Below are 71,816 nucleotides of genomic sequence, written 5' to 3'. Positions count from 1 at the left end.
GATGGAGTAGTTTTCAATGGTGAACATCACTATGTTGATCATATCTACTATATGATTCACGCTCGACCTTTCGGTCTTAGTGTTTCGAGGCCATATCTGCATATGCTAGGCTCGTCAAGTTTAACCTGAGTATTCTGTGTGTGTGCAAAACTGGCTTGCACCCGTTGTATGTGAACGTAGAGATTATCACACCCGATCATCACGTGGTGTCTCGGCACGATGAACTTCCGCAACGGTGCATACTCAGGGAGAACACTTATACCTTGAAATTTAGTGAGAGATCATCTTATAATGCTACCGTCGATCTAAGCAAAATAAGATGCATAAAAGATAAACATCACATGCAATCAATATAAGTGATATGATATGGCCATCATCATCTTGTGCCTGTGATCTCCATCTCCAAAGCACCGTCATGATCACCATTGTCACCATCTTGACACCTTGATCTCCATCGAAGCATCATTGTCATCACGCCAACTATTGCCTCCATGACTATCGCTACCGCTTAGTGATAAAGTAAAGCAATTACATGGCGATTGCATTTCATACAATAACGCGACAACCATATGGCTCCTGCCAGTTGCCGATAACTGTGTTACAAAACATGATTATCTCATACAATAAAATTTAGCATCATGTCTTGACCATATCACATCACAACATGCCCTGCAAAAACAAGTTAGACATCCTCTACTTTGTTGTTGCAAGTTTTACGTGGCTGCTATGGGCTGAGCAAGAACCGTTCTTACCTACGCATCAAAAACCACAACGCGGTATAGTGATTGCTTTTTTATCTTCAGAAAGAACCCTGTTCATTAAATCCGATTCAACTAAATTTGGAGAAACAAACACCCACTAGCCACATGTGTGTGAAGCACGTCGGTAGAACCAGTCTCGCATAAGCGTACGCATAATGTCGGTCTGGGTCGCTTCATCCAACAATGCCGCTGAATCAAGAATCAACTAGCGACGGCAAGCAATATGTATATACCCACGCCCAGAACTCCTTTGTGTTCTACTCGTGCATATAACATCTACGCATAAACCTGGCTCTGATACCACTGTTGGGGTACGCAATAATTTCCAAAAAATTCCTACGCACACGCAAGATCATGGTGATGCATAGCAACGAGAGGGGAGAGTGTCGTCCACGTACCCTCATAGACCGTAAGCTGAAGCATTATGAGAACACGGTTGATGTAGTCGCACGTCTTCATGATCCGACCGATCCAAGCATCGAACATACGGCACCTCCGAGTTTAGCACACGTTCAGCTCGGAGACGTCCCGCGAACTCTGATCCAGCAGAGCTTCGAGGGAGAGTTCCGTCAGCACGATAGCGTGATGACGGTGATGATGATGCTACCGACGCAGAGCTTCACCTAAGCACCGCTACAATATGACCGAGGTGGATTATGGTGGAGGGGGGCACCGCACACGGCTACAAGATCAACTGATCAACTTGTGTGTCTTGGGGTGCCCCCCTGCCCCCGTATATAAAGGAGCAAGGGGGGAGGCCGGTCGGCCCTAGCACGGCGTGCCAGGAGGAGGAGTCCTCCTCCTAGTGGGAGTAGGACTCCCCTTTCCTAGTCCCACTAGGAGGGAGGAAGGAAGGAGTGGGAGAGGGGAAAGGCAAGGGGGCGCCCCCCCTTCCTTGTACTATTCAGACTCAAGGGGAGGGGCGCGCGGCCCTACCCTGGCCGGCCCCTCTCTCTCTCCACTAGGGCCCAACAAGGCTCATTAACCCCCGGGGGGTTCCGGTAACCCCTCCCCCCCCCCCCGACACTCCGGTAAAATCCCGATTTCACCCAAAACTATTCCGATGTCCAAATATAGGATTCCAATATATCAATCTTTATGTCTCGACCATTTAGAGACTCCTTTTCATGTCCGTGATCATATCTGGGACTCCAAACTACCTTCGGTACATCAAAACACATAACCTCATATAAAAGATCGTCGCCAAACTTTAAGCGTGCGGACCCTACGGGTTCGAGAACTATGTAGACATGACCGAGACTCATCTCCGGTCAATAACCGATAGTGGAACCTGGGTGCTCATATTGGTTCCTACATATTCTACGAAGATCTTTATCGGTCAAACCGCATAACAACATGCGTTGTTCCCTTTGTCATCGGTATGTTACTTGCCCGAGATTCGATCATCGGTATCTCAATACCTAGTTCAATCTCATTACCGACAAGTCTCTTTACTCGTTCCATAATGCATCATCCTGCAACTAACTCATTAGTTGCATTCTTGCAAGGCTTATAGTGATGTGCATTACCGAGAGGGCCCAGAGATACCTCTCCGACAATCGGAGTGACAAATCCTAATCTCGATCTACGCCAACTCAACAAGCACCATCAAAGACACCTGTAGAGCACCTTTATAATCACCCAGTTACGTTGTGACGTTTGGTAGCACACAAAGTGTTCCTCCGGTACTCGGGAGTTGCATAATCTCATAGTCATAGGAACATGTATAAGTCATGAAGAAAGCAATAGCAACAAACTAAACGATCATCGTGCTAAGCTAATGGATGGGTCAAGTCAATCACATCATTCTCTAATGATGTGATCTCGTTAATCAAATGACAACTCATGTCTATGGTTAGGAAACATAACCATCATTGATTCAACGAGCTAGTCAAGTAGAGGCAAACTAGTGATACTCTGTTTGTCTATGTATTCACACATGTACTAAGTTTCCGGTTAATACAATTCTAGCATGAATCATAAACATTTATCATGGTAAGGAAATATAAATAACAACTTTATTATTGCATCTAGGGCATATTTCCTTCAGTAACAATGGTATTGATGTCCTCATCATCTCGTTCATCAAATGACAACACATGTGTATGGTCAGGAAACTTAACTATCTTTGCTTAACGAGCTAGTAAAGTAGAGGCATACTAGGGACACTCTGTTTGTCTATGTATTCACACATGTACTAAGTTTCCGGTTATACAATTCTAGCATGAATAATAAACATTTATCATGATATAAGGAAATATAAATAACAACTTTATAATTCCTCTAGGGCATATTTCCTTCACTACTATCATGAGTTCAACAGTAGGGATTCCATCTGTGACCGAATTGAAGGAAATATGCCCTAGAGGCAATAATAAAGTTATTATTTATTTCCTTATATCATGATAAATGTTTATTATTCATGCTAGAATTGTATTAACCGGAAACATAATACATGTGTGAATACATAGAAAAACAGTATGTCACTAGTATGCCTCTACTTGACTAGCTCGTTGAATCAAAGATGGTTAAGTTTCCTAGCCATAGACATGAGTTGTCATTTGATTAACGGGGTCACATCATTAGAGAATGATGTGATTGACTTGACCCATTCCATTAGCATAGCACTTGATCATTTAGTTTGTTGCTATTGCTTTCTTCATGACTTATACACGTTCCTATGACTATGAGATTATGCAACTCCCATTTACCGGAGGAACACTTTGTGTGCTACCAAACGTCACAACGTAACTGGGTGATTATAAAGGTGCTCTACAGGTGTCTCCGAAGGTACTTGTTGGGTTGGCGTATTTCGAGATTAGGATTTGTCACTCCGATTGTCGGAGAGGTATCTCTCTGGGCCCACTCGGTAATGCACATCACTATAAGCCTTGCAAGCATTGCAACTAATGAGTTAGTTGCGGGATGAAGTGTTATGGAACGAGTAAAGAGACTTGCCGGTAACGAGATTGAACTAGGTATTGAGATACCGACGATCGAATCTCGGGCAAGTAACATACCGATGACAAAGGGAACAACGTATGTTGTTATGCGGTTTGACCGATAAAGATCTTCGTAGAATATGTAGGAGCCAATATGAGCTTCCAGGTTCCGCTATTGGTTGTTGACCGGAGACGTGTCTCGGTCATGTCTACATAGTTCTCGAACACGTAGGGTCCGCACGCTTAAAGTTCGATGACGGTTATATTATGAGTTTATGTGTTTTGATGTACCGAAGGAGTTTCGGAGTCCCGGATGAGATCGGGGACATGACGAGGAGTCTCGAAATGGTCGAGACGTAAAGATCGATATATTGGACGACTATATTCGGACATCGGAAAGGTTCCGAATGATTCGGGTATTTTCGGGAGTACCGGGGAGTTACAGGAATTCGTATTGGGCCTTAATGGGCCATACGGGAAAGGAGAGAAAGGCCTCAAAGGGTGGCCGCACCCCTCCCCATGGGCTGGTCCGAATTGGACTAGGGAGGGGGGCGCCCCCTTCCTTCCTTCTCCTTTTCCCTTCCCTTTCCTTCCCTCCTACTCCTACTACTTGGAAGGGCTCCTAGTTCTACTAGGAAAGGGGGAATCCTACTCCCGGTGGGACTAGGACTCCCCTAGGGCGCGCCATAGAGAGGGCCGGCCCTCCCCCTCCTCTACTCCTTTATATACGGGGGCAGTGGGCACCCGAAAGACACAACAATTGATCTCTTGATCTCTTAGCCGTGTGCGGTGCCCCCCTCCACCATAATCCACCTCGGTCATATCGTAGCGGTGCTTAGGGGAAGCTCTGCGTCGGTAGAACATAATCATCATCACCACGCCGTCGTGCTGACGAAACTCTCCCTCAACACTCAGCTAGATCGGAGTTTGAGGGACGTCATCGAGTTGAACGTGTGCAGAACTCGGAGGTGCCGTGCGTTCGGTACTTGATCGGTCGGATCGTGAAGACGTACGACTACATCAACCGCGTTGTGCTAACGCTTCCGCTTTCGGTCTATGAGGGTACGTGGACAACACTCTCCCCTCTCGTTGCTATGCATCACCATGATCTTGCGTGTGCATAGGAATTTTTTTGAAATTACTACGTTCCCCAAAAGTGGCATCCGAGTCAGGTTTTATGCGTTGATGTAATATGCACGAGTAGAACACAAGTGAGTTGTGGGCGATATAAGTCATACTGCTTACCAGCATGTCACACTTTGGTTCAGCGGTATTGTTGGATGAAGCGGCCCGGACCGACATTACGCGTACGCTTATGCAAGACTGGTTCTACCGACGTGCTTTGCACACAGGTGGCTAGCGGGTGTCAGTTTCTCCAACTTTAGTTGAACCGAGTGTGGCTACGCCCGGTCCTTGCGAAGGTTAAAACAGCAAAACTTGACAAATTATCGTTGTGGTTTTGATGCGTAGGTAAGAACAGTTCTTGCTCAGCCCGTAGCAGCCACGTAAAACTTGCAACAACAAAGTAGAGGACGTCTAACTTGTTTTTGCAGGGCATGTTGTGATGTGATATGGTCAAGACATGATGAGATATAACTTGTTGTATGAGATGATCATGTTTTGTTGAAGTTATCGGCAACTGGCAAAAGCCTTATGGTTATCTCTCTATTGCATAAGATGCAAGCGCCAAATAATTGCTTTACTTTATCGCTATGCGATAGCAATAGTTGCAAGAGCAATTGTTGGCGAGACAACCATGTGACGACACATTGATATAGATCAAGATGATGGAGATCATGGTGTCATGCCGGTGACGATGGAGATCATGACGATGCTTTGGAGATGGAGATCAAAGGCACAAGATGATGATGGCCATATCATGTCACATATTTTGATTGCATGTGATGTTTATCTTTTATACATCTTATTTTGCTTAGTTCGACGGTAGCTTTATAAGATGATCTCTCACTAATTATCAAGGTACAAGTGTTCTCCCTGAGTATGCACCATTGCGAAAGTTCTTCGTGCTGAGACACCACGTGATGATCGGGTGTGATAGGCTCTACGTTCAAATACAACGGGTGCAAAACAGTTGCACACGCGGAATACTCAGGTTAAACTTGACGAGCCTAGCATATAACAGATATGGCCTCGGAACACGGAGACCGAAAGGTCGAGCGTGAATCATATAGTAGATATGATCAACATAGTGATGTTCACCATTGAAACTACTCCATCTCACGTGATGATCGGACATGGTTTAGTTGATATGGATCACGTGATCACTTAGAAGATTAGAGGGATGTCTGTCTAAGTGGGAGTTCTTAAGTAATATGATTAATTGAACTTTAATTTATCATGAACTTAGTCCTGGTAGTATTAGCATATCTATGTTGTAGATCAATAGCTCCGGATGTTGCTCCCAGTTTATTGTGTTCCTAGAGAAAAAATATGTTGAAAAATGTTAGTAGCAATGATGCGGATTGGATCCGTGATCTGAGGATTATCCTCATTGCTGCACAGAAGAATTATGTCTTTGATGCACCGCTAGGTGACAGACCTATTGCAGGAGTAGAGGCAGACGTTATGAACGTTTGGCTAGCTCAATATGATGACTACTTGATAGTTTAGTGCACCATGCTTAACGGCTTAGAATCGGGACTTCAAAGACGTTTTGAATGTCATGGAACATATGAGATGTTCCAGGAGTTGAAGTTAATATTTCAAGCAAATACCCGAGTTGAGAGATATGAAGTCTCCAACAAGTTCTATAGCTAAAAAGATGGAGGAGAATAGCTCAAGCAGTGAGCATGTGCTCAGATTGTCTGGATACTACAATCGCTTGAATCAAGTGGGAGTTAATCTTCCAGATAAGATAGTGATTGACAGAATTCTCTAGTCACCATCACCAAGTTAGTAGAACTTCGTGATGAACTATGATATGCAAGGGATAACGAAACGATTCCCAAGCTCTTCATAATGCTGAAATCAACGAAGGTAGAAATCAAGAAAAATATCAAGTGTTGATGGTAGACAAGACCACTAGTTTCAAGAAAAGGGCAAAGGGAAGAAGGGGAACTTCAAGAAGAACGGCAAGCAAGTTGCTGCTCAAGTGAAGAAGCCCAAGTCTGGTCCTAAGCCTGAGACTAAGTGCTTCTACTGCAAAGGGACTGGTCACTGGAAGCGGAACTGCCCCAAGTATTTGGCGGATAAGAAGGATGGCAAAGTGAACAAAGGTATATTTGATATACAGATTATTGATGTGTATTTTACTAGTGTTCGTAGCAACCCCTCGGTATTTGATACTGGTTCAGTTGCTAAGAGTAGTAACTCGAAACGGGAGTTGCAGAATGAACAGAGACTAGTTAAGGGTGAAGTGACGATGTGTGTTGGAAGTGGTTCCAAGATTGATATGATCATCATCGCACACTCCCTATACTTTCGGGATTAGTGTTGAACCTAAATAAGTGTTATTTGGTGTTTGCGTTGAGCATGAATATGATTTGATCATGTTTATTGCAATACGGTTATTCATTTAAGTAAGAGAATAAATTGTTGTTCTGTTTACATGAATAAAACCTTATATGGTTACACACCCAATGAAAATGGTTCGTTGGATCTCGATCGTAGTGATACACATATTCATAATATTGAAACCAAAAGATGCAAAGTTAATAATGATAGTGCAACTTATTTGTGGCACTGCCGTTTAGGTCATATTGGTGTAAAGCGCATGAAGAAACTCCATGCTGATGGACTTTTGGAATCACTTGATTATGAATCACTTGATGCTTGCGAACCATGCCTCATGGGCAAGATGACTAAGACTCCGTTCTCCGGAACAATGGAGCGAGCAACTGACTTATTGGAAATAATACATACTGATGTATGCGGTCCGATGAGTGTTAAGGCTCACGGCAAGTATCGTTATTTTCTGACCTTCACAGATGATTTGAGCAGATATGGGTATATCTACTTAATGAAACACAAGTCTGAAACATTTGAAAAGTTCAAAGAATTTCAGAGTGAAGTGGAGAATCATCGTAACAAGAAAATAAAAGTTTCTACGATATGATCGCAGAGGTAAAATATTTGAGTTAAGAGTTTGGCCTTCAGTTAAAACAATGTGAAATAGTTTCACTACTCACGCCACCTGGAACACCACAGTGTAATGGTGTGTCCGAACGTCATAACCGTACTTTATTAGATATGGTGCGATCTATGATGTCTCTTACCGATCTACCACTATCGTTTTGGGGTTATGCATTAGAGACAACTGCATTCACGTTAAATAGGGCACCATCTAAATCCGTTGAGACGACACCGTATGAACTATGGTTTGGCAAGAAACCTAAGCTGTCGTTTCTTAAAGTTTGAGGTTGCAATGCTTATGTGAAAAAGTTTCAACCTGATAAGCTCAAACCCAAATCGGAGAAGTGCGTCTTCATAGGATACCCAAAAGAAAATGTTGGGTACACCTTCTATCACAGATCCGAAGGCAAGATATTCGTTGCTGAGAATGGATCCTTTCTAGAGAAGGAGTTTCTCTCGAAAGAAGTGAGTGGGAGGAAAGTAGAACTTGATGAGGTAACTGTACCTGCTCCCTTATTGGAAAGTAGTTCATCACAGAAATATGTTCCTGTGACTACTACACCAATTAGTGAGGAAGCTAATGATGATGATCATGTAACTTCAGATCAAGTTGCTACCGAACCTCGTAGGTAAACCAGAGTGAGATCCGCACCAGAGTGGTACGGTAATCCTGTTCTGGAGGTCATGTTACTTGACCATGACGAGCCTACGAACTATGAGGAAGCGATGATGAGCCCAGATTCCGCGAAATGGCTTGAGGCCATGAAATCTGAGATGAGATCCATGTATGAGAACAAAGTATGGACTTTGATTGACTTGCCCATTGATCGGCGAGCCATTGAGATTAAATGGATCTTCAAGAGGAAGACGGACGCTGATAGTAGTGTTACTATCTACAAAGCTAGAATTGTCGCAAAAAGGTTTTCGACAAGTTCAAGGTGTTGACTACGATGAGAGTTTCTCACTCGTATCTATGCTTAAGTCTGTCCGAATCATGTTAGCAATTGCCGCATTTTATGAAATCTGGCAAATGGATAAACAAAACTGCATTCCTTAATGGATTTATTAAAGAAGAGTTGTATATGATGCAACCAGAAGGTTTTGTCAATCCTAAAGGTACTAACAAAATATGCAAGCTCCAGCGATCCATCTATGGACTGGTGCAAGCATCTCGGAGTTGGAATATACGCTTTGATAAGTTGATCAAAGCATATAGTTTTATACAGACTTGCGGTGAAGCCTGTATTTACAAGAAAGTGAGTGGGAGCACTACAACATTTCTGATAAGTATATGTGAATGACATATTGTTGATCGGAGATAATGTAGAATTATTCTGCAAAGCATAAAGGAATGTTTGAAAGGAGTTTTTCAAAGAAAGACCTCGGTGAAGCTGCTTACATATTGAGCATCAAGATCTATAGAGATAGATCAAGACGCTTGATAAGTTTTTCAATGAGTACATACCTTGACAAGATTTTGAAGTAGTTCAAAATGGAACAGTCAAAGAAGGAGTTCTTGCCTGTGTTACAAGGTGTGAAGTTGAGTAAGACTCAAAACCCGACCACGGCAGAAGATAGAGAGAGAATGAAAGTCATTCCCTATGCCTCAGCCATAGGTTCTATAAAGTATGCCATGCTGTGTACCAGACCTATTGTATACCCTACCCTGAGTTTGGCAAGGGAGTACAATAGTGATCTAGGAGTAGATCACTGGACATTGGTCAAAATTATCCTTAGTGGAATAAGGATATGTTTCTCGATTATGGAGGTGACAAAAGGTTCGTCGTAAAGGGTTACGTCGATGCAAGTTTTGACACTGATCCAGATGACTCAAAGTCTCAATCTGGATACATATTGAAAGTGGGAGCAATTAGCTAGAGTAGCTCCGTGCAGAGCATTGTTGACATAGAAATTTGCAAAATACATACGGATCTGAATGTGGCAGACCCATTGACTAAACTTCCCTCACAAGCAAAACATGATCACACCTTAGTACTCTTTGGGTATTAATCACATAGCGATGTGAACTAGATTATTGACTCTAGTAAACCCTTTGGGTGTTGGTCACATGATGATGTGAACTATGGGTGTTAATCACATGGTGACGTGAACTATTGATGTTAAATCACATGGCGATGTGAACTAGATTATTGACTCTAGTGCAAGTGGGAGACTGAAGGAAATATGCCCTAGAGGCGATAATAAAGTTATTATTTATTTCCTTATATCATGATAAATGTTTATTATTCATGCTAGAATTGTATTAACCGGAAACTAATACATGTGTGAATACATAGACAAACAGTATGTCACTAGTATGCCTCTATTTGACTAGCTCGTTGAATCAAAGATGGTTAAGTTTCCTAGCCATAGACATGAGTTGTCATTTGATTAACGGGGTCACATCATTAGCGAATGATGTGATTGACTTGACCCATTCCATTAGCATAGCACTTGATCGTTTAGTTTGGTTCTATTGCTTTCTTCATAACTTATACATGTTCCTATGACTATGAGATTATGCAACTCCCGTTTACCGGAGGAACACTTTGTGTGCTACCAAACGTCACAACGTAACTGGGTGATTATAAAGGTGCTCTACAGGTGTCTCCGAAGGTACTTGTTGGGTTGGCGTATTTCGAGATTAGGATTTGTCACTCCGATTGTCGAGAGGTATCTCTGGGCCCACTCGGTAATGCACATCACTATAAGCCTTGCAAGCATTGCAACTAATGAGTTAGTTGCAGGATGATGTGTTACGGAACGAGTAAAGAGACTTGCCGGTGATGAGATTGAACTAGGTATTGAGATACTGACGATGGAATCTCGGGCAAGTAACATACCGATGACAAAGGGAACAACGTATGTTGTTATGCGGTTTGACCGATAAAGATCTTCGTAGAATATGTAGGAGCCAATATGAGCATCCAGGTTCCGCTATTGGTTACTGACCGGAGACGTGTCTCGGTCATTTCTGCATAGTTCTCGAACCCATAGGGTCTGCACGCTTAAAGTTCGATGACGGTTATATTATGAGTTTATGTGTTTTGATGTACCGAAGGAGTTCGGAGTCCCGGATGAGATCGGGGACATGATGAGGAGTCTCGAAATGGTCGAGACATAAATATCGATATATTGGACGACTATATTCGGACATTGGAAAGGTTCCGAGTGATTCAGGTATTTTCGGGAGTACCAGGGAGTTACGGTAATTCGTATTGGGCCTTAATGGGCCATACGGGAAAGGAGAGAAATGCCTCAAAGGGTGGCCGCACCCCTCCCCATGGGCTAGTCGGAATTGGACTAGGGAGGGGGGCACCCCCTTCCTTCCTTCTCCTTTTCCCTTCCCTTTCCTTCCCTCCTACTCCTACTACTTGGAAGGGCTCCTAGTTCTATTAGGAAAGGGGGAATCCTACTCCCGGTGGGAGTAGGACTCCCCTAGGGTGCGCCATAGAGAGGGCCGGCCCTCCCTCTCCTCCACTCCTTTATATATGGGGGCAGGGGCACCCCAAAGACACAACAATTGATCTCTTGATCTCTTAGCCGTGTGCGGTGCCCCCCTCCACCATAATCCACCTCAATCATATCGTAGCGGTGCTTAGGCGAAGCTCTGCGTCGGTAGAACATCGTCATTGTCACCACGCCGTCGTGCTGACGAAACTCTCCCTCAACACTCGGCTGGATCGGAATTCGAGGGACGTCATCGAGTTAAACGTGTGTAGAACTCGGAGGTGCCGTGCGTTCGGTACTTGGTCGGTCGGATCGTGAAGACGTACGACTACATCAATCGCGTTGTGCTAACGCTTCCGCTTTCGGTCTACGAGGGTACGTGGACAACACTCTCCCCTCTCGTTGCTATGCATCACCATGATCTTGCATGTGCGTAGGAATTTTTTTGAAATTACTACGTTCCCCAACATGAATTAGTCTGACATAAGGTCTCAGTAGTAACAGACCCCGATCGATCCTGCCGTACAACATCTACGATGGTGCTTTGTAAACCCAACTCTGCCCAGACTTGTTTTGCCCTTTTGCAAATAAACAGACAATGTTTATTGTCCTCAACTCCAATCGCATATAACGTACATTGAGGGATAAGGGGTATGTGTCTGTTCGCAAGGATTCCATAGCAAGGTAACCATCCCTTTAGGATCTTCTACGCAACTTTTTTATTTTTTCCTAGGATTTTGAGGTTCTAGATCTCCTTCCAAATTGTGTTTGTGTACACATTTCCCTATCCATATCCACGAACAAGGAGTTGGCCATACTAATGCTCAAATTCTCCATGGTATGTCAATTGTACTGAGAAGGTTTTTGATCGCGTGTAATTCCTTGTGACAAAATCCTTCAATAGGTGTACATTCAACGGGATTTGTAGGATTCTATGAGCATCTACTGGAGAAAAAAATATCTCTTATCAAGGTTTCATCCCACCGTACATGGTAAGGATATACGATTTTGTCCACACATTTGAGCATAGTTACACCTCTAGGGGTGATAACTTTCAATGAAGGGCTTGATGGGATCCAGTCCTGCCAAATATTAATCTTTTAATCTGATGCCACTCGCCAAATGCAAGCCCTTTGAAAAGTTTGGATGCCTGCTACAATACTCTGTCATGTATAGGAAAATCACTTCTTTGGTCTGACCTTCAATATGTCCCCGTCGAGATAATACTCTGCACTCAACACACATGCACATAAGGAGTCCGGATTCTGAATAAGTCGCCAACGCTATTTTGATAACATAGCAAGGTTAGAACCGTGTAGGTCTCTAAATCCCAGACCCTCTTTCTTCGGTACACACATTATCTACCATGTGAACCAATGCATCTTCCTCCTCTCATCATTATCACCCCACCAATCTAGTTATATCATCAGTAATTTTTTACAAATTCCTTTGGGTAGTTTAAGCACTGACATTGCATATGATGGAATTGCTTGAGCTAGTGACTTCAGCAAAATTTCCTTACCCTGCATAGAAAGAATTGTTTTCTTCCACCCTTTAAGACGTTGGCAGACACAGTCAATGAGATGTTGAACAATCGTTTCTGTCCAAAATATGTATGTGAAAGATATTCAGTAACAATATGTAGATCTGTGCATACATCCTCCCGTATACCAACAGGATTAGTTCCACTAAGGGATTGGTTTCTCTACAATCAAACAAGGCCTTAGGGAGGACTACCAAGCAAACATTGCATGAATCACGAAGGGTAGCAGATGTTGTTGCATTAGGGCATCTCCAATGGCAAGCCGTAAATTTCCTCCCGCATCCCTCCACGGACAGGGGGGACCAGTCCGCAGACACGAATGCGGGAGGCCGTCATCCAACCATAGTCGCATGCATTGCAAATACTTTTTCAACAAACCGGATGAAATTCATGCAAACATGGACGGATTTCATATAAACATGACGGGTTTCATACAAATACGATGGATTTTTATTACATTTTGAACATTTAGAACAAAAACAAAACGACCCGACTCTAAACCTATCCTATGGTGGCGGTGCCCGGCGACCAAGCCCGTGTCGTCCTCCATCCGCTATCTCATGAGCACCGGCGATAGGACCCGTGAAGTGAAGATGCCGTCTCCGGCAAGGAAGAGTAGAACACGGGAGGCAGATGGACCCACATGAGACTTAAGGCCCTGCTGCCTCCTGTGGCCTACTCATCCTCGCAGGAGTCCGCGACCTGTCCGTCGCTGGTGGACGTGAGGCCCACGATGGAAATGGTGGCGCCGACGATGTTGTCGTCCCACCAGGCCGCCTGATAGTTCGTCGGTGGCACGTAAGACGCACAACTAGCATTGTTGTCCTCCGCGATCGCCTGCAGCTGTGCCTCCGTGGCTGCCTCTTTCTGGCGAGCGGCGGCTTGAGCGCGGACGGCATCGTAGATCGCACCCTGCTCCACGACGAACTTGGGGTTCGCCGTGACCATGGGCGCCATAGCCTCCTCTCTCGTGCGCTCGCCGTAGATCTGGCCCTCCGCTAGCCGGTGTTACTCCAAGGAACAAGTTGTACCACTGTTCCTCCCGTGCCTGCCGCCATGGTGGTGTTGTAGTGCGCTTGCTCCATGGTGAAGCCTGCGTACACAAGAGGCGTGGGAGTCGGGGCGGTGTCGTCAGAGCCCGTCTCCATCGTGGTGTCGTCCTCATCGTCGGAGACCTCACGTGAGCTGGCCAGCAAGTCGGCCTCGATCCGCCTGGCGTGGCGGCTCTCCCAGGCAACGGCAAGGACGGCCACCGTGTGCGACTCTCGCACAGTGCTTCGCTAGCCTGCAGTCATGGCAGACGTAGTGCAAGGGAGGAGGATGTGGAGTGGCTTGTGTTGTGGAGTAGACTTAGCCGAGTGTGGTCGCCTTCAAATAGCGGATTTCGGTGAGGCCAGGCCTTCGGTGCGTCAATGCGCGGCGTGGGAGTGGGTTTCTTGGTCGGTGAGCCTGCTTAATGGCGGCATACGGACAGACAGGGCATTGAACGGGCGTGGTATATATCTGTCCCATCTCGTACAGTCACACGTCTCCGGCATTGAACATGCACGAACATCGGAGATGCGTCGCGGGCGGCGCCTTCGGCTTGCGCGCCGCTTCAAGGGCGAAGGCGGTGAGAGGTCATGTCCGCCATGAGCCGTCTTCAATGTGGAGCGGCGCGCTCTACAACGACATGGATGCGGACAGCTGGCGCCAAGTGGGAACACGCACTGACGAGGAAGGAGGGTTTGGGTGGGCTAGGGTGGTTAGAAGAGGGCGTGGGAGCAGGCCGAACTCCCGCAAAGCTCCCATGTTTGTCTACTGTTTACGGGAGAAAGTACGTTCAAACCGTGTTGTAGATTGATACAGAATCACGTTGGATGGCTTTCGCGGTTTGAAGAGTGCAGTTTGGAAGGATGCATGAGGTTTAAGGGTCGGCGTTCAAGATGCCCTTACACGATCGGTGACGCAAGCATTCACTTTAGTATATCACTGACATTTCAGATCCATGTACATAGTATTTTTAGCGTCATCCATGAACAAGTTTCAGAGGCTGACCGTATATACACCGATTCCTAAGTCATGCATGCATCCAGCCTCCGTAGCCTTGTTTTCTAAATTTAAATGAAAATTACTCTTCTGCTTTGCTACTACATTCTGCGGGGCAATCTGCACCTAAAACTGTGCTCACGCCGACAGGTGGGGCCAGTAGCTTTCCCCTTGCGAAGAACCTTGTTGCCGTGTGGGGTCGCCAGGTCAGCGGCTTCACCAGCTGGCTCCTACCGCGGCCAGTGTACTCCTCCTACGCCGACCAGCTCCTGGGCAGCAGCGACGTCCGCGACGAGGCGGCGCCGAACATCTGGTCGAGGGCGACGACGACGCCCATGGACAGCGCCGTTCCCAGGCGGTGGTCAGGCACCACCAGCCGGAACACGTCGTCCCCCACCGACTCCTTCCGCCGCACCTCCGCCACGGGGGCGCCCCCGCGCGCGTCCCGCACCGCGCAGCTCCGCCGCCCGTACGACCCCTCCACGACGTAGGCGGCCGCGTCGGCGCCGGCCGAAGAGGGCCCCAGCGGCGTGACGTGCGCGAGCGTCTTGTCAGACGCGCGGCGGCGGAGGCCGGTGTGGTGACGGCGCACGGAGAGGAGCGGCTTCGCGGCGGTGGCGGAGGCGCTCGCGTCGCCCTCGTACACCACCCAGTGCTCCCCCAGGCCCAGGCCGAGCTTGATCTTGCGCCGCACGGTGAGGAGCGGCTTCCCCGCGGCGTCCATGAGCACGACGTCCTCGGCGCGGCGTCGGCTCCCCGACGAGGAGCCGTAGCGGTCGACTCGGAAGGCGAGGCCGCCGGCGGAGTCGAAGACGGTGAAGCCGTCGCAGTTGAAGAGCAGAGACTTGCGCCACACCGTCAGCACCGTGGGCTGCTGCTCCTCGACGACGGCCCTGCCTCCAGCCGGCAGCTCTGGCGCGGCGACGTTGGGGTGCACCTTGGCCATGCCGCTAGCTCGTAGATAGTTAGCTTGGCTCGCGGAGAGGGGCGCGGTCGAGCTGGCCGGCGTGCTTGCGGTCAGGAGGTTGGAGGAGAGGTGGAGAATGAGGAGAATCGGGGAGGCGGGCGGGGGATATATACCGGCCGGGTTGGACGGGAGGGCGGCCGAGCTAGGAATAAGGTGAGGTGGACGGCAGAGCACCGGATGCATGTCTTGTCTACGTGAGAATACTTTTCAGTTTATCAGAGTTTTTCCTCGAGGACCTGCTTTTTGTCACTAGACAACAATGGACATTTTCTTTTCTTTTTTCGTCTCGGCAGTTGCAAGCTAGCATGCTAGCATTATTCTTGATTGGTCGACATGGAAATAGGAATTTCGCAAACACAGAGCACATGGAAATAACGAAACTATCAAAGAGACGACAAATCTCTCTCCTTTTCTAATATTTCCCATTTGTTGCTGTTATTGGATGTATGAATGACGGGCTACCGCGGGGGCATGAGGGAATCAGGATAAATCGTGGACGGGCGGCCGGGCGGGCGGGCGGCTGGGCGGCCGTGCAAAGAACATATTCGTTGAGCAACAGCTAACCGCACCGGACTAAATTTGATCACTTTGTTGTAATCTCCTCGAAGTGTAGATAGATAAAGTCGTAGTGATATGGTCCATAGTGGAAGGCTGCGGCAAGGAATGAAAGTTGTATACCTTGCCTCCAAAGCAAGGGTCCTCAAACATCGCATGCATGTAGGACGTATGTGCGCGTATAAATTCCATTCCCTAAATTCGCTTAATAGTTAACCTAGAAGGAGCCATAGTGTAATGAACTGTTTTTTTTTCAGGCGGGGAAAATATGTGTCTTGGTCATATAACTCGTGAATTTCATTTCATGGCATATAACTCATGCATGTACGTAGACTAGAGCAGTATGTAGCTCGCCACACTAGCCTATACCGCTGGTCAGTTCATTGGATGGGAAACTAGAAGCTACACTAGGGCAAGTATGCCAGTTAGGGTGATGTCTACCAACTGGATCCTAATTGTTGCTCCATGCATGCATGCAATTCAGTACAGTACTCCCTCTGTCCCGTGATGTTAGACATTTTTTGACACTAGTGATCCAGCACCTACATGCAAATGATCCTTTGTCCAAAACTGACGTGTACGGATTTTTTTTCCATGGTGGGAATTGGGAAACGCAGAAAACAGAACATATGCTCGCTATATAAATCAGAATTTGACGCGCATATGCCAGCAAGTTAATACTATGATCCTGACGAAATTATTCATTACCGGATATGCTAGCTAGCAGCAAGTTAAGATGATTCAGGCAAAATAATTCAGGGATATGCTATGCTCCATATGTAGCAAGCCATTTTGACCAGGACGAAATTATTCAGCGGCATATCCAGCGTACATGTATACTTGGGCAGCGGCAGCTGAATGAATCACGGATGAACACACACTTGGGTAGCATATGCGGACCCAAAATGTCGTCACACTGAAGCAACAAAAAAGAAAAGAAAACATGCGACTCTTGGAGTGAAGTCGGCATCGAGCTAGCTAGCACCCTACTCAGCTTTCAACGTACTGTACGTAGTACACAGGCTAGCACGCATAGAGGTACATCGTACGTGCATGCATGTAGCTAGCTAACTTGGCGCCGAAATTGAGTCAGCTAGCATGTGCGCCACCATCCAACGACATACGGGATGCGCACACGTGGCTAGGCCACGGCCAGCAACGTATTCCATCCAGCTGGTCGATCCATCGTACACTTCCGTTTCCAATGTAATCAACTTTGAAGAACGATCGAAGCCGAAAAGGATAAAATAGGCAGGGTGGCTACACAGTCTGAGGCATTTCCAGCTAATGAATGCCATGGCACGTATACTTGCAATACGGTAGTATAGAACGATGGATGCATGCATCCATCACAGCACCAGTTACGTAGATTCAGGGGGAATATTTATAAGGAGCACGCGTAGAAATATTTCTAGGGATTGTGCAACTTTAGCAAAGATCGTGCGTGCATCTCGAAGCCTTGGGATATAGGAGTACAGTAGTATAGTACTCCCTCCGTTCCCAAATATTTGTCTTTCTAGACATTTTAGATGGACTACAACATACGGATGTATATAGACATATTCTAGAGTGTAGATTCACTCATTTTGTTTTGTATGTAGTCATTTGTTGAAATATCTAGAAAGACAAATATTTAGGAATGGAGCGAGTAGTTCTTGTAGTCGATGAATCGAACAGCATGTTCCTCTGCATGCGGACACAAAGCAGCGGTGTTGGACATCCATGCAGGCAAAGTAATGGGAAACTTCAAGCACTGTCTCCACGAGTCGTGTGTGCGCATGCGCGCGTCGTCTACCCAGTGTCCCGGCCGGGAGTGCTAGCTCCTTGTCTTTTTCTGCCAAGTCGTCTCGTCTCGACGCACAGAAGCCCCACTGTAATTTTTGTAACATAAAAAAAGAATCTCTCTCAGAAATCGATGGTGGGCGTGCTCTCTTCTTTGTTCTGACTTAGAGGGTGCTTGGATCCAAGGGACTTATTTTAGTCTGACTAAAAATAGTCTCTTTAAGAGGCTAAAGTTCCAAGCACCTCTGACTAAAGAGGGACTAAAACTAGTCTTGAGACTAAAATGTTTTAGTCAGGGTACCCCTACTAAAATGTGGATTAGTCCTCTCTCTCCTCATTTAACTCCTCTCTTCAACACATGCGAGTTCTGAATTGGAGGGTTTGAAGGATAATAAATGCTCATTAACTTGATTTTAGTCTCTTTAGTATTTGGATCCAAGCATGGGTGAGGCTAGCAAGTTTTAGTCCCACTATTTTTAGTCCTGAGACTAAAACATATCCAAGCACCCTTTTAAGCAACTTACTCTAACAGGGGCGGACAAATTTCGTGTTTTTGACCCTTTTCTGATAGTTAATCGAGATCTGACCCATATTTGTAAAAATTTCAGGATCTGACTTTTTTACTATCATCAAAGACCTTGACGGTAGGGTTGCACATTCTATCAGGAAAATTTGCTAAGTATGAAACACAGTGTATGCTTGCACCTATCGCCGGGCACCTTGGCAGTAGGGTTATATAGCCTACCGCCAGCCTGTTTGGTGATAGGGGTGTTTCCTACCGTCAAGGTGTCCGGCGGCAGGCTGTTACACCCTACCGTCATGGACCCTGTCGGTAGTAGAATGGTCAGATTTCAATTTTTTTTTACAAACTAGGATCAGATTTCGATTAAATTTCAAAAAAGATCAAAACATGAAATTTTGCCAACAGGGCAATGCACGCGGGCGCAACACGCCAACACCATCTATGAAAAGCTAGTAAAAAAACGCACTGCTAGTGAGCAACAGTAAGGGCGACTATGAAAAAGGCATGCACAGACAGATGAATGCCTTCCCGCCGGCACTTCTTCCCTGCGCGCATGACACTTCACAAACTGCTGCTCTATCTGCTGTTCGCCGCGTATAGGGCGTGTGCACACTGTATTTTGCCGGGTGGTGGAAACGTGAGACGGCCTTTGAATTTTGCCTGAGTAGCTAGGGCAGTGCGTGTACTGTTCACGGCACACATGCATGCACCGGCCCTTGGGATTGCTTGCTACGCCATCCAGGGATGTGGACGGGGCAGACGCCGAGCATTATTAGATTGCGAGTAAAGTCTATTTTAAACCTTAAACTCGTAGAGATAGTCTGAAGCAAACCCTTAACTTTGAATCCCTGAAATTAGCACCCTATATTCACCAATCCCGGTCAATTTCAAATCTAAACCGACCCTACACTGTTTGTTGCATCGGGAAAAGGACAATCCCAGCTGGGAACGATTGTTTCTGTCACTGACTCCATGGGCCTACATGTCATATTCATCTTCCCCACTTCATACATCTGAGTGGTGTGCTGCTTGCCCTCAACGCCCCGATGTCGTCTTCTGTTCCTGGTGTGCACCCTGCCGCGAGAAGATGGCCAGCGCAAGGACGATCATTGAACGTCGACGAGGGCCATCCAGAGTGACGCCGCGTCCCACCTTAGCGCACGCATGGTGTCTACCTGGCTGCTCGACAAGCGTCCAAGCATACCCAATACGCCCCGTACTGAGCTTATCTAATCTCCTCTGTGCTTCTACGACCTGTTGAGCTCAAGGCCCGTCGACCTCGTCATCCCCTCTGTACCCACCTCCATGGCCCGACCTGGCTTTTGATCGAGCACCTGATGTGCATACGGCTTGGCGAGCCGGAGCAGTGTGTGCCCATTGACGCCGATGCGGAGGACGGCAGAAACAACATGACTAGCAACACAAAGACCCGCTCAGGGTAATAACCTGACGTCGACGGCGGCGGCGCGCAACAGCACGCACGGCAACCCTGGAGCACCGCCTCGACCCGTGCACAGGAGGCGTGGAAGTTGGCGTCGTGCATGTCGGTTGGTCGGCGTCGCACGCGCCGCCGAAGAACACCACGCCGGCCTTGCATTGTACATCGGACCACGCGCCAGTGAAGATCAGTCGCAGAAGTGGACACGTTTCCGGCCAGCGGCATGATCCACAAGCTCCGACAAGCAAATACCGCTGCTTCAGGCCTCAATCCGGCACTGGTGGAGGGGAAGGAGTTCTTCTTGGTTCCAGCTGCGCTCGAGGAAGATGATAGCGAGAAGTATCGCCACGGCTCCGTGCCGAAGATGAGAAGAGAAGGGCGCCAACAGCATGAGCTTCTCCACCGTCGCACGCACGATGACCATTGAAAGGATCGATATGGTTGACTAGAGGGGGGGTGAATAGGCAACTACCAATTTTTACTTTTCTTTACCAAACTAAACTTTGCATCAAAGTAGGTTGTCTAGATATGCAACTAGGTGAGCAACCTATATGATGCAATAACAACAAGCATACAAGCAAGCAAGGGAAGAAACACTAAAGAGCTTGCACAAGTAAAGGTAAGAGATAACCAAGAGTGGATCCGGTGAAGATGAGGATGTGTTACCGAAGTTCCTTCCTTTTGAGGGGAAGTACGTCTCCGTTGTAGCGGTGTGGAGGCACAATGCTCCCCAAGAAGCCACTAGGGCCACCGTATTCTCCTCACGCCCTCACACAATGCGAGATGCCGTGATTCCGTTATTGGTGCCCTTGAAGGCGGCGACCGAACCTTTACAAATAAGGTTGGGGCTATCTCCACAACTTAATCGGAGGCTCCCAACAAGACCACAAAGCTTCACCACAATGGACTATGGCTCCGTGGTGACCTCAACTGTCTAGGGTGCTCAAACACCCAAGAGTAACAAGATCCGCTAGGGATGAGTGGGGGAATCGAAAATTTCTTGGTGGAAGTGTAGATCGGGGCCTTCTCAACCACTCCTGAGCAAATCAACAAGTTTGATTGGCTAGAGAGATAGATCGGGCAAAATGCAGCTTGGATCATTTAATGGAGCTTGAGCAATAAATGGAGCTTGGGGGAGGAAGAGGTGAGTGAGAGAGAAGAAGGGGACTCCCTTTTATAGTGGGGGCAACAATCCCGTTGCCCCCCACCAACCAGCCCCGCACAGGGCAGTACTACCGCTGAGAGGGGGCGGTACTACCGCCAGGACAGCGGTACTGCCGCGCCAGCCAGCGGTACTGCCGCGCTGAGGAGACTAGTAGGGAAAGGACCCAACTGCGGTACTACCGCGGTGGTAGGGGCGGTACTACCGCTCCTGAAATGGTACTACCGCCTCTACAACCATAACTAGTGCCGCAAAACCTGACACGAGAAAAAGACCTCTCGAATCGAGGCGATAGGAGCCAGACTGCCCAGCGGTACTACGGCAGTGGGGTCACGGGCGGTACTACCGCTGTGGAGCGGTACTGCCGCTTGTGACCCTTCGGTCGTACTACCGCAGGCAGTGCGGTACTACCGCTGGGGCGCGCGAGAGAGAGAGAATCTCTCAAAGATGTTGAGGACAAGGCGGAGGTGCCAGGCCCCCAGCGTACTACTGCTGTGGAGCCACGGGCAGTACTACCGCTGTGGAGCGGTACTACCGCTGGGTTGCGCGGTACTACCGCTTGGACCCAGACAGGACAAGGAAGAGAGGAAAGATCTCTTCAATGGAAAGGAGATGCTCGGAGGGTGAGAAGCTGATGTGTATGTGATGATTCCACCCATGCAATACCCTAGCGGACCCCCTCTTGATAGTACGGTGCCCTCTACGCAACTAGTCCACCGAGAAAGAAACGAAAGAGCTACACCGTCTTGAAATACACTCCGAGGGGAAGAAAGCGTCTCGTGCCAAGGGATAATCTGTGAATTATTCAAAGCACAAGATTAGTCCGCAAACATGTTGTCATCAATCACAAAACTACCTTGAGAGAGATATGCCGTAACAATCTCCCCCTTTTTGGTGGATTGATGACAACTAGGGATTTACGCAAGGAAAAGAAATAAAACAAAGAAAACTAAGAACTACAAAATATAGACGGGCTCCCCCCAGAATGTGTGCACCAAGATATGGCACGACACACACATTCGGATCAACACCCCCCCTATATTTTATAGTCCAACAATACTAAGCACAAGATATATGAGAGAAGAGAATAAACAGGACAAGCATGCATCTCATAATAAACTACAGTACTCTGAAAATACATAAGTAATAAGGTAGCGATAGAAAGCATATGTCTCACACCATATGTCTAGAACTTAGGTCACCAAACCAAACCAAATAAAGACACCGAGAGAACACACAAGAAACCACAAGACGACTCAACGACTCAAAGCACGACAATAACACAAATCCCTACACTCTCTCCCCCTTTGGCAGCGAGACACTAAAAAGGGCAAAGAGTGACGCTACGACTCCAGGTGATGGGAAGAAGACGATCTCGAACATCACATCTCTGCATCTTCATCATGGGTCGAAAACTGCTCGGCATCGGAGTCGGTCCAATGGCAATTCTGATGAATCCAGTCCTCCTCTTCAGTGATCTGACCCTCAGACCCACTGGCAACTATTGCTCCCATCTGACGCATGAGCTCCTTGTGGCGCGTCCTGGCATGCTTCTCCGCCACATGAGTCATGTACTGACCATGAGACTCCATGCAGAAAAGCTTCTTCATCTTGCGCTTAAGCTTCTGTGCCCACGACGGTTCTGTACTAGAGGGGCCAAAGTCCTCCTCATGATCATCAGTAGCAGCCCCACCCTCGGTCCCCATGGCAGCAGCAGCAGCAGACGGACCCCCTGTGGCAGCAGTAGCAGATGGACCCCCTGTGTGAGGCGCTGTCCAATTGTCCTTCTTCCTCAGACGCTTGATCTCATGAGAAACCAAGTCTCCAGTTTCTAGCAACACTCTGGGATAAGTCTGTGCCCAGGCCCTCTCAATGAGCCTCATGATGAATGGACCATATATAGGGCACTTGCGCTCAGACACGGCAGAGAGAAGTTCAGACCACATGACATGAGAAATATCCAGGCTCTCTCCAGTGCTTGCTTCCTTCTCATGCTGACAGAAAAGGAGCATGTCCACGAGGTAAGAGTGGACCATATCCAGATTCCCGATCCGAGGGAAGAGAGTCTCACGGAAGATGCGATGAAGAATGTCCAGATACGGAGACAGCTCATAGGTCTTCTTCTCAGTTACTGGGTGAACTTTCACAGTGCAGTAGGGCCAAAGGGCTTGCTTGTGGGTGGACGTAGCGTTGCGGTGAGGGCGGAAACCGACAGGAGTCTCAAGCCCGTGATCCACCACATCAAGTAACTCCATGAAAGCCTTCCACTTGACCGAAAGCAGCTTGCCATTGGTCATCCATGTCAGAGTCCTCTCGACATCCGTCCCAAGATGGACGGTGGCATAGAATTGAGCCACTAAATCTGCATCGAAATCCTTGTTGAATTGCATGATCCTGAGAATGTTCAGCTGAGTGCACATCTGAAGGGCTTCGCCAAAGTACTCCGGGTCCTTCTCCATAGCATCAGTGTCAATGGAGCGAACATCAACAAAAAGATTCTTCTTGGCCTTGATCACATCAAAGTAGATGGCAAACTGAAAACGGTTCCAGAACGGGCGGTTGACCAAAGTGGGTTCTTGGTCCACCGCATAGGGGTTGCGGCGACGCTTCTCCCAAAACTCCTTGTTGGTCATCTCAGTCACAGTCTTCCCCTTTGGCTTGTTGGCGGATCGCTTCGATTGCTGAGGAGGTGGAGGAACACTTGCAGATGCACTTGCTGGAGGCGGTTGGGTGCTCGAGGAACCACCGGCTGGCTCTGAGGTGCGGTAGCGTTTTGATGTAGCACGCCCGGGGTTGATACGGCGACCTTGCTGCTCGGAATGGTCATCACCTGGAGCCAAACACAAGAACACGCAAAACAACCAGAAAGAACGAGCATAAGCCAACGAACTCAACAAAAATGATCAAGGTAAGGCAGGAAAATGATGGAATTTGGCATGCAGCGGTAGTACCGTGACATGCCCGCGGTAGTACCGCCCCAAAGGGAGCGGTAGTACCGCTCTAGGTCAAGCGGTAGTACCGCTCCAAAGAGAGCGGTAGTACTGCTCGAGGCGGAGAAACAGCAGTTTCCTACAGCACGAGGCGGTGAAACAGCGGTTTCCTACTACCGTGGTCAGATCCGGCACTACCGGCCTACCAAATTCAAAAATAATCCTACCAAACTCTAATCGAGATAGTCTAGTTGCCTTCTCCAACCAACTCAAGCCTAGATTTAGCCAAAAATCTAGAGATGCAACCACCATTGCCCCTAAGAAACAAGATCTGAAAACGAGACAAAACGAAAGAAGGAACGGGGGCAATACCGGCATCCATGGCAAGAGAACGAGGTGGGGATCGACTCCACCAAAGGAAATGGAGAGGGACGCCCCGGAGACGGAGATCCGCCGGAGCCCTCCCGCGGCGAGTGGAGGCTGGAGAGAGGAAGAGAAAAGAGGGGGCGAAGTGAATGGGTATGGGGGAGAAGAAACCTCCCCCTGCCCCGACTTAACCCCCTGGTCCCGTCCCTCAGTGGTAGTACCGTGCTGGGGGCGGTAGTACCGCTAACGAGCGGTAGTACCGCGCACCAACAGCGGTAGTACCGCCCAGCACGCCACGGCAACTAAACAAACAAGGCTTTTGCTCGACAGAAAGACAAAAACGGCAAGAGAAAGAGCACACTAGCAAACGACCCAGACACACCTTTTTAAAAGAGGGCGGTGGCCGAGGCCACCTATGTTTGAGTCAAAAGGTATGGCGCCGCGAAGATTTTAACCTTGGGCCCATGACCAAAACTCATCTTTGAAGCACAAGTACCATCAACAATGGCTAAAGTGAAAGACTTGATCAATTTATGCATAATGGGGGGAGGGAGAGTTCATTGAGAGAACAACACTCCCCCTATGTCCATGCCTACATCTAAACTAGACAACAAAATGAGCGTGGTGGGGTGTGCAAGGGTTCAAGCCACATTGCTCAAATCAATGATATTTAGCTCATGCCTTAACTCGCGAAATCTTGCTTCATCCAAGGGCTTCGTGAAAATATCTGCAAGGTTGTCATGAGTGTTGACATAGTTGAGCTCGATCTCTCCTCGCCTAATGTGATCCCGGATGAAGTGATACCGAATCTCAATATGCTTCGTCTTGAAGTGTTGCACCGGGTTGAGGGAGATCTTGATGGCACTTTCATTGTCACACCAAAGAGGCACTTTGTCACAAGTGACACCGTAATCCTTTAAAGTTTGCCTCATCCATAGGAGTTGTGCACAACAACTACCGGCGGCAACATACTCCGCCTCAGTGGACGAGAGAGACACACAACTTTGCTTTTTGGAAGACCAACTTACCAAAGAGCAACCAAGGAATTGGCACCCTCCGGAAGTGGACTTCCTATCCACTTTGTCTCCCGCCCAATCGGAATCCGAGTACCCTACAAGCTTGAAGTTTGATCCTCTTGGGTACCATAAGCCAAAGTTTGGGGTATGAGCCAAATATCGAAAGATTCGTTTGACCGCCACATAGTGACTTTCCTTAGGTGCGGCTTGAAACCATGCACAAATTCCCACACTCAACATGATGTCCGGTCTAGATGCACAAAGGTAAAGCAAGGATCCAATCATGGAGCGATATACCTTTTGATCCACCACTTTACCATTGGGATCTAAGTCAAGTTGGCACTTGGTGGGCATTGGAGTGGAGGCCGGCTTGACGTCACTTAGCTTGAATCTCTTGAGCATGTCTTGAGTGTATTTGGATTGATTGATGAAGGTTCCTTCTCTTCTTTGCTTCACTTCGAACCCTAGAAAGAACTTCAACTCTCCCATGGAGGACATCTCGAACTTTGAGGTCATGAGAGCGGCAAATTCCTCATTGAAAGCTTTGTTAGGGGAACCAAAGATAATATCATCAACATATAATTGGCACACAAACAACTCCCCTTTGACCTTCTTAGTAAAAAGAGTGGGGTCGATTAGCCCAACTTCGAAACCACGGTCTTGTAGCAACTCGGTAAGGTGGTCATACCACGCACGTGGGGCTTGTTTAAGGCCATAGAGTGCCTTATCGAGTTGATACACATGATCGGGAAAGTAGGGATCCTCGAACCCGGGGGGTTGCTTGACCTAAACCAATTCATTAATAGGACCATTAAGAAAAGCACTCTTCACATCCATTTGTTGTAACTTAAAGTTATGATGAGAAGCATATGCAATCAACATGCGAATGGATTCAAGACGAGCAACGGGAGCAAAGGTTTCACCGTAGTCGATACCCTCGACTTGGGAGTAGCCTTGTGCTACCAAACGAGCCTTGTTGCGAATGATAATCCCATGGGCATCTTGCTTGTTCTTAAATATCCACTTGGTTCCTATGACATTGTGATTCCCAGTCGGTCTTGGCACCAATCTCCACACTTTGTTGCGCTCGAAGTTGTTGAGTTCTTCATGCATGGCATTGAGCCAATCCGGATCTTCTAGCGCTTCATAGACCTTGTGGGGTTCCACACAAGAGACAAACGCGTGATGCTCACAATAATTTGCTAATTGTCTACGAGTGCTTACCCCCTTTCTTAAGCTTCCAAGCACATTCGTCATGAGATGATCCTTGGTGGAGAGCTTGGAAGAAACCTTGGCGGCACGACGCTCTAATTCCTCCTCGGGGGTGAGACGAGGAGTGGTCACTTGATCATCTTGAGCGTCGTCTTGGACTTGTTCTTGTTCTTGAACTTGCTCGGAGGAGAGAACTTGACCTTGGGCATCACTTGATGTGTCAACACCGTCTTGAGCGTGATCTTGCCCTTGGTCATGTTCTTGAGGATGAGGGCCTTCATGTTGTTCTTCGGAAGCGTGTGGGCCTTGGGTTGGTGATGGCTCCACTTGAGTGGAGCTTTGTCCTTCTCCTTCGGCCACAAGGGGTTCCTCAATGGGTAGGATAAAGCCAACACCCATTCTTCTTATGGCTTGGGGAGGAATTTCATCACCTACATCACAAGTGCCACTTTGCTCCACTTGGGAGCCGTTATTCTCATCAAACTCCACGTTACACGTCTCCTCAATAAGTCCCGTGGATTTATTGAGGACACGGTAAGCATGAGAGTTTGTAGCATAGCCAACAAATATGCCCTCATAAGCTCTAGCCTCAAATTTAGACAACCGAACACCTTTCTTGAGAATGAAACACTTACACCCGAATACCCGGAAGTACTTGAGGTTGGGCTTGTTACCGGTGAGTATCTCGTATGGAGTCTTGTTCAAGCCCTTGCGGAGGTAGAGCCGATTGGATGCATGACACGCGGTGTTGATGGCTTCGGCCCAAAAGTTGTACGGAGACTTGAACTCCGCCATCATGGTCCTTGCCGCATCCATCAACGTCCGGTTCTTCCTCTCCGCAACACCGTTTTGTTGAGGGGTGTATGGTGCGGAATATTGATGCTTGATTCCCTCATCACTAAGAAATTCATCCAAGGTGTAGTTCTTGAACTCGGTGCCGTTGTCACTTCTTATTGTCAAGATCTTTGCATTGTGTTGACGTTGTGCTTCATTTGCAAAGTCAATGACGGTTTGTTGGGTCTCGCTCTTCCTTTTGAAGAAGTACACCCACGTGTACCTTGAGTAGTCATCCACAATCACCAAGCAATACTTCCTACCTCCAAGACTATCGAAGGATGGGGGCCCAAAGAGATCCATGTGAAGGAGCTCCAAGGGCCTCTTTGAATAAATGATAGTCGTGGGAGGGTGAGCCTTCTCATGTAGCTTTCCTTCGATACAGGCACTGCAAGCACGATCTTTAGCAAAACTAACATTCGTTAGTCCACGGACATGGTCCCCCTTGAGGAGACTTTGCAAAGATCTCATATTGACATGGGCTAAACGGCGATGCCAAAGCCATCCCACATCAACTTTAGCCATTAGGCATGTCGCGGTCTTAGTGGGTCGCTCCGAAAAGTTAATCACATATAGACCGTTCTCGACATGCCCAACAAAAGCTACTTTAAGAGTCTTGCTCCACAAGAGGGCCACGATATTGATATCAAAGAACGTGGCAAAGCCCATGATTGCAAGTTGACGAACGGAAAGTAAATTGTATGCAAGGGACTCAACAAGAATGACCTTCTCGATCGTGAGATCATGAGAGATGACCACCTTGCCAAGTCCCAATACCTTAGAAGATGAGGCGTCACCCCACTCGACATTGGTGGGCATAGATGGAACTTTGTGCACGTCCACCACCAAGTCCTTGCTTCCGGTCATATGATTTGTAGCTCCGCTATCGAGCAACCATGATCCACCACCGGAAGCAAACACCTACAAGAGATCAATGCTTGGTTTTAGGTACCCATTTTGTAATGGGTCCTTTGATGTTAGTAACAAGGGTCTTAGGAACCCAAGTAGACCATTCAATGTACTCATGAAGAGAACCAACAAATTTGGCATAAACATGCCCATCACTAGCACGGCATAACACATAAGAAGGGTTAAAATCGCCGGCTTTGTTGAGAGGGGTGACATTGCCCTTCTTGACATTGTTCTTCTTCTTCTCCTCGGGGGCACTCTCTCCCTCCCTCACAAAGGTTTGCATGAGGGGAGGAGGTCGTTTGGTCTTGTCATTCTTCTTCTTGTTCTTGGAGTCGGGCACGTACCCAACCCCTTCCTTGACCACACTTCCCTTTTGGTTGATCAAGAGATCGTTGAGGTTCTTCTTGCCTTGTATGCAAGTCGCAAGACCTCTCTCAAGTTGCTCCTTCAACTTAGCATTTTCCTCAACAAGATGTATATGCTCACAACACGGGTTAGTAGCATTTGCATTATCAATTAAAACCATATGAGGAAAAGTTGCTTTCTCCTTAGTTAGCTTCACTTGGAGTTGATCATGAGACTCCTTGAGACTAGCGTGAATACCCTTCAAGGCCTTGTGGGCCTTGTCAAGTATATCAAACTCCTCTTTGAGTCTAGCAAGATCAACCCCGAGTTTGGCCTTCTCGGAATTTAGCACACGAGAAACAATGAGGACATGATCATAATCTTTCTTTAACTTAGCATGATCAACGTTGTGTGACTCCTCAAGAGCCAAACGAAGACCACGCTCTTCCTCAAGAGCATTGGAAAGATCCGAAATCTCATCGGCATAGTCACGACTATGCCCTTCCATCTTAGAGATGGTGTCTTCGTGAGCCTCGATCATGTCATTGGCTTCACCAAGTTGTTCCAAGAGAGCAACAAAGTGCTTCTTGGATTTTCCCTTGAGTTTGCCCATAAAGGCCTCAAACTCGTTAGCCTCCACATTAGCTCCCTCAAGTTCATTAATGCTATCCGTCGGGGAAGGATGATTAATGATGGTAGTTTTGATGTTGGAGGTTACCTTGTTGGTGGCTTTAGCCATGAGGCACTTGGCGGTGATGCTCTCATTGGGTGAGTCGAAGAGAGACACCCGTGACGTTGTTGCAATGGCAACGGAGGCCATGGCAACCGACTCATCATCTTCATCATCGTCATCATCCTCATTGTACTCTTCTTGCACAACCAAAGCCTTGGGAGGAGTCTTCTTGGTGAAGTTGTTCTTGTTGGGGAACGACTTGGCCTTGTCCTTTCGGATGAGCTTGCCACCATTGTCTTCCCTCTTCTCATACGGGCATTCCGCAACGAAATGACTCACGTTGCCGCAATTGTAGCAAGTCCTTACACGTTGCTTGCCCCTTGTGCCACTCGAGTTGTTTTTGCTAAAGTTTGGCCTCGAGTTTTTCTTGCTCCAAAATTGCCTTGAAGCAAGTGCCATGTGTTCATGATATGCATACTTCGTATCTTCGGGGTTGCTCTCCTCTTCTTCCTCTTCTTCTTCTTCCACGGTGAGCTTGGCCTTCAATGCAAGGTTAGGCTTCTTTGCCCGTTGAGAACGGAGCACCGCATTGTCGGCGGTCTTGTCCAAAATGTTCATGGCCACAAACTCATCCAACACTTCGCTTGAGGTCAAAGTGTGGAAGTCCGGTCTTTGACGAATGACGGAGGACATGGCCTTGTGATAGGGCATCATTGCCTTGAGGAATTTGCGCTTGATCCAATTGTCATCCGTGTCCTTGCTCCCGTGATCTCGTAGTGAGACCGCGAGTTTGGTTACTCTCCGATAAAGCTCACGAGGTTCTTCATCTTCTTTCATTGCAAACTCATCGGCCTCATCTTGTACCACTTCATAATTGGAGCGTTGAATGCTTGCGCTTCCCCGGTAGAGAGAGACAACACAATGCCATGCATCTTTGGCCAAGGCGAAGGGACGAAGATGAGGTAGGTCTTCGGGTGGAATTGCATCTTGAATGATGAAGAGAGCATTCTCATTGAATTGATTGTCCGCGGCTTCCCGAGGAGTGAAGTTGCTTGGATCATGTGGATAGAAACCTTCTTCAATGATTCTCCAAAGGTTAGTGTTCACATGATTTAAATGACGTTTAAAGCGGTAAACCCAAGAATCAAAATCCTCATTTTTCACAATCTTAGGGGGAGGACCGGCATGATTCAAATGAGTAGAAGGAACCGGTCCACCATAAACAAGTGGTGGTTCCACATGGGCAAAGATGCCGGTGCCATTCTTACCACTAGAAGAAGGAGCCTTTTCACTACTAGCTTCCCCCTTGTCGGGGATAGCATCCGTCACCTTGTTGGCGGGGTTACCCACTTTCAACGGTGCGGTGGATAGTTTAAGCCCCTCAAGAAATTTAGTAAACATGCTTTCAACTTCGGTCGTCATGGAGGTTTTCAATGTCTCCAAGGCCACATTGAACTCCTCACGAGAGACCGAGGTTCCCCCATCTCCCGTAGACGAGATCGGATTCACACCGGAGTGTTCCTCCACACCGTCTACGGTATCAACCATACTCTTTGGACGGTAAAGTCCTTAATAAAGAGACGAGGCTCTGATACCAATTGAAAGGATCGATATGGTTGACTAGAGGGGGGGGTGAATAGGCAACTACCAATTTTTACTTTTCTTTACCAAATTAAACTTTGCATCAAAGTAGGTTGTCTAGATGTGCAACTAGGTGAGCAACCTATATGATGCAATAACAACAAGCATACAAGCAAGCAAGGGAAGAAACACTAAAGAGCTTGCACAAGTAAAGGTAAGAGATAACCAAGAGTGGATCCGGTGAAGACGAGGATGTGTTACCGAAGTTCCTTCCTTTTGAGGGGAAGTACGTCTACGTTGGAGCGGTATGGAGGCACAATGCTCCCCAAGAAGCCACTAGGGCCACCGTATTCTCCTCACGCCCTCACACAATGCGAGATGCCGTGATTCCACTATTGGTGCCCTTGAAGGCGGCGACCGAACCTTTACAAATATGATTGGGGCAATCTCCACAACTTAATCGGAGGCTCCCAACAAGACCACGAAGCTTCACCACAATGGACTATGGCTCCGTGGTGACCTCAACCGTCTAGGGTGCTCAAACACCCAAGAGTAACAAGATCCGCTAGGGATGAGTGGGGGAATCGAAAATTTCTTGGTGGAAGTGTAGATCGGGGCCTTCTCAACCACTTCCGAGCAAATCAACAAGTTTGATTGGCTAGAGAGATAGATCGGGCGAAAATGGAGCTTGGAGCATTTAATGGAGCTTGAGCAATAAATGGAGCTTGGGGAGGAAGAGGTGAGTGAGAGAGAAGAAGGGGACTCCCTTTTATAGTGGGGGCAACAATCCCGTTGCCCCCCACCAACCAGCCCCGCACAGGGCAGTACTACCGCTGAGAGGGGGCGGTACTACCGCCAGGACAGCGGTACTGCCGCGCTGAGGAGACTAGTAGGGAAAGGACCCAATTACGGTACTACCGCGGTGGTAGGGGCGGTACTACCACTTCTGGAACAGTACTACCGCCTCTACAACCGTAACTAGTGCCGCAAAACCCGACACGAGAAAAAGACCTCTCGAATCGAGGCGGTAGGAGCCAGACTGCCTAGCGGTACTACGACAGTGGGGTCACGGGCGGTACTACTGCTGTGGAGCGGTACTGCCGCTTGTGACCCTTCGGCCGTACTACCGCAGGCAGTGCGGTACTACCGCTGGGGCGAGAGAGAGAGAGAGAATCTCTCAAAGATGCCGAGGACAAGGCGGAGGTGCCAGGCCCCCAGCGGTACTACTGCTGTGGAGCCACGGGCGGTACTACCGCTGTGGAGCGGTACTACCGCTGTGGAGCGGTACTACCGCTGTGGAGCGGTACTGCCGCTTGGCTCCTCAGCGGTAGTACCGCTGGGTTGCGCGGTACTACCGCTTGGACCCAGACATGACAAGGAAGAGAGGAGAGATCTCTTCAATGGAAAGGAGATGCTCGGAGGGTGAGAAGCTGATGTATACGTGATGATTCCATCCATGCAATACCCCAGCGGACCCCCTCTTGATAGTACGGTGCCCTCTACACAACTAGTCCACCGAGAAAGAAACGAAAGAGCTACACCGTCTTGAAATACACTCCGAGGAAAAGAAAGCGTCTCGTGCCAGGGGAGAATCTGTGAATTATTCAAAGCACAAGATTAGTCCGCAAACATGTTGTCATCAATCATCAAAACTACCTTAAGAGAGATATGCCGTAACAACCATGTGTCCATGCCTTGCGGCCAGGTGCATCATCGTGTCTCAGGCTCTAGGTTGATTTAACCCAATGAAACGCACGTACAAAGCTACGCAACTACCGGCCTGATTGATCGTTTCGGCTACATGCGTATGCAAACACAAGGAATTTTCTAAAGATGATATGAGGAGGGGATCAATCCATTTGGCTGCGTGGAAGAGAACAAGGAAGCAGACGAATCTGACTTGTGGATCCGCATCGTCAGTGAGAGTAGCCAGTGAACCCGGTCGGGATGATGCTTTTTTGGTGCGCCAAACAGACCTAAGGTCAAGGTTGACCGGGATTAGAAAGTATAAGGTGTCAATTTCAGGAATTTAGAGTTTGAGGGTTGATTCCGACAAATCATACGAATTCAAGATTTAAAATAGACTTTACTCTTAGATTGTGCATGCAGCATGCACGCTGTGGAGGGAGCAGCCGATGCAACGAGCGCTGTCACGTACGACACACCATCCAAACACAAGGCCAGCCCATGTGCCTGCCTTGATCCTTTGCTCCAGTTAAGCTGATTTTTTGGCTGTCATGATGTTGTAGTATTAACCGGCATAAATATGTTGCTACTGTACTGGTTGGTGCGTGTCTGCAACATATATACTGGACGTACTTACGTCGGCCTACTCTCAAAGGCCGTTTCACTAGGCTGGGGGAGTAGACTTTGGGGAGGTCGGTCAACGATGAATTGGAAAACAAAGCACTACTCCAATGGCTTAAGGTAAGTATAGTAGTCATAGTATTGATAACAACATACACCATGTAGATTTGACTCATGCCGTTTAATAATCCCACGCAAGTATATATGCCTAGGCATCTGGCAAGGTAGTGCGTATATGTTGATGGGGACTTTTATCAGCTCTAAGTATAAGTCATGGTGTTGATGGAAAGCCTACGCAGCATGCACAAGCACCACAAATGATCACCCCTACTACTGGGACACTGGGCAGGCAAATTTTTAACGTTAACTAAAGCGACGGAGTAAGCAGCACAAAGCAATTAACAACCTTAGCTAGACCTGTGTGGTGTCACTACAATATGCATGCGACTTATGACTAATGTCAACTCACCAAAAAAATTCGCAATATTAACAGTGGAACCTTTTTCTGTCACAGGGTGAGTGAGGTGATGTACGCATGTTGGGTCTTGCTTGTCAGCTTGCTTTTCGTTTGTGCAAGCCAACTGGCAGCTAAGATAACTTAATTAGATCGCATTCTTTGTAGACATTGGACGGTGAACGAAAGTACTATGCAGACGATACTTAACTGGCCGATCGATCGACGATGCTTCAGCCAGCGGTTCTACTTCATTTTGTCCCATGAATGCATGGTTAGATTAGTAGGATCGTGCAAGAATCGGCTGAGCACTGTCGTGTGTGTAGCAGCGCTCGACGGTGAATCATCATGGCTTCATGTTTTTCTTTTTCTTTTTTGAGAGAAAATGTGCTGGTTGTTAGTCAACCCTCCTGCATATTTTGGCCCCTCCACTTTCTGGAGCCTGCATGCATGCGCGCACACATCTTTAGCACCTCCCTATATCCACTCCACAAAGTCAACTGCACACATCATTCCATTGCCAGTTTTTCCTTTTAGTGAAAATCATTGCATTAGTTTTGTCGAAAGCTAGGATAATGTCCACCATCGCCAACAATTCAATTATAAAAATCACTGCTAATAGGGACCAGGCTTTATTGCCGATCTTGTATTAGCTGATTGTAATCCTATTGAAGTTGAATAAAATTTGACCGATTCTCGCAAAAAAAAGATATTGAATTATTCCCTCCGTCCAAAATAAGTGTCTCAAGCTTAGTACAACTTTGTACTAAAGATCATACATTTATTTTAAGACGGAGGGAGTATATAATATCGCTAATAGGGCTACTGTGCCTGTGTGGCTTCGGTTCATGCGTGAAACTCGAGGACCGACCCTTGTCATCGTGTGTGATTATACCACAAAATTGTATGACCGTCTACTACTTAGATGGGATTGTTCATATACCTAAATTGAAGGAGTGCCTCGCACCAATTGATAATGATATTGTATTTTTCGTTTTTGCGAAGGACAACTTTCATTGATTAAGGAGTTTTTATACAACCGTCTTGCGCAACTTGCCAATCTCGTCTGGTGCATGTTGGAGCCAAACTGCAGTGCAGTGCGAGTTGTAGGCCTCCTCATCTATAGAAGGTAGATGTATTGTATTCTAATGGCAGTGGTCCTCCAAAACACTGGTGCAACAACAATAGGCCCCCTCATACATTTTTTTCTCGCTCCGTCCGTGCATGCATGCAGCAATCTCGGCTTCTAGAGCGCTCGAGCAGATTGACATGAAATGGCAGGAGGCAAAGACGATGTTGCCCACTTTGTTTCTCAAGATCATACCCACACTGCCCATTTCATCCTCCTGTCTCAAGGAACCATCGATGTTGAGCTTGTTCCAACCCAACGGAGGAAGGCTCCAACGCACTAGAGGTTTAGCACAGGGTGCAACCGGAGCCTTGGTCACACGTTTGCGCGAGTCTTGCTCATAGTATAAGACAATATCTCCCTTCTCCTTGTCAAGCCCAGGGTGTTGCTCGATGCTAACAAGGAGTCGATGTAACATGTTCAAGAAAATTCTCCAAGCAACGATTGATCGCAACAGTTTGTCATAAGTCACCTCGTTGCATAGGTGCCAAGGCCGCCACAATGTCATCATGACAAGTAGTCGGTCATCGTCAATGCATTGGTGTAGTAGGTGCATGAGCCATTCATGCCCATGTTCTTGATCTCCTCCGGCCTTGGCATGCTTAGGTGATCGCTCATCACACGCCCAATCCCCTGCGCCATTGTATATCCATAAAATACATAGAATGTGATGTTGCATTCCTCCCAACACATTCATGAGATACCATGATGTTTCTTTTAACTTTATTTTCTATCATAGACAGTGAGTCAGTGACAAGATGCCATGCAAATACGCGTACCTTGGGAGGGGCGGGGCACCCCCACAATGCTTCCCAAATAACACATGTGTCATCTGTGCCTTGCTCATGGCGCACGTGGATGTGTGGTAAGCTCATCATGAGCAAGGCGTTAGAGCATCTCTAGTGACTTGTGTAAATTTGGTAGTCTATATCTTCACATACACAATGGTGTAATTTTTTTTCATTTTAGACAACCTCAGTTTTTCAGTGGATTGTCTAAATTTGGTAGTTTATGTCTTCAACGGCTATATTTTCAACAGCTACTTTTCCAACGACTCTATTTTCGACGGCTATATTTTCAACGGTTATATTCCAGGTCTATATATACCACCCCTCCCACCTCTCATTCACCAATCCTGGTTGTGCCTTCTCATTCCTCTCCTGAATTCCTTTGTCTTCTCTCACACAACAGAATGATGAGTGGAAACATTTCTTCTTTGGATATGCTCATGAATTCGTCGTCGTCTTCATCTGACGACGACGAACTCATTCTTGTAGCATTCGCAGAGCGCAAGAAGGAAGAGCAGAGGAATCATCGACGCCATGGCGGCTCCAAGCATGGACGTCAGACAATCAATCGAGCAAGATATGCAGGATTTGTTCTACTATGGAATGACTACTTCAAAGAAAGTCCTCGCTATCCCGAAAACTTATTTCGGCGAAGGTTCGTAATTAGTACATTTACTTAATGTCTGCCTATTTTTCACCTCCCTATCTCATCTACATTTTTACGAACAGGTTTAGGATGTCCCGTAATTTGTTTCATCGCATAGCTGAAACTATACTTCAACATAATTATGATGGTTATTTTACGCAAAAAAGAAGTGCTTGTGGACTTCTTGGGTTGCATCCGTTGCAAAAGATGACCGCAACAATGCGAATGCTAACTTATGGAATAGCAGCTGATAGTGCCGATGACTACATCCGGTCTGCAGAAGCTACTAATCTAGAGGCTTGCAAGAAGTTTGTGATCAAAATTTGTGAAGTCTTTGGGGACCAATACCTGAGATCTCCAAATGAAGAAGATACTACAAGATTACTTGCAATAGGGGAGGAAAGAGGATTCCCTGGTATGTTAGGGAGTATAGATTGTATGCACTGGGGTTGGAAAAATTGCCCAAAAAAATGGCATGGCATGTTTAAAGGTCATGTGAAAGAGCCCACAATGATCTTGGAAGCAGTTGCTTCCCAAGATCTTTGGATTTGGCATGCTTTCTTTGGTTTACCAGGGTCAAACAACGATCTGAATGTTCTTCAACGTTCTCATGTGTTTGCAAAGCTAGCTGAAGGTGAAGCTCCAGAAGTGAATTATACCATCAATGGTCATCAATACACAATGGGGTATTACCTTGCAGATGGCATATATCCACGGTGGGCAACATTTGTGAAGACCATACCATCTCCACAAACAAGAAAGAAGAAACATTTTGCCCAAAGGCAAGAGGAGGCTAGAAAGGATGTGGAACGAGCCTTTGGAGTTCTGCAATCCCGTTTTGCCATTGTCCGAGGACCTGCGAAAGGATGGAAACGTAAAGAAATCGGTGATGTCATGAAAGCTTGTGTCATAATGCACAATATGATAGATGAAGACGAACGACACACTGGTTAGCAAAACAACACTTATGAGGCAATGGGAGAAAGAGTCAGGGTGTCCTCTACTCATGCGGAAGAGCTGAGTGCATTTATTCAGATGCATCAGCAAATTAGAAACAAAGATGAACATTCTCAGCTTCAAGATGATCTAGTTGAGCACCTCTGGCAGAAGTTTGGACACGAATGATGTAGTACAAGTAACTTTGTAGTCTATTTCCTTTCATCTAGTTTTTCATGTATGCATAAGAAATAGTTAAAGTGACAAATAGTTCAAGTCACAAATAGTTGAAGTGACAAATAATTCAAGTGACAAATAGTTCAAGTGATAAGAAATAGTAGACAGAACAACAAATGAAGGTCAACCAGATGTGTTCTGGCAGCGAGCAATGATCTCATCTTGTTTATTCTTGTAGAATTGCTTCTGTGCATCACTCATATGAGATGTGTCCATGAGCATGATTTTCTCATCTAATTCAAACTATTTCCGTGCATCCTCCTTCTCTTGCAATGCAATCTGGTTCTCTTGCAATTCAAAAGCTCTCGCGTAGCGAGCAATTTTTGTGGCCTCTTTGATATCATCCTTCTCTATCTTCTGTGCCCACACACTTTCTAATGATAACTTGCAACCACTATCATTGGATTCAGAAGTTTTACCTTTCCTCAACGTTCATTCTTGTCATGCTTCGTACCAGGAGGTCTTAGCTCTTCTTCAAGAGCATCAGTGCATGCGCCGAAGTCTTTATCGTTGGAGGTTGTACTCGGACTTGCATCCGAGGTATTCTTTTGTTTCTTCTGAGGAAGCGGACGTGTCTGCCACTTTGGATACTTCTCAAACTCTATGTAGCAATGCATTAATGTAAATGGCTTCTTTTTCTCATCCAGTTCAATGTACATGCGGTGTGCATCTCTTTCCTGAAAAAGGAAATGAAGAGTTAACACTTCCATACAACACATGGTATATTAGAAGCGAATTAGAAGATAGATGCATACCTTATCAGAGAGAGTCATTCCGCTACAATTTCTATTTAATATCTGTTGAATACATGCACAGAACTTGCTCGTGAGCGCTGAAATAACGTTGTAACGACAAGTGAGTCCATTAGAACCACGCTCCGGCCATGACGGTTTTTTGTGAGCGTCGTAGTGATCTGAAATCCTACCCCAATATGTACTTGAATTCTGATCGGTCCCGGTCACCGCATCCAGACTAGTGTTTGCCCATGCTTGAATCAACACCAAGTCCTCAGCAGTTGACCAATTTTTCCCTTTTGTGGAGGCTCCTTTTGCTGATTTTGGTTTCGCAGATTTTTTCCCCTTTTGTGGAGGCATCGTCACTTGTTCCGCAAGTGGGCTACAATCTGCTGTTCCATAACAATTTGTGTCACTCGATCCTACATTCATCATGTCTAGAAATGAGGAGTTGTTGATCTGTGAGTCCAGCTCATATGAGTTTTCCATCTGCACACAAAGAGCAGCAACAACAATATTTAGATATTCAGAGAACAATACCAATATTCAGATACAGGGAGCAGCAATATTCAGATACAGGGAGCAGCATCAATATTTAGAGAGCTGGCGCTCGCGCACACGCTACTGCTCGCAGCCGCTGCTCGCAGCCGGCGCCCCAGTCGCTCGCGCCTCACAGCCGCTCGCGCTCGTGCCCCACCCGCTCGCGCCTCACAGCCGCTGCTCGTAGCCGGCGCCCCAGCCGCTCGTGCACACGCTCGCCCCCGCAGCTCGCGCATCCCCCTCACACCAGCCGCTCGCAGCCGGCGCACCCGCCGCTCGCGCACATGCTCGCCGCTGGCGCCGCGCTCGCAACCGGAGCCCCATCCCCCTGCCCCTTCTCTCGCATCTCCCTGCCCCATCCGCAAGGGCGACAGTGGCCGGCGGCGGTGGCCGGATTTGGCCATCGGCCCCATCTCCCTGCCCTGTCTCTTCAATCACTCTCCCTCTCTCCGAATCGGAAAAACCAGAGCGTACCTCAGCGACGGCGAGCTCCTCGGGGCAGTGGCGTGGCCGTCTTCTTGTCTCCAACTTCTCCAGATCGGCGCGGGAGCGAGCTCGCGAAGGGGCAGCTCTGTTTGGACGTCCTCGCTCCGTCGTCTAAATATGGACAATGCGTAGCGATTCGGGTGGATGTCTGAAATTTAGACTAGCGCATACACAAGCCGCTGGACACATTTTTTGGCCTCTGATGGTCTATATTTGACATAGACTATGGGATACACAAGCCACTAGAGATGCTCTTAGGTGCTGCATCTGTTGAAGTTCTCCTTGAGATCTAAAGCCCATGCAAGGACGTCATAGAGTCGACGTCATGACGACTTTATTATTGAGTGGTTTCCGTATCCATCAGGAGCAAGTGTTGTCGGATAAGATCGATATTCCACCTCCCATGCTCGTCCAAGAGCTCTGCTAGTCACCGAAGCCGGCGGGTGCCGCGCGGTGACACTGGTACGTAGAAGGTAGGTCGGGGTCATCATGGATCTTTCCAGAACGTAACTTGTTTGTCATTGTTGATGCACCATACAAAGTGGCGGATCCACATTTGGTCATGAGTGTGCGGTCGTTACCTATAGCACGAATTACACATCAGTCTACTGTCTACACCTACAGATGTCATCAGCACCAGGTAATTAGCAATTAGCATTCTTCTTGCCCATTGTCTTCAGAGCATGGTTAATAATACAACCAACTGCTGGCTATAAGATGTTGTCATATCATCTATAGCCAACTCATATAGTCACTCGTACAATAAGATTAGATATAAGGTTGGTTATAAGATTACTACTTTTTCTCATCTCCTCTCTATCTCTTTCTTCATATTTATTGCATCTGCATTGGATCACACATATAGCTAGACTCTTGCATGAGAGCCCACTCCTCTCACTTTTTCATGTCTTTCTCCTCCATGTAGGCAAAATTGACATGTAAGTGGGCTATAAGCCTGCTATTGTACTTGCTCTCAGATGCATTGTATATATATTAATGGCTGTGTGATCCCCAACTATATGATTATGTAGTAAATAATCTTTGTTTCTTTTGTCATTTCTACAAGGTATTATCATTTTATTGGCCAAAAAAAGGTATTATCATGTTGATGAAAAAAAGTTCTTGCTACATGAACATTTTAGATATTAGATCTCTTTTTTGGGAAACCCGCAATTTTTTTTGAACACCTAAGTATGATATCCTGGATCCGCCATTGGCCATACAATACCCTTTTTAGAAGGGTCTGGGCCATGATGAATAGTGTACCATGTCGATGAGGCGGTCCTTGCAAAATTAGTGTCTTCAAGAACACCGTTAGGATAGTAGGAGTACTTCACTTGGAGGACCATGCATACAACGAGTCCGACCAAGTGAGAAGCTGCCAATCTTGCCTTGCGAGCAAGGCTTGGTGAAACAGAAGGAAGTCGCAGAACCCTAGTCCTCCCTTGCTGTTGAGCTCAATTATCTTTTCTCAAGACACCCAGTGGGACTTCCTTTTATATTTCTTTGAACCCTACCAAAATTACGAACTAGCTATGACAGATCACACACAAAGAGGGGCAACTTGAATACACCCATAATGTAGGTCGGTATCGCCTGCGCGACTAACCCGGTTCCAACAAAAGACAAGAACGTTCTTTCATGAACTCCAATGAAAAAATGTAGTTGCATTTGTAATGCATACACTGGAGCGTTTGCCCCCTGACGAAGGCCAACGAGATTATTTTCATGTAATCTGAGGAGCAACACTATCCTTTCTTTGCTGCTGGTTTGTCTAGTTTACGATGAAAGGCAGATGTATGAACATACAAGATGGAACACCGAACACAAACTAGATTTATCAAAACTTTTGAAATCAACGATTTTCTTTTTAGAACTATCAACGAATTTGGTTACTTAAAAGAAAAACAGATGATAACTGCGGGCCTTGGCTGTTCGCAGCCCAGCCGCTACTAAGATGGGCTAACATGGGCAATAGAGGCCCACAGCTATCACCTTCCCCTCTCTCTCTTCTCCGACTCGGTGCTCAACTGTTGCCTGCTGCAGCCCTCAAAAAAAGAAAAAAAAAACTGTTGCCTGCTGCTGATGCTGCTTGGGCTGTGCTCCGCCCTGCGCTCGCGTGCCCTCCTCCTCCCTCTGACCCCGCCGGCTCGTACGGGCACGGCCACCCTTCGCCGCCGGACTTGGCCACGGGCCACCTCCTCCTTGTCATCTCCGCCGTCGCCGGAGATGGAGGCGTCGGCGTACAAGTTCGGGCCCTACAGGATCGACGCGAGGGAGGTCTTCCACGCCACGCCCCTCTCCTACGCCATGGTCAACCTACGCCCCCTCCTCCCTGGTAAAAATCTCTATGATTGCCCCAACTTTCCCTTGCCTAATTTCTGTTCAATTTTCACTTTCACAGGAATTGCTTGTCAGCTTGTGGTTGTATTTTTTGTTTGTTTGACGGAGATGTCAATGTGGTTGCTGGTGGATAATAAATCGCACTTTAGGGTTCCAGCGCTAGCACAATTTGTTTCCTTATAATTTTGTAATACTTGGTGTGGTGAATAATCGCAAGTCTGACTCACAATTATCCATGATGTCGGAGTAGCACGTGCACATTTAAACCCTGAAGATGTTGTATTAACATTGTATGTATTTGTAGTATAGCAGCTATTTATGATCACAACTTTATAGATCGCGGTATACTGTTTATGCTATATTAACATGCCCCAATCTTACACTGCAGGTCATATCCTTTGTTTTGGCATACTCATTGCCGAGATTTACAGTTAAACACTGCCGGCAAGCCTGGAATCTCGTTTTTTTGTCAGACTGTTCATAAACTTTGTTTCACTTGCTTGTTTCTGAAGTGTCCAAGGTGCAGATATATACAGTAGGAAACACAGTTTAGAATCAAAGGAATGAAATTTGTATGGTATAATAATCTTTCATTTTGCACAGATCTCTAAAAAAGTAAAAATGCATGGCTAATGTAAATCTGAATATCAAGATGTCAAGAGAATTATGCTAGGGTTAGCTATTTATATAAGTGAATGGTTCATATAAAAGTAGCCAAATAGTTATCTCTTGCTGGAATCTGTTTGTACCTGATGGACTCGTGAGTGATGACGTCATCATCTTTTTTTTTTTTTTGAAACCGTACACCCGCAGGCATACGTTACTTGTATTTATACGAGTCGGAAAACAGTACATACAACGTAGATACCAAACGTACACACACGAAAATACAGGAAGGATACAATCCGTAGAGCTGGCCTCGCCATACATCGCAGAAGACCCCAAACAAAGAAAATTTGCAACCCCATCCTTGGTCTTCTCCGCCGATGCCGCTCCGTCGCGTCGAAGCCAACCACCACCGCTGGAGGCCGGAAATAACACGAAGGAGCGGCTCACATAGAGCTGAAGGAACCCCTTGCACATTGGCGTTGGTGAGCCGCAGTAGACACCAGATGCAAAGAACTGGATTTGATCCTAATTTTTCCATCGGCCGGAGGCAACGGCCATGTCGGCCGTGCTCCCCAAGCTCCTTCACCTCCAGGCCTGGGGACGACGCCACTCTGCCTCCCTGAAGACAGCCAGGCCCTTCCACCGCGAGCCAGATCCGATGCCAGCCGTGGACTCCATCCATCCCAAGCAGGGCACCGTCAGCACTGCTCCCAACCGTACCTCCGGTCGAGCCCTGCAGCAAAACACACATAGTCCTCACACGCTCCTCGGCGCCGCACAGAAGCACACCACCGGAGCAGGGTTGGAGCGGGAGGAACCAAACACCCACAAGCTTCTCGCTGGAAGTAGGACTCCCAACGAAACGCGGTCGAAGCCGGGGCACCTTTATTCCGACGCGGCGCCGTCGCCGGCGTCTCAACAACGCCTCCTGGAACCTATCTACAGGCCCGTGCTTCCCCGAGGCTCCCCCCCACCTGCCGAGGCCAAGCCGGCCATCGGAGACGAGGAGGAGCGGCGAGGTCGCCGGCGGAAAGACAGGAGATCTCGACCTGCTTCTGTTCGCCTCTCGCGTTCTGTGGAGAGTTCGAGAGGTGTCAAAGGATAGCTGACATGAGTTTTTGATGGGTTTAACGTCATCATCTTTTTATGATATATGATCTTTGCTATTATTATGTCCATCACTTTGTGCACCGACAAGTTCCCAAAATGCTTAACCTCTCGAAGAAAGGCAGGAAATGTACTCATACTGCAACATTTACCGTGCTACATATACTGATGGAGTGATGGTATAATACTTTAACTCGAGGTAGCTTTGCTGTCCCTTGGTTCGCAGCTTTCATAGTTCACTGTAAAACGTTTACTTACATTGTAAAGTTTGGTTATACATTTTTTCCTTAACAAAACATACATGTCCTTGTGTGCCCCAAGCGTGAAGTGAAACGCTTTACTGATCTAAGCACTGATGAGACAAGTGATTTATAGGTCACTGCAAAGGAAGTTGGTGTACGGCTTGAGCAGTACCACAAAGCTTCTTCACTTACATTTGCGATTCAGGTCAACTCTCTGTCTCTCTATATATGTACTGAATAGCTTATGCTTCGAAATTTTTATATAATTAGTTCATCCAATTGAAAGCGCATGATTTTTGGATTCTGCTACTGGGGTCCAGAACAAAATAGATCAGGCTAATCACCTAAATTACGCTTACACTGCCATATGAGGTTCCTGTCTGTTCTTTGGACTTTTACTCCAGATCTGCTGCTGATCCGGTTACCTTGTTCACCTTTTACCTTTTAATAACCAATGAATGACAAAGAAGCATTTCCTTATTGATATCTTTTTGGTACAGGATGGCCCTCAAGCTGGCCAAACAGTTCCGCACGTCCACATCCATGTCATCCCCAGGAAGAAGGGAGATTTTGAAAATAATGATGAAATATATGACGCGGTTCGTTGCCCACCTGTTTTGCCATCCATATAATTTCTTATGATTTTTTTCACTAAATCCTACCATTTTCCTTGTAACAGATTGATGTGAAAGAAAAAGAATTGAAGGAAAAGCTCGATCTGGATGTTGAAAGAAAAGATAGAACCATGGAAGAAATGAGTCATGAGGCTAACGAGTACCGTGCTCTTTTCTCCTAGATGTATTTCTTACAAACAGTTTTCTATTTTTCACTTAGTGTTTTCACTGAAATAAACTTTTGGACTGTTTGTTCTGCATAGTTTTTCGAGAGTGTAGCAATGAATATTTTATTTTCCACTGACCTGGTGATGTCGAGTCTCAGCTGATGAGTCTGAGGTGGTGGGTTACTTATGTAGTATGTGATGACAGTTGTTCCTCGCTAGTTGTGGCTTTATGGATATTAATGTTTTAGGTTTATTGATCCCAAACATGCATGAAAAAACACAGGCGTCCGAGCCTTACAATCCCTGCATTGTTTCTTAGTTTGCAAGATTCAATACATGAGAAAGGTATTGTGGGCAAAGTATTTACTTATGAGATGCACAAGGCAGTGGCTAGATTATAGCAAAAATGATATATGGTGTTTAGACATTCCATTGCAGGGGATGTAATAGCTTCCTAGGTATGGATGATTAGCTGTTTTACTTATCAACCAAAAGCATTATTTGTTTTATGTTTGTGATTATGCCATGAATGATGAAATCTGCTATTATCAGTAGTAACCAAACTATAGGCAACAGCTCTAGCATGGACCTAACATGATCTTTTAATACGTGGAACACACTGAACTAGGCCTCTTGCAGATTGTTCTAAGGATATACTAAGAGTCTCTTGCAGATTGTTCTAAGGATATACTAAGAGTCTCTTGCAGATTGTTCTAAGGATATATTAAGAGTTGCAATTGTAAACTGGCATCACGAATTAATATCAACCAACTGGACGCATCATTTAGTTTCAGTTTACACCTTGGTTCGACATTACCTGTACCATTTAAGTTGACAAAAGTCAAATTTTCTCGATATTACTTTGTAAGTGCATTAAGGGTTATATTATACCGCACAGAGGTGATAGTTTATTTGGGTGGGAGTATTCTGCTCATTTTAAAGCCTAAGATGTTACAGCTGATACATTGCACAACATTAGCAAAACTGAATTTGTAATACTCAGTTCAACATATTCCTAATGGGGACGGGAAGAGTATGCGGTTACGTGGTTATGGGCTAAAGTTATATTCCCTGAGCGGCTAAGCATTTAGCTTGTGCTTTGCCGAAAGTGGACTCTTCACTGTTATAAAATGTTTATTAGCAAAACAATTCAGTCGTAAATCCACTCAACCTGTCGTAAGTTGAGCCTGCCTTGTGCATACAAGAAAGCCGACTGTTTAAAGCTTTGTTTTTTGCGGGGGACTTTTTTTTTGGACAAACGATACTTTATTTATTCGTATGTGAGAACCAACGTATCAGATACTATAAACGAGACCACCTCAACCGGAGGTGACTCCATCCAGGTGCCGGGGGTGTAAAATCTAGCTAACTTGGCTATTTCATGAGCAACTTGATTGCTCTCCCTGTTACAATGAGCGAACAAAACATGATTAAAGCTTTGTTTTTAGTGGGGGACTTTGTTTTTCCTTCTCGTAAAGCATCATAGCATCAAATTTCCTTGCGATGGACAAACTGGAAAAAATGTTTCTTAGTCCTGAAGGACAGCGGATCCTTTCATGATATTTGATTGATTGAATTTCAGCACTTCGGGTTTCTTTACGCGTCGCGGAAGAAAGCTCAGGTAACGGCTGAATTCGCTTGCGGAGCCTGGGCAACTTTGGTCCCTTTCATCCTGTGCATATTCTGGCTGTGGACTTTGGTCATTTTCATCTTTTACGCTGTGTGCCTGCCTGGTATGTACGCCAAAGAGGACCTTTGTTCTTGTGGCCGCGGAAAGAAGGCTTTTGTCTCACCGGATGCCCCTGGCTGGATGCCACATGACATGATAGGATGTGCTGATGGAACGGAATATTTCTGTCTTGTGCGTGCTCTGGATTGCAATTCGCCACATCTGCTGGTGCCTTTGCCAAGCGGTGAGTGTTCAGCGTTGGATTCGTTGCCTCTGTACTAGGTAACCTGCACCAGGTAATTTCCTCCCCGTCGTGGTCGTGTGTCCTGGAGGGCTTGGCAATGGCATGCCAACAACTAGGCCCGTCGCTTTGGCGCAGTTGCTTGGCCATTCATTGTTCGCCTGCTGGGTTGCCCAACATGTTGGGAACGTGGCGTAGGTCTCCTCCTTCGGCAGATGCACGGCAAAGGCAACCATTTTGGCTTAGTTTTAGTGCTTTGGGTATCCACTAATCCCACTGAATTTCTCAACTCCACTGCAAATGGAATTGGCTTCCTGAGGTCACAGTGTGCGTGTCAGTATATTTATTTTTTATGTAATTGAAGATTTTCTATACGCACTCGACCAGATTTTATCAAAGCGATTATCAAGATATTTGATGCTCAAGTCAGCTTACAAAATGACAGCAAACGCCACTTTGAGGCATGACGGTACTGCTACTCTTTTACAACCCGTACAAATGACCAAAAACCACACACTAATAAAACAGACAAAGAACAGCTCTTCGACATCGCAATGTCTTCAGGAAGGGGGCGGCGTTCATGCGCCTCTCCGATTCATCCAACCAAAGGACGAAAAACTCTTGACTGACGTGGGCGCACCGTCTAGTACAGTAGCTATTGATTATTACTGTGCAGAGCACGCCATTGGTGCGTAGGGCTTCCGGCAGATCCGGTCCATGACAACGACAATAGCCATGACCGTGGCGGCGTCCACGCCCGGCCGAACGACCAGGCTGAACACGTCGTCGCCGAGAGCGACGGGCCTGGACGACGACGCCGCCGCCGCCGTAGGTCCACCGGCTTTCTTCCTCAGTATCCGTGCCGCCTCCTGGCCGTCGCTCCTGGTGATCTTGCAGCTCCTCCTGGAGAAGCAGCCCTCCACGCGGTAGCCGGAAGGAGGGGACGGCGGAGCCCGGCAGCCGCGCCCTGACGTCGTCGCCGCCGAGGTCGTTGACATGTGGACCTCTGCGTCGTCCGTGCTCTGCAGAGCGGCGCACTTCCGCATGGAGAAGAGCTGCTGCGCGGAGGAGCTCTTGTCCGTCTCCGGGCAACCTTCTTCTCCCGGTGCAACTCTGTAGCAGTTCCATCGGTCGTGCAGGCTGAAGATCTGTCACGAGCAGAGAGAGTAAGAAGAGTTAGTAACGACCGGACGCAGAGTTTGATGGCGTGTTTACGTGGGAAGAAGCTGCTGTGATCATGCATGCATGCACGGTAGAGTACCTGCGGCCTGAGGGAGAGGAGAGGGGCGCCGCGGCCGTCCATGAGCAGCAGCTCGCCGGCGAAGGCCTTGGGGCGGCGGGCGTAGTTGTCGACGCGGAAGGCGAGCCTCCCGGCGGCGTCGTAGACGGAGAAGCCGTCGGTGCCCTGGAACCCCATGCTGGACCTCTTCCACACCGTGTACACAGCTGGCTGCTGCCGCTCCCGCTCCGCCGCCGCGGCCGTCCGCGCCGCGCGGCGGGCGCCGTCGCCGCGATCGGAAGGGTGGATCCTGCTCATGCTGGCTGGTCCGCTGGTGCTGCCAGAGAGCAGCAGGCACATACGGGCGGGCGGGCAGGCTGCTGGAGGTGCGCGATGGATGGACAAATGGGAATGAGATGGGCGGGAACCAGCGTGGTGCTTGGCTCTTGATTTGTGGAGCGAGAAGCGAGCGTGCGCGCGCGCGAGTCGATTGCGATTGGTGTACCGTGTACGTGTGCGCGCGCGTGTGGAATGTATCGAGCGAGGAGTAGGGGTGCGGGTGTCGTGAGGGGGCGGGCGCTCGATCGAGAATGGCTGCGGATTTTTTTTTTTTGAGTCCAAACACACTCTCATTTATTGATCAATATCCAAATACATAGGAATACAAGATAAATCCGGGGGATTAAGTAGCCAGAGATGGCGTCCCGGAGAGAGTCCCAAAGTGTGTTTGGCGAGGCTGTGCGCCTCAACATTTGTCTCGCGCCCTTCAAAGATGAAGAAGCATGCTGAAAACTGTGAACCTCGGGAGATGATCTCTTTAACAATGCTCGCGTAACGGCCGCCCGTGCCCTTGTGTATGTCCGCGACAACCTCCTTGCAATCTGAGGCTACCAACACATGAGATAGTGAGAGGTCGAGGGCAAGGGAGAGAGCTTCTCTGCACGCCAAGGCTTCGAGTGTCGCCGGATCATTAATACCTGTGTATCTTACTGCTGATGCACCAAGATACTTTCCCATGTCATCCCTGCAAACACGACACTTATAGACCCATCATGTGATGTACGCGAAGTAGCCCCATCAACATGAATTTTGCAGCAGCCTGCAACCGGCGGGATCCCTCGTCGCCTCAAGTGCGTGCTGGCCGTAGAAGAACCGGTCGGTTTCTTTTTTACTCTGGACTCATTAAGCTCACGTAAATACGTGTTGATGAAATGGTTGGTAGCATGTGGGGACTGAAAATTCTGTTCGTGAATGGCCTTGCGGCGCGCGTGCCAAATCGCCCATAGGGTAACTAGCACTCTAGTGAAATCTCCATGAGGTAAGCTATCCAACAAGGCAAAAACCTACCTCTTCGTATCAGGCTCAGTATTGTTTTCCATGACTTCAACAAGTTCAGGGTCTTCCAAAGCCCACACGCATCGCGCCATGTTGCAATGGATTAGAGAATGTTGCCATGAATCATCTGCTCCGCATAGCTCACAAGATTTTGTTACCGACATATTGCGATGGTGCCTCAAGTCGGCCGTTGGAAGAGACTGTTGCGCCAGTCTCCACAAGAAATTTTTTATCTTTGAGGGAACCTCAACTTTCCACAGTTTAGTCCACGCCTTCTTCTCCCCTTGACTATTTGATGAGTCTGGCTGGCCTTCTAGCCACGCTTCTCGCCGCAGTTTTGTATCTACCAACATACGGTAAGCACTACGGACAGAGAACAAGCCATTCCGTTCGTGAGTCCAGGACCAAAAGTCACGGATCTGCATCGTGCACAGAGGGATAGACCGGATGGCTGCAACATCAGTGGGTAAGAAGACCTCCGACAGTTTCTGAAGATCCCATTCTGCATCTGGCGTTATAAGCTCGGAAACTAGCTGTGGGGGATTCGTAGCTAAACTTACAATAGGCCTCATGTTGTGTTCTCTGGGTAGCCAATTGTGTCGCCATATATATGTGGATGCGCCATCTCCCACTCTTCTGATCATCCCTTGTGTCATCGTGTCACGTCCCTCAAGAATGGCACGCCAAATTTGGGACGGAGCACTCCCAAGCTCAGCTTCAAGGAAGTCACTAGAGGGAAAATATTTGGATTTCAAAATTCTGGCGCTTAAAGAGTGGGGGTCCATGAGAATCCTCCAAGCCTGACGAGCTAGAAGGGCAAGATTGAAAAGCTCAATATCACGAAAACCCAGTCCGCCGCTGTATTTAGGTCTTGTCATGACACTCCAAGACACCCAACTGGGTTTCCTTTCCCCTTCTTTACTTCCCCACCAGAACTTGCGTATAAGAGAGTTAATATGCTCACATAGTCCACGAGGTAACTTGAAGCATGACATGGAGTAGACCGGCACTGCTTGGGCAATGGACTTAATGAGAACATCCTTCCCTCCAACTGAGAGAATTTTTGCCATCCAGCCTTTAACCTTATTCCAGACTCTGTCCTTGAGGAATTTAAAAGTGCCATTTTTACTATTACCCACGTCAGATGGCATTCCCAGATACCGTTCAGATAAAGATTCATTGGGTACATTCAAAGCATCCTTAACATCTTCCTTGAGTGCGTTAGGGCAACCCTTACTGAAAAAGACAGAGGATTTGTTTAAGTTTACCTTCTGACCTGAGGCATTGCAATAGCAATTCAATAGGTTTGACAACTCATTAGCTCCATCTGTATTGGCCTTGACAAACAACAGGCTATCATCTGCAAAGAGTAAGTGGTTTACCGGCGGTGACGACGAGGCCACTTTGATTCCACTGAGGTGCGATGATTCATTTTTGTTTTTTAGGAGGCACGAAAGGCCCTCCGCTGCTAGCAAGAACAAGTATGGAGAAATGGGGTCTCCCTGTCGAATCCCTCTGGTTGGCTTGAACTCTTCAAGTTTGCCACCATTAAACATAACTGAAAATTTTACCGAAGTAACCATCCCCATGACAAGAGATACCCAAGCTGGTGCAAATCCCAACTTTATCATGATGGCTCGTAGATAATCCCACTCCACACGGTCATAAGCTTTCATCATGTCCAACTTGACCGCACAAAATCTGTTTTTCTTTGCCTTGTTCCTCTTCATGAAATGGAGGCACTCATAGGCAGTTATTATGTTATCCGTGATCAGTCTGCCAGGCACAAAGGCAGATTGCTCCTCAGAGATGATATCAGGTAGAATCTGTTTCAGACGGTTGGAAAGCACCTTCGACGCGATTTTATATAGCACATTGCACAGACTGATAGGACGGAATTGAGAGAGCTGGGTGGGATCTTTTACCTTGGGAATCAGGACTAAAATAGTTTCATTAATTACCTCCGGGCTTTCCTCTCCTCTCAAAATGCGCAAAATAATATTTGTTACCTCCACACCGCAAATATCCCAGTGTCGTTGAAAGAAGTGTGCAGGGAAGCCATCTGGGCCGGGTGCTTTTGTTGGGAACATTTGGAAAAGCGCTGTTTTGATCTCTTCCGGAGTGTATGGTGCAGTTAACATGTCATTCATCTCTTGCGTCACCTTCGCCGGAACCACATCCAGTACTTCATTCATGCCCGATGTTCCTTCCGCAGAGAACAGATTTGAGTAGAACGTATTGATCATATTAATCATCTCCTGCGGATCCTGTGTTAAAGAGCCATCCGCTCGGGCTAAAGTCTTGATAGTATTTTTCTTCGTACGCATATTGGCCCGGCGTTGGAAGAACTTAGTGTTCTTGTCCCCGTCTCTAAGCCAGTCCACCCTGGATCGCTGCCTGTGTAAGATCTCCTCCATATGGTATAGTTCCACCAAGCGATCCACTATTTTTGTCTCTGCATGTGAGGGCCCAGAGCGACCGGGTTCATTCTGTAAGACTCCCAACTCCCGTTTCAGTTTTTTGATCTCTCGGCAGACGTTGCCTATCTTTGCACCACTCCATTGTGTAAGCTTGCCTGAGAGTTCGAACAACTTTTTACTCAGTGCTTGAACAGTTTGTGCGCCAGAGAGGCTGGACCATTGCAAAATCAGAGCATCACGGAACTCGTCGTGTTTCTCCCAGTGCAGTTCGTACCTGAACATTTTCCTCGACGGGCCCCTGTCATCATTTGGTTCAAGCTGTAGGCGGATTGGGCAGTGATCCGAAGAGGCGCTCGTTTCATGCACTAGAGTCGCCGAGGGGAAGAGTAGCTGCCAGTCATTGTTAGCAAGGGCACGGTCCAGCCGTACACGGCAGAAGCCACCCCCTGCCGTCTTCTTCTCAAAAGTCCAAGGTTTGCCGACGTAGCCAAGATCAATAAGTCCGGCGACATCTGTTGCGTCTTGGAATCCCGCCATTTGTGCGCTTCTCCTCTGGCTAGCGCCCACGTGCTCGCTAGGATGAAGGACTTCATTATAATCCCCGATACAAAGCCATGGAAGGGTTCTGGCCGTAACGAGGGACTTAAGGAGATCCCAAGTCCTATACCGCTCGCTAACATTAGCTTCACCGTATATACATGTAAGGCGCCAGTCTTCTCTATTTGGAATCGACACAGTGGCGTCTATATGGTACTGAGAATAACCAAAAACACTGATATTTATTCCATCATTCCAGAAAACTCCTAGGCCGCCGCTGCGACCCGAACTACCAACTGCATAACAGTGATCGTAACCTAAAGTGCTCGCCATACTCTCGACACGTACTTTGGATATTTGTGTTTCAACAATACATAGTACGGCCGGGGCAAATTGCCTCGCTATATCGCGAAGCTCGCGAACTGTCGCGGGTTTGCCCGCCCCGCGACAGTTCCAGCAGATAATATTCATTGAGCGCGGCGGCGCTCCTCCAAGGAGCCCACCTGTTCGCTCATTTTGTTCGTCGATTTGTTGGGTGACGACCCCTTCTTTGGCTTCTTCCTATCACGTGGGTTTTGGTATCCTGGGGGAGGGGGTGGAACCAGTATTATCTCCTTCGGCTGAACATGTACAGCAGGATTCTGGGCGTGACGTTCTGCAGTATTCTCGACTGAAACCCCAAGAGCATCATCAGAAAGGTCAAGCTTCTTCTTAGCAGTAGGTTCGGTCTGATCGGCATCCTTCTCCACGACGTCTGTCTTGAGTGGGCTTTCCGCTGTGTCATTCAGGTCCACGTCCTCTTGCAAGCCCGCTTCCTGTGATGATCGCTTCTTGGCTCCATCGCCGTTACCCCGGCCTCCATCAGCGTTGCCGCGTCCACCGCGGCCTCTGCCTCGGCGTCCAGGTGCACCCCTGTTGTCACTAGTATAGCTGAAGTTGCCTCGGCCAGTCTGATTAAACTGGGTCGAGGGGAGACTCCTTCTCTTGGCTAACATCCATTCACCATATTCAATCTCATCAGGATTGTGGATACCATTACCACACTCTTCAAGGATGTGGCCCATAACACCGCAGACTTCACAAAAGAAAGCAATCTTTTCATATTTCACTGGTAACAATAGCCTCTCTTCACCCTTGATATTCAGTGGTGTAAACCTAACCAATGGCTGTGCTACATTGATCTTTGCTCGTACCCTGACATAGTTCCCCTCAAAAACTCTGGTAGGGTTCATCTCCACACTCTTTACTTGACCGATTCTCCGTGCTAATTGATCCATGATCGGTTCTTTGCGATACAGTTCTGGTGTGTCATGAATCTGCGCCCAGACATACACGCGATCAAGAACGACCGCCTCAGGCTTCCCCTTACCATCGTACTCTTCTATGATCACCATGAGTCCCCTGAAGATCCATAGCCCTTGATGCATCACCCTATTCCAGTCTCCCACGCAGAACAATTGGATTACAAACAAATTGTCACCTGCCTCGCGGATCTCTGGGTCATAGGCGAGACGCCATATGTATTTCATTGTGTTCTTGAAAGCATCCACGCTGAAGGGCTTCTTGGTGTTTACCTTGGCGACCGCTAACCAGCGCGCCTCCTTGGCAAATTGCGAGATTTCCTCCTCGCCCACGATCACGTCATCAAGCTCAGATTCCTTCAGCTTCATGTTTTTCATGGCCGTCTCCAGATCAACCGCCGCCTTGCTCCTTCTGCTACCAGTGGACCTGCCGCCCGGAGTACCAGTTGAGGAGGAGGCCGCCATCGGATCTCAGGAAAAACCCTACCGCCCACACTGCGAAACCGAGGCCGGGTGGAAGGACTAGCCGACCCCGAAATCAGCCCAAGTACACAAGTGGGGGGAGGGAAGACAGATCTGACGCTCGACGGGATGAAAACCTCGACGGCGACCGAAATCGCCGGAGTAAGAAAACCCTAGATGGGTACCTCACCCTAGATGGGTACCTCTCGCTGCGGATGGATGGGTATGGAATAATGGAATGGAGACCTGGCTTGCATGCATGCTGGACAACGAGTGCGCGTCCCAGTATTTAAGGCCGGTGTTGCAAGCCCGCAACAGTCACCAGCCCGTTAAAGCCCAAAAGTGCCGTCTCCGGCTCTCTGTCCGGTCGCTGCTACTCGCTCCGTCCAGTGGAGACAAAGTATAAAGCCATTTTTGTTTTTTCCCTCAAAAAAAGTATAAAGCCATTTTGCTGGTAAAAAAAAGTATCAAGCCATTTTTCAGCAGAAAGCCATTTTATACCGCTCAAAAAGAAGAAGCAAAGCAGATAGCCATTTTTCTCAGTCTAGTGAAGTGCCACGTGTCTACTTCTACTAAAACTAGCTTTTTGTGCGTCAGGGTTTGGGGTCGATGATGGGCCCAGTCGTAAGGGAGTGAATCATTGTATGAGCGTTATGTTTGAGTTTACTTTTGGGTGAACGTGACATATCCATATTTTATTTTTTATATGTTATGTGTACAGTTATATGCACATAACAGTTTAGTATACCCCGCACACCAAATACGGCATCCATCGGATATGAGCCAAGCCATGAAAACAACAACAGCAGAAGTGTAACTAAAAGCCAGTCCAACTCTTTTTTTTTTCCGGGAGAAATAGCATTGCATTACTCTCAATCACAACGTCTTTACAATCATATGATGCTATTTCCACTACTTCATCTGGACCAGCTCCTAACCAAGTCAAGGTCCTACCTTGGGTTCTAGCAAACTTAGCTAAGCAATCACTAGCTTTATTTTGAGATCTAACTATATAAAAAATACAAGTCTTCCTTAAACCCATTAAGTGCTTAATCTCTCTAACAATAGAAGAGTAAACTGAGCGATCCATATCTAAGCTTGATATGAGAGATACCGCTTCGAGGGAATCCATCTCCACCACGATCGGCAAATCACTTCGCTGCAAGGCAAGGGACAAGCCTTCCATACACGCGCACAACTCCGCCTCAAGGGAGTCTCTGCACGAAAACAACACCCTGCATGACGAGAAGTTGATAGCCCCTCGATGATCACGTAAGATCATGCCCGCACCCGCTTGTTCCGACGCAACAAAAGATTCGTCAGTATTCAATTTGCACCACCCCGGCTCCGGTGTAGTCCAACTCCGTTCGTCCTGATCACCAACGCTTCTCCCCCTTCTCACTGTATGCTTCCATGCAATATAAGTTTTGCCTTTGGCTGGGTCAGCCTGTGGATTCTGCTTGATACCAACCAAGGACACCAGATAGCTTTGCAGAAATCTTAGAGAGACTTCCATAGGCGGGGCAGGCTTAGCATGAACTAGCTCGTTCCGGACAAACCAGCTCCTCCAGAAAATCATTAATACCATTGTTCGTTCAAGGTTAGTAAGAGGATCCAGGACGTGTAGCAGTCATTCTTCCTCGTTGTTAAGTATTGATGTGATATCCGGGAGCCTCCACACCTTGGCCATAGCCACAAACAGATCACGCCCAAACTGACAGCGCACGAACGGATGAAAGTTATCCTCCTCTTCTCCTCCACATACCTGACACATACCTGTGGTTTCCAGTCCAATACGGTGTTTCCTCTGCCATGTGGGTAGTGCATCATTCGACAGGCGCCAAGCGAAGTGCTTCACCGTTGGAGGGGCGTCACACTTCCATATGAAGTCCCAGCAAGCATAGCTTCCCAAAGGCGTCGAACTGGACGCCACCGCAGAACTACGATGAGCCTCATCGAAAGCCAATTCGTAAGCTGATTTAACTGTAAAAATACCATGTCTGCCGGGACCCCAAGCGATCACATCTCCCTCCATTCTAGGAGATGCACGAATCTTCATTATTTCATGTACATCCGCAGCCACAAAATATTCCCGAAGGAGCTCAACTTTCCAAGACCATTAGTGTTTAGCAGATCAAAAACAAACCGAATGCGGCAGCGCCCTTGAGGAGAGATCGGCTTATATGAGAAGGGTCTCGGGATCCAGCTATCCCGCCACACCCTTATGCTTGCCCCGTCCCCTACTCTCCATAGCAGCCCATTTTTCAACAGTTCCAGGCCATGGCATATAGCCTGCCAAGATGATGACCCGTTCCCAGCAAAAACTGTGTCTTCCAACTTGCCATCTGGATAATAACGTGCTTTTAAAACCCTAGCACATAGGCTGTCTGGCTTCGTTAAGAGCCTCCACGCCTGCCTAACCAACAGGGCCTAGTTAAACAGCTGGAAATCGCGAAAACCAATACCTCCCCTGTCCTTGGGTTGCAAGAGATGGTCTTCCAGTGCACCTTTCTTTTACCCTTTGCCGATCCCCAATAGAAATTCCGCACCATGCGTGTAAGATCATCACAAACTGAAAACGGTAATTTGAAGACACCCATAATATAAGTTGGGAGTGCTTGCGCTACCGACTTAATCAACACTTCTCTCCCCGGTTGCGCCAAGAGACCACCCTCCATTGTATCAACCGTTTGGTGAGCCGAGTCTGTAGATTCTGAAAACGCCCTTTAGACATCCGCCCATCCGGCGTCGGCAGGCCCAAATATTTCTCATCGAAGTGAAGGCTCGTGATATTAAGTACTGACCTTACTTCCTCCTGAACCGTTACGGGGCAAGCCTCGCCAAAAAGAATGGAGCACTTGTTGGGGTTTAGGCACTGCCCCGTCGCCTTCCCGTACAAATCCAACACCACTTTAACCTCATCTCCTTGTTCTCTAGAAGCCTCAAAAAACAACAAGGTATCATCAGCGAACAATAAGTGTGAGATGCCCGGTCCTCGTCTAGAAACCTGCACCGGCATGATGTCACCCGTAGCCACTTTGCTCTTTAGTAGAGCTGATAAACCATCTGCCACAAGCAAAAAGAGAAACGGAGAGAGCGGATCTCCTTGCCGAATACCACATGTCGGCGCAAACGAATCCAAGAGGGTTCCATTAAGTTTGACAGAGTATCTCACCGACGTGACACACGACATTATCCAGTCCACCCATCGCTGAGAGAAACCCAACTTTTGCATCATTTGCCTCAAGAAGACCCAATCCACTCGATCATATGCTTTTGATAGGTCCAGTTTGTAAGCATAGAAACTTCTTGTGGGATCCTTCTCCTGCTTGATATGATGGATACACTCAAAAGAAACTAGTGCATTATCTGTAATCATCCTTCCTGGAATGAAGGCGCTTTGCTCAGGAGAGATGAGATCATCCAGCAACGGCCTCATCCTATTCATTAAGCACTTGGAGATGACCTTATAGATAACATTACACAGACTAATGGGCATGTAGTCTATGATTTTTACCGGGTTGGGAACTTAGGGAATAAGTACAATAGATGTAGAATTCACTCCCTCCGGCATGACACCAGTGCTGAAAAAAATCCTTCACCGCAGCCAACACACCCTCCTTAAGAGTGTTCCAATTCCTCTTAAAGAATCTAGCGGGGAAACCATCCGGACCCGGAGCTTTTAGTGGCCCGATTTGAAACAAAGCATCCGAGATCTCTTTATCTGTAAAAGGCGCACACAACTTGGTGTTATCCTCCTCGGTCACCACCGGGTTAATTAGTTCCAAAATAGGCGCTGCATTAAGTGTGGGGTCAGCTGTGAAAATGTCATGAAAATAACTGTTAGCCACTTCCCACATAGAGGCAAGATCGGAGTGAACTACACCGACACTATCCGTCAACTCTCGAATCTTGTTCTTCCTCTCCCTCCAGACTGCTTTGCTTTGAAAATATTTTGTGTTTCTATCCCCCCCTTCAACCACGTGATAGGCGATCGTTGTAACCAAAGCGTCTCCTCTTGGTACAAAAGCTCGTTCATCTTGTCCGTCACTTGCGATATCCGGACGATCATCGTTCATATTCATCAACTCCTCTAGCTGAGTGCGGGACTTGGCAAGCTCTCTGGTAATATTACCAAATTTTTTGCTCCAAACCCTGATAGTTGTCATTGTTTTAGATAGAGCGTCCCGCAACTGAGACATATTATGAACTCCCCCCACTGCTTCCTAGGCCTCCTTTATCACCTCAGGCAGTGACTCATCACGCTCCCAAAACACCTCGTATCTCCTCGTATCTCCTCTGCTTTCCACCTAGCGGCCCCAGATCGGCCGAACCCTTTAGGACAAGGGCCACATGATCTGAACAAGGCGAAGGAACATGCACTACCGTAGCATATGCAAACAAGTTCCTCCACGCATTAGTTGCAACTGCCCTGTCCAGCCTTACCTTCACATTACCTCCTCCTCCCCTCTTATTATCATATGTGAAGGGAACACCAACGAAGCCAAGGTCAACTAGGCCATAGATCTCCAACGTATCCCCAAAAGCAATCATTTGTGGCTCTCCACGCGGTGTAGCAGATAGATATTCAAAGTCCCACATGGCCTCGTTGAAGTCGCCGACTACAAGCCAAGGTAGGTCATTTACGACTTTTAGCTACTCGATTTTTGACCACATGATGTGCCTGTTTTCTACTCGTGGTTCACCGTAAATACAAGTGATCCTCCATTGCGCCGCCCCCTCCTGGACACGGACCAGTGCATCAATAAAGTGTTCTTCCTTTTCCAAGATCTCCACTTCGTAGTTCTCATGCCAAAAAAGAGCGAGACCGCCACTCATACCAATACTGTCAACCCCAGCAAAACCCTTCAAACCAATCCTCCCACGCACCTTTTTTATTTTCTCAGCCTTCTGTCTTGTTTCACACAAAAACACCATATTGGGGGAATGCGACTGACAGATAGTCGCTAACTCACGAACTGTCCGGGTATTCCCCCCTCCCCGGCAGTTCCATCTTAAGACTTTCATTGGGCTCGACGGTCCCCCTCGGAGGAGGTCGCCTCTTCAGTCATAGTTGTGTCACCATCATCCCCCTCTTCCCCTTGCTTTTTTCTCTTTACAATGGGCACCTTGCCCGGTGTAGATGACGAGTCCGGCACATTATTCGCCCCTGATCCACTCCCCCCCTCCAACATCAGGACGGTGTTCGGGACTTTACCCGCAAGGTTTGGCACTGGTTGCCCTCGCACCATAACAACACCGTCTGCCCCCATAAGCCTCTTGCGGGCCGTCCGCACATCGTCATCACCAATATTGGGAGTTCCTGGCACTGTGTGCACACCGCCCCCACATGCTGAACAACATCATCTACCTTACTTGCCTGAGCTCCTACTGAACCGCCCCTTCCTCCTGAGCCTCCTACGCCTCTGCCTCCACCTCTACCAGCCCATCTCGCTCCCCCCACGCCTTGGCCTGCTGACCTCCCTCCTCTACCACGCCCTACACCACCTCCCGCCATGGCCGGCTCACTAATCCAATGCAACCAATCCCCCCATTCGCACCCGGCGGGGTCATGAATCCCGTCCCCGCACTCCTCTACCACATGCCCCATACAACCACAGAAAAAGCAAAAATCCGGCAGCTTCTCATACGTAACAGGGTACCGTTTCATCTCCTTAAGGGTGATACTCACAAACCTCACCAATGGCTTCTGGACATTCACAAAACCCTCACCCTTAAGTGGCTAGCTGGGTTAATCCTCCCCTCGTTAACTACCATCGTAAATGGCGGCTCTCCGACCTTCTTGGCTACCTTCTCCGCCAACTCCCTCTTTCTTGTGAGCCCATCCGGCAAGCCTTTGATCCTCGCCCATAAAGGATACATATCCAATGCATATTCAGAGACGTTAGTGAACCCATCGTATTCCACAATGACCACCGGATCTCTTCAAAATTGCCAAGGTCCTCCATCCATTACACTGAGCCAAGAACAGGTTCAGCCCTTTGATGTTGAAGGTAACTCCTTGGGCACAAGCCCATGCATTCCTCATTGAATTCAGTAACGCCGCATGACTAAACGGCCTCATAGTATGAACTCGAAATAAACACAGCCAACGAACATCCTTAATCAACTCATCTACCTCTCCTGAAAGATCGAGGTCCTCCTCCTTCAAACACGTCTTCCAACTCTGGGTCCGGGCCAAATTGATCCCATCCATTAGTGTCCTCTTCCCGATCTACAACTTCTTCCCGATCTGCATCTTCAACCTCAACCCCCGCCGCCTCCATGGATCCAGCCCCGTTCGCACCCAAAGGCGCCCCAGACTCCCTTCGATGTCCTCCTGCAACTCCCGCCTCCGCACTAAACCCTAGATCGCCTTGGTCTCCCTTCTTCCCGCCCTCGATCTCCTGGGCTTCCGGATCCGCCATGCAACAACACAGGCTTGTTCTCGAGAGCCAACCCTAGTGAGTTGTTGGCCAGGATCGCTAAACGTGACGTTGGATTTGTTGGGTGGACTCCGGCGGCGCCGCCGGAGGAAAAGGTGGACTCTAGGGAAACCCTAAAGGAAAAGGTTCTCTCAAGCCAGTCCAACTCAAGTGAATCACACAATGAAGCAACCGAACGTAACAACCTGGGTAAAAAAGAGAGGCTTAACTCATGACTAAAGGATGGCGCAGTCACCCTCTAGTTATAAATGATGAGTTGAGGAAATAGAAATCAGAGGGGAAAAAAGCTTGCTTTCTATTAATACGTATATCAATTAAGAGATGATCTATTAGCAACAATATCCCTCACCATATATTTAAAATATCTAGTTATTAGAGGTAAAACTAATAGCTAACTCATTGTACATCAGTTTTTATTGCCATCTCTAAATTACGTGTCAGATTTAAGGTAAGACTATCTTATCAAACACTGCACATGTCCTTAGTTTATGTCTCTTGAAATGTGTCATGCTAAACTTATTTTATAAATATCATGAGAATTTAGTCACGGGAAATAAAACAAGTTGATTAGATAAAAAAAATCACAAAATTTATTTTATTGTGACCATGCATGTTCATATTTCTCACTTTTGGAATAGAGTTATATGAGCCAGTTCTGTTGTGATGGTTGGTTACACGTGGCAACCTGGGTATAGGAGAAAATCAGTTTTGGAACAGACAATTGGCTGGGTGTTTGCCCTGCCTATTTTCTTCTGGGATTTCACGATTCTACACATTATTGCGGGGATACTCTGCAATATATTTCAATAAGATTTAGTTACATGGAACATGAATATTTGGACTAATAACATGAGAAGTAAAACTAAAAATACATACGATTTATTGCATTTGATTATTTTATAGTTGTAAAAAAATATTTAATACAAATAGCATAATTGAATGAAAATTCTCATAAATGTTTGCATTTGACGTGGGATTTTCCTCATGCATGTTGCATGCTGAGGTGATATACTTGCATTCCGTGAGGAATAAGTTAGCAGAGGCTAGCTATTGAGATATAGAAAATGACAAGGATTTCTACTGCGTGTTCTGCGATTCCTTTAGGCAATATTTCTCTCCTATAATTATGCAATGGCAGGATGATCTTATGAATTTATGATGGTCACGCAATCCGTCTACTTGACTCATGCCTAATATGGTTTGGATGCGAGGGCATCTCCGTTGATCACCTATCCAAGTTTGTCAGCCTGTGGGAAAAGCTCTCTCTCTCCTCCACCTAAATCCGGAAAGGGCGGATACTATCTCATGGAAGCTAACGATGGATGGTCATTATTCGGCTGCGTCGGCCTACGAGGTTCAATTCCGGGGCTTAGTGGACACGGACCTTGTGTAGAATGTCTGGAAGATTTGGGCACCTCCAAAGTGCAAGTTTTTTGCGTGGCTCGTTATTAACAATAGGATTTAGACAACTGACTGACTGCAAAAGCGGGAATGGCCTAATTGCAACTTATGCCCTCTTTGCAAGCAAGTTCAAGAGACGGCGGCGCATCTACTTTTTCGATGCAGATACGCTGTTAGAGTTTGGGGCATGATAAAGGTCCGGCTTGGCCTTCATGACGTGAACCTTCTGGATTGGAGCCACATGGACTCCGTTAAAGATTGGTGGGGCCACAACGCGTACAGAATGACGCAATCCCGAAGGCCGCTCATCTCCCTCATGCTGCTCATTTCATGGGAGATACAGAAGGAACAGAACACAAGGGTCTTCCACAATGCTGCGATGCCGGCCGAAGTTATTGTCACAAAGATAAAAGAGGAGTGTAGTCTGTGGTGTCTTGCTGGGACTAAGCACTTGCGTAATTTATTGCCGCGAGAGTGATATTTTGTAATTCGGCCTCTGGCCACAAACTCTAAACTTTCTTCCTTATTGAATGAAAATGGCAAATCTTTTGCCTAGCTTAAAAAAATGGTTTGAATGCGTGACACTGAATGTATTTTTTACGTGAAATCACCCTATAAGGGCAACTCTAACCCATCCTCTAAAGTTAAGGGAGGATCCGGCGGAGTAAAGTTAGTGGACAAAAAAATTACTCCACTAACGGTGACCGCACCTACCTGATCCTCTATACTTAGTGAAGTAAAAACAAAATTGTGTAGATTTTGTGTCCAAGCCATATGAACTTCTAAACACTACACAATATATATCATAAAGATATTCAAATTAAAACATGCATAACATAACCGTCATAACATATAGTTTCATCATCGCATTTCTCAAATTAAAACATGCATAGTTCGTCCAAAAGGCATCACTTCAAACACAAATGTTTGAACGAAAATCATCACAAACATAACATGTATATGTTGTGGATCGAGCCAACCATTGGCATGCACGAACTCAAAGGAGGTGGTCTCTGAAGAAAACATCACCGCCGGCACCACCACCATCACCTCCATCCTCTCGGCCGCCGACGTCGGTTTTCTTGCTCGATTGGCCACGAAGGGAGCAGCGGGAGGGCGGCAAGATGTCGCCGGAGAGGCGCTCGCCACCCTGGCGGCCTTTGCCGCGATTGGAGCCGGAGCTTGAACCCGGTGGACTTTTTTATCCCCAAGCTCTTCTTCGGCGCGGGCGGTGATGCGGGGATCATTTCCGGCAGCGACAAGCCGGTGGCGGTGGTCGGCGGGGTCCGGGGTATCCATTCCGGCGGGTGGTTCGATCATCGGTTGCGGCGGCTGTGCCAGGAAAGAGGAGGCGCCACATTTCCTCAGCCGAGCGCGCGATGAGGATATATAGGGAGATTGGGGTTTTTTTTCAGCGAGGGAGGATAATGTATCCTCCACTAACTGTTTTAGGGGACGTAAGGGAGGATAACTGAATTTATCCTTAGCGCCGGATAGTGGATCGGTTAGAGTTGCCCTAACATGTTTAATTTCCAGAGGACACCCATTGTGCATTGACGACATATTCTGTATATATGTGTGTCATCTTGTATACATGTTTTGCAATATTGATCATACATAAAAAGTCGAGTAAGTGTCAGCATGTGAATGATAAAACCTGCCCATCTTGCCCTGCTTAAGAATCTGTCTCACATTTGTATTTTGAGTGCTCGGTGTGACCATGTATTGGGAGTTTATCCGTAACTTACATAGTGATCAACCCTGGCTTTGAATTCTTGGCACAATATTGGACTCATCCACTGCCGCCTTCTGAACCTTATCGTGCCACTATGGAAACTGAGTTACTCCTTTCAGGGCCGGTAATGCGCCAGACTTTGGGCATTGTTGGTGCAACGCTTGCACTGCTAGAGGAAGTTGTGCCCGGTGAAAGTATCTAGCAACCTTGCATTGCTGCATCATTCACTTGGAGAACAACTTTCGAGAGATCATTTGGATAGTCCGGGAGTGAATATAGACCGGGATAGCCTGAATGTTGGCATGTTATAATTGGTTGCTTCATCATTAAGTCTGTTGGTCCATTAATGGTTCGAAGTGTGTTGTTTTCTCCATGGGTATTATTCTAATGGTGCCATTGTTTACCCTCTAGATTTTGTTATTGTCGATTTCGGTGAAATGAAATCCAGGGAGTCTACCCTTTCTTTAATAAAGACCACAACTGACTGCAAAACTAGATTATCATAAACCACCTCAATAACAAATACAACCTACTTTCAGAGTACCACTTGTGAAAAAAGGTGTAAGTGCTAACTGCAATTACGAAAAAAAATGGTTTATATGATTCACAATAATTAGTTTATGATATTGAAATGGTATCCAGAGTAACACTTAAACCACAAATGTTAAAGAAAACTATGTTGTTTCAGAAAATATTTACTATATTTCCTGACAATGATCACTATATATTATAAAAATATATTTCATGTCAAATCTAGTGGTATTAATTGATGTTCAAACCAAAAGATGTTTTTTTTCTGTGAGGATCAAACCAAAAGATGTCAACCTCTCAACAACAACGAAAAAGATAAAAGTTAGAGTGGCACAAACTCTAAATATCCTTATATTATGAAATAGAGTGAGTATTGTAATTAAGAGGTTCTATTTATCTATATAAATACCTGATTTTTAAGGAAGCACGCAGTCAGAAGCTGTATAACTCTGATACGTGAAAAATTACTTAGATTTTAAGTAAGGTAAAATATTGTATTAGCCTGAACAATATTTTATAGTATAATTCCAACTAAATATATATAGTTTGTAGTATAATAATTTCTGAACTTAGATACACATTCAAACATTAGCAGAATGAGATGCATGGTTGTGCTGATGTATAAAACGCCAGCTATTCCCGAACAGAAGCAGTACCCTTCATTACAGCTAACTTATCAAAAGTAGCTTAGATACGAAAGGACTGCCAAGACAAGACAGCTAACCTTTACGGCAATATTCCCTCAATTTCGTCCATCTTCTCGATTCTTCTGACATTCTGTAAAAATTAAGATCCCCATTACGCCGAAACGCAAAATCTCCCTTTCTGCAGTATATTTCCGTCATATTCCGAATCATTCTGACGGGGATCGCAGACGTAAGGAGATGCAAATCATGCAATAGACACTGAAAAGATGGCACAGGAGACACAGGCTTCCCTGCTGGGATTCGACAAACTTTGGTCATTTTGTCTTCTGTACCGTCCTTGGCACTTTCTCTGACGGTGCAACTAACACTAGGTGGCCCATTAACATGGCACCGTCATGTAGGAACAATAATCTGCAGATTAATCGTACAGGCATTTCAAGTCCGAGATTCATATTGTTGGGATTTCATTTTGATGCACTGCATTGCTGCATGTCAGAACTTTGTTCGACGTTTTACTACAAGTTAGATCAGGCTTTCAGCCAACCGACAGCTGCAACTAACTGAACAGCACTTCATCTCCACTGGCTCTTACTTGCTTCAGGCGACAGTCACTTGAAGAACTGAAGAAAGAAAAGGCATCTACATTTCCCCCGTGTAAAACGAACAGAGGTTCATCGATCGCCGACTCAGCGCGGGCTACGAAGAACATATCAACGGCGTGTACGGCCTCCAGCAGATCCGGTCCAGAACGACGACGAGGGCCATGATCATCGTGCAATCAGCGTCCGGTTGCACCACGAGGCTGAAGACGTCCTCGCCGAGCGTCAGAGGCGCCGTGTCAGGCGTCGCGGCTGTCCTCGCCTTCTTCCTCGCGATCCTCGCCACCTCTTTGCCGTCGTGGGCCCTGCGGATCTTGCAGTTTCTCCTCCGGAAGCAGCCCTCGATCCAGAAGCCGGGGGACTGGTGGCCAGTGCTGCCATGGTCTGATGCTGATGCGTCGGTGGTGGTGGTGCAGGCTGAAGACATGTAAACTTCTGCTTCACGGTTGTTCTGCAGGACCGAGCATTTCCTCACCGAGAAGAGCTGCTGTGATCTTGCCCTCTTTGCTTGGCCTTCTTCTGGTGCTTTGTAGCAGTTCCATTGGTCGTGCATGCTGATGATCTGTTACGGCACAATGGAACTCTGTCAGCTGTTACTCCAACTAGTTGTCGTTGTTTTCATTGAAATTCCTCCCCAAAATGAGACAGGAAATGGGGTTACCACCTACCAAATGCAAACCCATATTCTTGTTTTATTAATTTAGTCTGCTAAATATCGGTAAAATTACTGAGAAAGTGGCAGCGGCTGCAGTGCAGATAGGATACAAAGTTTCAGATGTGTTCTTCAGTTATATTACATACAGACTGAAGAAATTGACAGAGCACAGTGCAGATAGGAGACGGACTTTGGCCTTTTCTTTTCTTCTACTCATTTTCAGATGTGTACGTTATGAATTCGAAATTGAAACGGCATGCGTCCGAAACAACTAGCCGGTGGATGCGTCACAGGCACCTCGTGGAGGCAATAGCACGAATATGTTGTGTGCATCCATCAGAGGTTCAGTCGATTCGATCAAACCCCTAGATTGTTTAACAAACACTAAAACCCCAGCGCTGAGATAAGAGACGAAGCCAACATTCGTCTCTTTTAAATTCGTCGAATGGGAAGAACCTGACCTGCGGCCTGAGGGAGAGGAGCGGCGCGCCGTGGCCGTCCATGAGCGTGAGCTCGCCGGCGAAGATCTTCCGGCGGCGGGAGTAGTTGTCGACGCGGAAGGCCAGCTCGCCCCCGGCGTCGTAGACGGAGAAGCCGTCGGTGCCCTGGAAGCCCATGCTGGACCTCATCCAGACCGTGTAGCACGCCGCCGCCTCGCCGGCGCCGTCCCGCAGGAGACGCCTGGAGGCCTCCGCGTTGGGGTGTATGCGGCTCATGATCGCTGTTGTCTGGTCCGTCGATGCGATCGAGGACGGCCGTTGGTTTTATATTTGGGCAGGCCGTGGGATGGAACGGGACGGAGCGGGACGGAGCGGCTCTCGGTGTGTCCGACGTCGCGGCCGCATTGGGTTTTCGGTGGGGCATGCGAGTGACGTGGATCCCCGCTTTTATGAGTGTGTTGGGCGCATGCGTTGGAAGATTCTGTAACCCTAGGGCAGAGGGTAGGCTTTAGCTTGGCGACGGAACCTTCTAAGAATGTATGCACTGATGAGAATGAGAATGATTTTCGATCTACCGTGGATCGCACCTTATCCCCGGCCGGCTCATCAGGTGGACTCTCAAATGGGGCATATTTGCCGGCAAAAGAAGAACGAAAAATATGGTGTTCATGCTTCCTTTATTCACAAGTAGGAGAATCAAGGGCCCCGAGCCCTAAATCTGACACGGGATCCCGGACGCGGATTTTTCCTAACTAGTTAGGCGCGCAACGCGTATCTGACCCACACATCCACCAGGAAGTCAAATCAATGAGGCCCACAAGCTGTCAGCTTTGCATGGTATTACAACTACCAACGAATTTCGATAGTGCGTACGTGGAGATGTATTCCACCTGATTGGACCGGCTGCGGGGCCAGCCTTATAGATTCGACTGTGGTCTACAGGTGCACATGCATCCTCCCAGGGCCCTGCTCCCAGTACCACTTTTGTCCTTACCGATTAGTAGTACTGATCTAATAGCTGCCCATGCATGCACGAGCTCGCAGGATGAGTGAAGTGAGTGAACTCGATTAGATTCCTTAAATGTGCAGATTTTCTTCACTAGTATTAAATGAATTACTGTCTTGGTATAAAACTCTGGTGCTAAAAAGTTCAGTTAAGTTGCGAACAAACATTCCGAGATAGGGAAACAAAAGTGTTGCTGAAGAATTTCTGAGCCAACAAAAGTGTGGCTGAAGAATTTTTGAAGCTAAATTATTCAAAGTTTTTGTATTAACATATTATGTAAATATACATTAATTTACTTAGTTGATTTTTTAATGGCGAGCTCTTCAAAAAATAGTCCGCAAAATCCTTCATGCTTGTACACAAACGCACCGGGTATGCTAGATTAAAGTTCATTTAAGTGGGCTTTCAGTAAAGTCCTTCGTGTTTGAACACAAAAACACCGGGCATGCTATATTAAAATTTGTCATGCAGGGATCTATCCTTGTATAATCGCCCAATGAATTATGTAAAGTCTTTCATGTAGGTACACAAACGCACCGGGTATGCTAGATTAAAGTTTATTTAAGTGGGGTCTATCTTTGTGTCCGGCGCTTTCAGTAAAGTCCTTCGTGTTTGAACACGAAAGCACCGGGCATGCTATATTAAAGTTTATCATGCGGGATCTATCCTTGTGCAATCGCCCAATGAATTACGTAAAGTTCTTCATGCTTGTACAGGAACACACCGGGTATGCTGGATTAAAGCGCATTAAGTGGGGGCCTATTTTTGTGCAATCGCACGGTCCTTTCAGTAAAGTCCTTCGTGTTTGATCACGAAAGCACTGGGCATACTATATTCAAGTTTGTCATGCAGAAAACTATCCTTGTGCAGTCGCCCAGTGAATTATGTAAAGTTCTTCATGTTTGTACACGAACGCACTGGGTATGCGAGATTAAAGTTCATTGAGTGGGGTTTATCTTTAAAGTTCTTCATTTCCAGGCCAAGATCTCGGCAGTCTCACGGCACAAAATCTCAGGGAAGAAGAAGCCCAGCCAGATCTAATCGGGTGTGTTTCAAATTGTGAAAGCTGGGAAGAGGAAGTGTGGTGTGTACTACTGCGTCGTAGGTGTAGGTACTACTAGGTAGGAGCGTCAGGGGAGGCAGATACGATGTGACTCTATATTCCTGTATAGCAAACCGGGTGTTGTTTATTTGAATTTTAAGGCTGCAACCAGTGGCCCACGGCGCGCGGATCCATAGGAAGTAGCAGCGGCAGCGATACGCGTTGCGCGCCGAACCGGTTAGTAATAGCCATATTCGTCCGTCCGTGGGCTCGTAAGAATCAACCCGCGGATAGTGATGTGGAATAGTGGGAGCCGGTCATCGAACCGTGTCCGCATCCATTTTAAAATAAATTTAAATACACTGGATAAATTTCATCAAACACAACGGAATCCAGCATATTTCGAACATAGTTTACATAAAAAGACAATATTTCATCCATTTCGCTAAAAGCTTAAGAAAAACCTACTTCACGCCTTTACGCGCAAGAGAGGCGACGACGACTCCTGCTTCACGCGGTAGTGCGGCGAGGAGTGCAACTCCTCCTTCACGATGCCCCGCGGCCGCCAGTGCGGAAAGGAGGCGTGGCTGTTGCGGCGTTGCCTGGTCCTCCATGTTGCCGAAGGAGATGATGTTCTCCTTGTCGGAAGGGGGCGTGGCTGCTGCGATGACCGCTAGGGAAGACATCCCTAGAGAGCAACGGTACCGACGCAACGATTCGGAGCCGCCGTTGCCTACCAGCATGGAGAGCCACGACTTGGGCATGGTGTGGAGATGATGGTGCCGCCCGCGCCGGAGCGGAGAGGATCGAAGAGCAGTGCGGTGTGGACAGAGTCGGATTCCTGGTAAAATAGGCGACACGGCCATACGAGGGACTAGATGATGGCTTCAATGTGGTGCAGCGGCCACAGTAGGCTTCTTGGTCACCGCATCTGGATTGAAGCGGCGCCAACCGCTCGTCCGTTCAAGTTGCTCTAACCAGCATCAATGCCGGTCCACCAAGTCCGCTCTCGAGTGATGCTGACCGATATGAATGCACGACAACCGCTTCGTGCAGGAGGTTTTTTCGGGCGGGAGGGTTGTTGGGTGGGACTGGGTTGTCGGATGCGTGTATGGCAGCGGCCTGGACTCCCGCGAAGCTCCCTTGGGTTGCCTCTGCTTTGTGTGAAAACAAACATCCAGACCGGTCCATGGACCGATGGTACCGCATTGGATGGCAAAACATGTCCTGGCCGCTTGGTTCGGACGGTTGCGATTGGTTTAGTAGTCTGCGTTGGAGATGCCCTAATGCCATCAAGCCTCTAAATTCTACTAGATGACACCCACACATTCTGGTAGAACTGGACATATAGCTTCTAAATATTGTGTAGAATACTACTCCCTCCGTTCCAAATTATAAGATGTTCTAATGTTTTCTTGAATTGAATGTATGTAAGCGCATTTTAGTGTGTTTCACTCATTTGAGTCTTTATGTAGTTCATATAAAATATGCAAAACATCGTATAATTTGGAACGGAGGTAGTAATTCAATCCTTGCGATTTCAACTACCTTAGAATTTCTGCATAAGTAAAAGAAAATGTTAACATGAAAAATGGTGCATGTCATAATTAAATACAATGTGATTCAAAATCCACTTTAAATGCACTAATTCATGTTGCATGGTCGAAGATTCTCATGCGTAGATCAGACAGATGCTAATGGATCAAGCTAGTAATCTAGCGGCTACAATAATTTTGATAACGTTGAAGCACGCAATATGTGATAGTTAGAAGTAGTGAGAATCACTCACTTATGATGTGTCTGGTAGGCTGCATCTCACCCAACCAGTCCTTGGCGATGCAAATTTGGCATGTTTGGCTGTCCAGGCTGCATCATATTCGTGGCCCGCATGAACCTCAAAGCACCCCCTAGGCCTAGCCAAGGGGGAACAACCGAATCAACATTTTTCAAAGCCGCCTGGGGAAGCGCGTGAGACGAGCGGGACATCTCGAATCCGCCATAACCCCCACCCCTCTCTCCCCTCATCGTCAAAATCTCATTCACACATCACTATCTGACCGTCGCTTTGGTCTCACTGATGCTGCTCCACCACTCCGTCGTCTCAATTCTTGCTCCGCAAATAATGAGCCCCACTGGCTCGACAGCTTGACGCGTGGGGGGGGGGGCATGGACCCGTTTAGTGCCAACGACTCTGAAATCCCCTTTCCTGTTTTTGTACGAGGACGCCCTCCGAGCTATTGACCGCCCATCGGCCTTCGTTGCTCCTCCAACGGCTATGGGTAGTTCATCTACTGCAACAAAGACGTGGATGGGGGCTGCATTGTGATGTCCTGCAAGTGCACATGGTTTAGCTGTAGCCTTCTCAAAATAAGAGTATCGATCCCACAGGGAGCACATGGAATCGGTCTTTGTCTCTCATAGGGTTTAAATAATATTGCCTGCAAGTTAATTGCGATTCAAAATAAATTGGAAAACTGTTGGAAATATTGAGTGATTGTAACGAACGGAAATGTAAACTGCAAAAGTAAAATAAAGTAGCGCGAGACATGAGTAACACTTTAGGACTAAAATGTTTCCAGGGAGTGTGGATTCCCCAAAAGTATGTATATAACACGAGCGATGCCTGAGCATAATTCTAGGTCAGATTCCTAAGCTACTTTATATGTTTCCCTTTGTGGGTGGAGCCAGGTACAAATGTACAAATGTGTGCATACATGCAGCAACCCCGTATCATATACTAATATACACCACTACCATTCATCCCCACTCCGGTTACCGAACGGTAATTAAGGGTCTCCGTGTGGCCGCGGCTAAAGCGGTCTTCGTCCAGGAAGGAGATAGGCATTGTCACTAACCTACCTCCTCAACCGATCTTCACGCTAAGAGTAACAACCTTCCATCCAAAAGAGGCATTTGTTTCATGGTCAACTTCACACAACATCGAGAAGATTATTATCATAAACACATAAATAGGATGTCAAATCCTAATATCAATCAAAGACATACTAGGGTTCCTCCATATCCCCAAGAAACTAGGGAAGCTACTCGAACATCGAGAGTACAAATATCGCGGTATGGATTAAGATGAACATGGTGATGACACAAAAGTAATACAAAAGTGAATCCACAACGACTATTGTATTAGAAGGACATGGAGATGGGATGGAGATGATGGTGATGATACCCTCTTGATGCAGTGTTGTGGCAGCGGAGTCCTTGGATCAATTCCCCATCCGCAATCACCTCGGAGGCTAGGGTTCTTCATTTTGGGTGTGTTTCTAGACGCGTTCATTCCCTCGCTGATCCAATTGCACTGGGTGAAGTACTTGACGAAGAAGAGGTGCCGTTGCGCGGTATGAGCGTTGATACGAGCGTGTGCGCTCGTACCAGACACCGTGGTTGGCTCTGGAGCCTTCTACGTTAGTTGTTGAGGGAGTCCTGGATTAGGGCGTCCTGATACGTCCATTTTGCATCATGCTTTTATATCGATATTTATTGCATTATGGGCTTTTATTACACATCATGTCACAATAATTATGCATAGTCTCTCTTATTTTACAAGGTTTACATAAAGAGGGAGAATGCCAACAGCTGGAATTTTGGGCTAGAAAAGGAGCAAATATTAGAGACCTATTCTGCACAGCTCCAAAAGTCCTGAAACTTCACGGAAGTCATTTTC

General features: G+C 47.1%; 4 protein-coding genes and 1 pseudogene across 4 annotated transcripts; 1 reads left to right on the top strand and 4 right to left on the bottom strand.

The window, feature by feature from the left end:
* Positions 1-14,765: 14,765 nt before the first annotated feature.
* On the bottom strand, positions 14,766-15,878 carry LOC123106863 (protein LURP-one-related 8). Its single transcript, XM_044528899.1, has one exon. It carries the CDS (start codon positions 15,760-15,762, stop codon positions 15,070-15,072), a length of 693 nt encoding a protein of 230 aa, XP_044384834.1. The 5' UTR covers positions 15,763-15,878; the 3' UTR covers positions 14,766-15,069.
* Positions 15,879-37,629: 21,751 nt separating this feature from the next.
* LOC123103145 (glutathione S-transferase T3) lies at positions 37,630-39,557 on the bottom strand. The gene is made up of 3 exons (XM_044524640.1): positions 39,358-39,557; positions 38,365-38,832; positions 37,630-38,286 (listed from the first exon to the last, which is right to left on the bottom strand). The coding sequence occupies exons 2-3, from the start codon at positions 38,830-38,832 to the stop codon at positions 38,035-38,037; spliced, it is 720 nt and encodes a 239-aa protein (XP_044380575.1). The 5' UTR covers positions 39,358-39,557; the 3' UTR covers positions 37,630-38,034.
* Positions 39,558-41,418: 1,861 nt separating this feature from the next.
* Positions 41,419-44,714, top strand: LOC123103146 (bifunctional bis(5'-adenosyl)-triphosphatase/adenylylsulfatase FHIT-like; annotated as a pseudogene).
* A 2,115-nt stretch (positions 44,715-46,829) lies between these two features.
* Positions 46,830-48,084, bottom strand: LOC123106862 (protein LURP-one-related 8). Its single transcript, XM_044528898.1, has 2 exons — positions 47,623-48,084; positions 46,830-47,509 (listed from the first exon to the last, which is right to left on the bottom strand). Exons 1-2 carry the CDS (start codon positions 47,938-47,940, stop codon positions 47,027-47,029), a joined length of 801 nt encoding a protein of 266 aa, XP_044384833.1. The 5' UTR covers positions 47,941-48,084; the 3' UTR covers positions 46,830-47,026.
* Positions 48,085-64,846: 16,762 nt separating this feature from the next.
* On the bottom strand, positions 64,847-66,446 carry LOC123106860 (protein LURP-one-related 8). Its single transcript, XM_044528897.1, has 2 exons — positions 66,111-66,446; positions 64,847-65,556 (listed from the first exon to the last, which is right to left on the bottom strand). The coding sequence occupies exons 1-2, from the start codon at positions 66,363-66,365 to the stop codon at positions 65,092-65,094; spliced, it is 720 nt and encodes a 239-aa protein (XP_044384832.1). The 5' UTR covers positions 66,366-66,446; the 3' UTR covers positions 64,847-65,091.
* Positions 66,447-71,816: the final 5,370 nt, after the last annotated feature.

This window comes from Triticum aestivum, chromosome 5A (assembly GCF_018294505.1).
Source record: "Triticum aestivum cultivar Chinese Spring chromosome 5A, IWGSC CS RefSeq v2.1, whole genome shotgun sequence".
NCBI lineage: Eukaryota > Viridiplantae > Streptophyta > Magnoliopsida > Poales > Poaceae > Triticum > Triticum aestivum.
The sequence above is the reverse complement of the archived record's forward strand: the minus strand, read 5'-3'. Positions and strand labels throughout refer to the sequence as shown.

Excerpts from the sequence above, each read along its gene's own strand:
- LOC123106863 (XM_044528899.1), bottom strand. The coding sequence starts at position 15,762 with ATGGCCAAGGTGCACCCCAACGTCGCCGCGCCAGAGCTGCCGGCTGGA.
- LOC123103145 (XM_044524640.1), bottom strand. The coding sequence starts at position 38,832 with ATGGAAAACTCATATGAGCTGGACTCACAGATCAACAACTCCTCATTT. Across the intron at positions 38,287-38,364 it reads GAATGACTCTCTCTGATAAG|GAAAGAGATGCACACCGCAT; the intron begins GTATGCATCTAT and ends TTCCTTTTTCAG.
- LOC123106862 (XM_044528898.1), bottom strand. The coding sequence starts at position 47,940 with ATGTGCCTGCTGCTCTCTGGCAGCACCAGCGGACCAGCCAGCATGAGC. Across the intron at positions 47,510-47,622 it reads TCCTCTCCCTCAGGCCGCAG|ATCTTCAGCCTGCACGACCG; the intron begins GTACTCTACCGT and ends TGCTCGTGACAG.
- LOC123106860 (XM_044528897.1), bottom strand. The coding sequence starts at position 66,365 with ATGAGCCGCATACACCCCAACGCGGAGGCCTCCAGGCGTCTCCTGCGG. Across the intron at positions 65,557-66,110 it reads TCCTCTCCCTCAGGCCGCAG|ATCATCAGCATGCACGACCA; the intron begins GTCAGGTTCTTC and ends GTGCCGTAACAG.